The 72,089-nt window shown below is 45.6% G+C and overlaps 1 protein-coding gene across 1 annotated transcript; it reads left to right on the top strand.

The window, feature by feature from the left end:
- The first annotated feature begins 27,319 nt into the window (after positions 1-27,319).
- LOC146869059 (uncharacterized) lies at positions 27,320-59,785 on the top strand. The gene is made up of 3 exons (XM_085649179.1): positions 27,320-27,630; positions 29,655-29,777; positions 59,444-59,785. Exons 1-3 carry the CDS (start codon positions 27,361-27,363, stop codon positions 59,609-59,611), a joined length of 561 nt encoding a protein of 186 aa, XP_085505305.1. The 5' UTR covers positions 27,320-27,360; the 3' UTR covers positions 59,612-59,785.
- Positions 59,786-72,089: the final 12,304 nt, after the last annotated feature.

Raw genomic sequence — 72,089 nt, 5'->3', positions numbered from 1 at the left:
TAAAGCATGACACCCTTCGGATGTGTGAGGGCCCTAGCTCCTTATTGGAGCTATCCCCGATGATGAAGCATGACACCCTTCGGGTGTGTGAGTGCCCTTGCTCCTTATTGGCTCTGTCCCCTATGATGAAGCATGACACCACTCGGGGTCTGTGAGTGCCCTTGCTCCTTATTGGAGCTATCCCCGATGATGAAGCATGACACCCTTCGGGTGTGTGAGGGCCCTTGCTCCTTATTGGAGCTATCCCCGATAATAAAGCATGACACCCTTCGGATGTGTGAGGGCCCTTGCTCCTCATTGGAGCTATCCCCGATGATGAAGCATGACACCCTTTGGGTGTGTGAGGGCCCTTGATCCTTATTGGAGCTGCCCTATGATGAAGCATGACACCCTTCGGGTGTGTGAGGGCCCTTGCTCCTTATTGGAGCTATCCCCGATGATAAAGCATGACACCCTTCGGATGTGTGAGGGCCCTTGATCCTTATTGGAGCTATCCCCGATGATGAAGCATGACACTCTTCAGGTGTGTGAGGGCCCTTGATCCTTATTGGAGCTGCCCTATGATGAAGCATGACACCCTTCGGGTGTGTGAGGGCCCTTGCTCCTTATTGGAGCTATCCCCGATGATGAAGCATGACACTCTTCGGGTGTGTGAGGGCCCTTGATCCTTATTGGAGCTATCCCCGATGATGAAGCATGACACACTTCGGGTGTGTGAGGGCCCTTGATCCTTATTGGAGCTATCCCCGATGATGAAGCATGACACTCTTCGGCTGTGTGAGGGCCCTTGATCCTTATTGGAGCTATCCCCTCTGATGAAGCATGACACTCTTCGGGTGTGTGAGGGCCCTTGATCCTTATTGGAGCTATCCCCGATGATGAAGCATGACACTCTTCGGGTGTGTGAGGGCCCTTGATCCTTTTTGGAGCTATCCCCATGGTAGCAGCAACATTATCCAAAAGTGTACCGAAGAGGATTTATTCTAACATGATTGCGGTGATAGGTTTATAGCTGTCCTACCGTCAGTCCGCTACTTGTAAGCAGTAATATAATTCTAGAACAAAAGAAAATAAAAACTGTTTTAAGTTTCAGAGATGGCACACACTTGCATACCCGTTTGAACAATAGCTCATGTTCATTATAATCACAAGGTCTTCTATTTTCGTCTCAGGAGGCCAGCTGCACTGGTAAGTTAGCAAGCAAAGCCTAAAAGTTTCCCGCCCTGGTAGACTTCAATTGGGACCGGAGATATGATTTGATGCGGCCTGTCAAAGTAAATAGTGCAAAAATACTTACGTAAGCTAGATTATCACATTGCAGAATATAATAATATATACTGAATGTGTGTCATATTAATCACACTCATTCAGTATTTTACTACTCCTTAGTATTCACTTTTGTTTGATGGACTGGCACATGTAACTCAAGTAGGGAAATGTAAAAGGAAAAATAACTTGTCAACCTTCCTAGCTCCTTCCTGCGCGCATCAGACGTCATCACTCTACTCAACCCATGCAACCCTGCTCTGAAAAACTATGTACAATGTGACATACCCATGAAAACATGATCCTGCAAACCTCAATCCTCAACACTTTGGTACTCTGCAAAATCTCTGAAAATTAAGAGTGGTTATAAGCTATGTTATGTTGACAACATTGACTAATGAGTCCACAACTTCACCCAACTTGACACACTCTGCTTAGCATTTAGATGACAAAGCTAAATGATAAAAACCTAAAATTAAATATTTGAGACAATTCCCACAAGAAGTAGCATTACGCACCAGATTGTACCTGCATCTACCGTTAAGATAACAGATATACAAGAGTGGATTGAGTTAGAAGCCAATGTCCAACACCACCCTCTTTAAACGAAGCCGATGCTGCAATTCTTGGTTAAATACCTAATCAGCATGTAATGCTAACATTATAGACGTGTTGTTTTTTAATTCAAGTTTTTTATTAGGTGGGCCTACATTTGGATATTGTCAAAAGTCTACTTTTCATGAATAAAACCTGATTGGTCGTCATGAATGAATTCTGGTGGTGTGGTGGCACGTCTGTAGGCTGGTATTCTCATGCAGAACCTGTTATCTACAGCTGCTAGGATGTGTACAAAGTGTTCTTTCCAGGTTTGGTGAGGACCATAATGTCTGCTTCTAACATGGAGCTATTTCTTTGCCAGCCACCGATGAAAGACTTAGGTGATTGTGGGAACAAACTGAGTGGCCGATGTCTCCCATGAACCTATCTGGAACCGGTGACTTCAAAGACTGTGTGTTTTTGATTGCTGATAGCACTTCCTCCTCCATGAATGGAAGTGTAAGTGCTTCTTTCAGATCAGGCATCGTTTTCGGGAATACAAGGTCTTGAAGCATATTGCCATGTTCTTCACTCATTCCCCGCCTCCAGAGTACAATTGTTTTAAAGCCTTCAACGGCTGCTCTTAATTCCCTGTCATCATAAATTGGTGTCCCATCCTCAATTTAATGCTGAGTATCCTAGCTCTATTCAGTTTGGCTTTCAAGGCTCTTGCCAATGGTGTTTTGGCATTATTTCCGTTTTTTTTTTTAAATTTATTTTTCCTTTATTTTCAAATAGAACACAAAAAAAGAACATAAAAGAGCCATACATCATCATTAGTAATGCAAATATCACTTGACAACATCCATCGCCAGCTATTCCGTCACATTTAGATTATACATATTGATACACATAAATTCAGTTCTCCCAGATTTCATCAGCCCCTCTCTACCTATTTTCCCTCGGCTCATTACGACTCTCCCCAGTAATACCAGGACAGTCTTTAGTCACTAAGATCGGATTCCGAATCTTCCAGTGGCGGGGCACATATGTTTCCCCGAAAGGTGTTCCAGTTACCCCATACCCGTTTCCATTTGCGTGGGCATCCCCTGTTGATGCAGACTGCCTTTTCTGCCACCATGGTGCTGTCAAGGTCTAGGCACCATTGCCGATGGGTGGGGGCCGCCCGCGCCCCCCAGCACTGCGCGATGTTCCGCTTGGCTAACGCGAATGTTAATGTCGCCCATTCTTTTGCCGCGTAACCTAAATCTGTCGGCTCCCACACGTTTAATATGCATCTACGCGGTTCAGGAGGGACATCGATTCCGCAGACCTGAGTCACCGTGGCCACTACCCCCCCCCAGTAGTGATGTATGGTCGGACAGTCCCAGATGGTATGATAGAATGTGCCTATAGATCCGCAGCTTCTCAGGCAGAGTGGCGTATCAGCTGTTCCTATGTTGTGAAGTGTCGATCTGGTGAAGTACATTCTGTGCAGAATTTTCAGCTGTATAAGTTTTAATCTGGAGGGGGTCGCAACTTCTCGCGGGGACGCGAGCGCCTCTTGCCACTCTTGCTCATCCATCTCACCTACCTCCGCCTGCCATCGTTCCCGAAGGGTTTTTGTAGGGTCTTTCTGGTTATTAATCAGCTTGCGGTATGTGCATGAAATCGCTTTTTTAGTGAGATAATCAGTTAGCAAACGGTCCTCCAGAGGTAAGGACGTGGGTAAATCACTTCCTAAGGGTATTACCTTTGTAAGGGCATGTTTAATTTGTAGGTACCTATATTGCTCTGTCTTCGCCATCTGGTATGTGGATTGGAGCTGCGCAAATGTGACCACCTTCCCCTTGCTCCACAGATCGCCCACCCTGGAGATACCTATCAGATCCCACTGCCCAAAACCCTTAATCTTTCGTAGCTTACCAAGTCTGGGAGAATCCCACAGTGGTGTCTGTTGGGTTATCACCCCCTCCCACCCTAGTGCCCGCTGTGCCTTAAACCACACCTGCACCGTATGTGCCGTAGGGCCGATAAGTTTGCTTAGTTTTGATTTATTATATAGAGCACCCATTATGCCATCCGCTCCTATCATGTGCCTGTCCATGCGCAGAGCCGGCTCATCCCAGGGGGCATGAAGCCATTGGTTGACCACTATCAATTGGGAGGCCCAGTAGTAGAGATGGACGTTTGGCAACGCAATGCCACCGTCGTACCAGCTCCGCATTAACTTACGTATGGCTATACGATGCGGCTTCCCTGCCCATATCAGGTGACGCACCTCCGTCGCAATGGCTTGAAAGTATGAGTCGGGTATTATCATGGGTCTATTCTGTATTACATAAAGAAACCGAGGGAGGGCCATCATTTTAAACAGCGCAGCCCGCCCCAACATAGTAAGCGGGAGGGAGTGCCAATTCCTTACATCACTTTTTAATCTGTGCAACGGTGGAAGTAGGTTGCATTCGATGAAGTGTGCGTGGTTTGGTGTGATGTGAATGCCTAGGTATTTAAAACCATCCGGCGCTATCTGTATTGCAGTTCCTCTAGCAGGCGCGGGGGAGGGCCCTTAAGTATATATAGTACTGATTTGCTCCAGTTAATGGAATACTCAGAAACCCTACCGTATGAGGCACAGATGTCTAATAAGCTATTGAGAGAACGCTCTGGCTGTGTTAGGTATAAAAGAATGTCATCCGCATAGAGGGAGATACGGTCCTCCCAGTTCTCTGTCCACTTCAGCCCTTTTATCAGCGGGTCTGTCCGAATCCAGGCCGCGAGTGGCTCCAGCACCAACGCAAAGAGCAATGGGGAGAGGGGGCATCCCTGCCTAGTGCCCCGCCCCAGCGGAAAGTCCCCGGACAGTCTTCCATTGACCGCTACCTGCGCCAGTGGCCACGAATATAGCAGCTGTATCCACGCACAAATTTTGGGTCCCAGCCCCATACGCTGCAACACCGCAAAAAGAAATGGCCACTCTACCCGGTCAAAGGCCATACTTGCATCCAATGATAAAATGACCGCCTCCTCTTGTATGGCGGGTGCACTGGCAAGTATCCCGTGTAGGCGTCTGAGGTTCATTGCTGTGTTTATTCCCAGCATAAACCCCGACTGGTCCGGGTGTATGAGCATTGCCAAGTACGGTTGCAGTCTGGTCGCGAGCACTTTTGCCAGTATTTTCGCTTCAGGATTTAAGAGTGAAATCGGTCTGTAGGAGGTACACTCCTGGGGGGGTTTCCCGGGCTTAAGTATTGCTATAAGCGTGGCCACCCTTTGGTCTCTCGGGAGGAGCCCCTCCGCCAGACTGGCCTGGTACATATTTAAGAGATGCGGTACCAATGTGTCCGCCTCTCGTTTGTACCATTCCACCGGGATCCCGTTTGGTCCCATCGCTTTCCCGGTTTGGAGGCCCCTGATTGCCGTAGCAATTTCATCAGCGGTGAGGTCCGCGTCTAATAACTGTGTGTCCTGCGGGAGTAATCGGGGGAGCTGTAGGTCCCGAAGGAAGTCTAGATTTTCTTCCACCGTCGCTGTTGCTATCGGAGTGTATACCGTTTCAAAGTGTTGCGCAAAGGCCTTTGCGATAGCATCTGGATCTGCTACCATCTCGCCGGAAGCCAAGCGAAGGTGCGCCACCCATCGGCTGGCCTTCTCTTTCTTGTCTAGCCATGCCAGTAACTTACCAGCCTTGTCTCCTGCCTCATAGATTGTGTGACACGTTTTTGTGAGCCTAGCCTGGGCTACCTCCCATGTATGTTCTTTATAAGTCTGTCGAGCTAAATGCAGGGCGTGGGTATTAATGTCATTTGGAGCCGCTGCATGGTCTCGCTCAGCGCGCTCCACCGCGTGCTCCAGTTCAGATATTTGTTGTGTTAATGCTCGTTTATATGCGGTGATCGCTGAAACTGCCTGTCCCCGGAGAACTGACTTATACGCCTTCCATAGGACCACCGGGGATTTAACTGTATGTGTGTTTTCTTGGAAATAATGCTTCGTGGTCGTATGCATGGCTTTATTGATCTGTGGATTATTTCCGTATTTAGATGTCTTCCGCCACGATTATAGGCCTGCCTCCTCTGATCTATTTGCCAACGGTTCATTCAACTATCCCCTTCTTCCTCAAATCTGCACCCGTTTGTTTATGCTCTTTTGCTTTAATAAGCTTTTTTTCAGTTCCCTTTTCACTAGATCGCTACACCTCTTTGCTGCAGCAACCAGAGCAATGTATTTCTTCTAAGTACTACTTTAGGGCATCCCACAGGGTTTCCCGAGAGACTAATGTATTCTAACTTTCCGTGTTGTCTTTTATGTCCAGTATTTATTTATTCATTTAAAAGGTTTTATATAGCGCTGGTTGGACCCTTAGGTATCAGAGTGCTTTACAGAATCAAGAGCAAGGCAATAATCATAGGTTCAAGATTACATGAACTATCAAACAAGGGAAGTATGTTTCAGCATAGGAACAAACAATAATATATACATAGAAACAATTGTAAGGCCATGAACAATGGAAATTACTGCAATGAGGTCCAATCAAAACAAATTAGGGACCATGGAGAGAAGGACATCAGGAACAATAAAGGTGAACACAAAGAAAGAAACAGCCAACCGATGAAGAGTATGAACTGATCGCAAGAGCCTATTTGAACCAGGATTCAGTTAGATTCATGGGCTCCAGTATTTATTGAGGAGATGGCATTTCAAGTCTCTTTTCAGGCCGGGGAAGGAGGGGTTGCAGCGAAGGTCCCTCGTGAGGGAGTTCCAAATGCTGGGAGCATTACCTGACAAAAGAGCGAGCCTGGATAATTTTCCTTTTTAGTTTGGGAGGCACGAGAAGAAGAGCAGTAGAGCTTCTCAATGGTCTGGTACTTCCTGGTTTTGTGAGTTTGTTGTCTACATAGTTTGGGGAATGAGAGTGAAGTGCTTTGAGGGTGATGCAGACAGTCTTGTAGATGCATCTTCCTTGAATGGGAAGCCAGTTTAGGGACTTGAGGGGAGGCGTGAAATGGTTTAAAGTCTTTTATAGGGTGGGCTGTCATGTTAAGTACTGATCTGAGGGGGGTGAGGTGAGTTTTCGGAGTCCCTGTGAGGATAGCATTCCCGTAGTCAAGTTTAGAGAGAACCAGAGATCGTAAGACCCATTTAAGATCATCCGATGGAATTAATGGTTTAATTTTTTAAGGGGTTTAAGTGTGTAAAGCGCTCCTATGGCTGAGTTTTTGATATGATCCTTTAGTGACAAATTTTTCTCCAGGGTGAAGCCTAAGGATTTAGCCGAGTTGGATAGAGTGAGCGAACAGTTTAGGGCCTTAATGTCACTGGTCCAGCCTTGGATTGGAAGGTGGATACTTTTGGGGGAGAGCAGAATAACTTCTATTTTGATGGGGATTGATTTTAGATGGTTGGAGTAAAACCAGGATTCAATCTTACTCAAAGTGATGTTAAGATGTAGGATGTCGCTGTGTGATTTGATTTTGTAGTAGAGTTGTGTGTCGTGAACATAGAGGTGATATTTGATCCCTGCTTGTTTCAGGAAGATAGTAAGGGGTTTCATGAAGAGGTTGAAAAGTCTGGGGAAGAGGATTGAGCCCTGGGGGACCCCAAGTGTGACTGGGGTGGGTTTGGAGAAGCAAGAGTTGATTTTGATATGTTGTGTTCGGTGCTGAAGGTAAGAAGTGAGCCATTTTAAAACTGTGCCATTAAAACCGAAGAGAATCTTGAGTGATTCCAGTAAGGATGAGGGGTTGACTGTATCAAAAGCTGCTGAGAGTTCAAGTAGGATGAGAAGGCAAGCATCTCCATTCTCAAAAGATCGATGTATGTCATATACAATGTTGAGCATGGCGGTTTCTTTGATACAGCCTTTCCTAAAACCAGATTGAAAGGAGTCAAGTAGGTTGTATTTGCCTATGTGTCTGTTGAAATGTTTCACCATGGTTTTAGCTAGGAACAGGAGGTTAGGGATAGGTCGGAGGTTGTTGGGATCGTTTGGGTCTGCCCTGTGGTTTTTAAGTATAGGTGTGATTTGACCTAGTTGTAGGAAATCCGGTACACACCCAGAGGCGAGGGACGTACCAATGATTTGCGACCAACACAGGGCGATGATGTGGTTTAGGTTATGTACTATTTTTGCAGGGAGAGGATCTTTGGTGTGTGAAGTCGGCTTCAATTTTGCAATAATATTAAGGACTTCTAGCTCAGTCATGGGTTTGACATTTGACTAATTGGCTTTGTTTTTCAATTGGGTGTTAAAAAGGTTGTCATCTGTTCCAATTGGTGTTGATTGATTATTGAAAAGTTCGGGTGGTCAGGCTGTCGTGGAGGGAGGAGTGTCGATTAGAGTGGTTAGAAGGGGAGGAAGACCAGTGACGTGAAGGAAGGATTGCTCAATTTTAGCAATTTTGTCCATGAAGAACTTTGCAATTTCATCATATCATTCTTTGGAGGCTATTATTCCGTGTGGGGCAGATGTGGTTTGTCATTTGACAATGTTAAAGAGCTGTCTGGGCTTTTTCTTTGCAGGGTTAAGTTGGATACGGAAGAAGGAGGCTTTTTTCTCTGAAAATGTGCTTCTTGTAAGCTAACCTACCAGTTCTGAGGAGAGTTAGATGTAATGACGAGGGGTTTTATCTCCATGTCCTTTCTGCTAGTCTGAGTTGTCTTCTTTCGTTGTTGAGATCAGAGTTAAACCACGATTTAGATCGGTTTGATCTTTGTTGTTTTAGTTTGAGCAGTTCAACTTGGTCGAGAACTTCTGTTATCGTCTTGTTGAAGTGGGCAGTGAGCTCATTTGCATTTTGAGAGTGCGGGAGACGGTAAAGTTGTACACGAATCTTAGATTCAAGTTCCGTGGAAGGGACTTGTTCGAGGTTTGTAGTCCACAGCTTAGGTTTGCTTGTTAAGTCCTAGTGAAGTTTGGCGATGGTCTTGATGTTGAACAGTATGAGATGATGGTCAGACCAGTCAATGGGTAAAATGTCTTTAGGGGAGACCAATTCATTACTTGTAATAATAGCGTCTAGAGTAGCGCCTTTGATGTGGATTGGTGTGTTGCAGAGTTGCTTTAGGTCATTCATCGCAAGAAGGTTCATGAGGCGCCTGACTGTGGAGTCTTCTGTGTTGTTCCAATGAATGTTATAATTGCCCAAAAACACGTTCTTTGAGTCGGTAAGGGAGAACTGAGTAAGTAGGTCAGATAACTCTTCAGCGAAGAGTGGGTGATCACCAGGCGGGTGATAGTGTGAAGTTTGATAGGTAGGGAGCCTTTATCATTAAGTTCAATGCCGAGGTATTCAAAGGCCGAGTATTCAGTATTGCTAAAAATTGAGAGGTGGATTTCTGCTTTGTGGATTATGGCTAGACCTTCACCTGTTCTTTCAGTCCTGTCATGTCTAATGCTGGAGTACCCAGGAGAAGTAAGTAGGTCAAGAGTGGTCATCGACCCAAGTTTCTGTAAGGAAAGCAATGTAAATTCCCTGCTTGAGAATGGCTTCAGCGATCTCAGTAATGTGTTGTGCTGCTGATCTACAGTTGACGAGCATGCAAGATAGAGGGCGAGGATTATCCTTAACAGATTTAAGGGTATGGATGGTGGTGTATTGCGCAGGAGGTCTGGGCGAATTAGGAATTACGTGGATTCTATTTAAGCCTACTATTACTGGCATTGTGGAGTTGGGATAATGGTCAATTGCCTCGGTTTCAGGGAGGTATGATTCACTAAGAGCATTCACATCCAGAGCGGAGAGAGGGCAGTGTGCACGGTGAGGCCTGTGGTCTCGCTGGCAAAGGGGGGTGGTAGGCCAAGGGGGGAATGGAGAGGAATTCGGATAACCTGTAAGAGAAGTTTCGTAAGTGTGTGAGCAGGCAAGGATGTTCTGGTTTAAGAGATTCTGTCTAAGAAGCGCTAAATCGGTCGTAAGAGAGTTGAGTTTACAATCCATTTGGTTCAGAATCTGTCAGAGAGAGTTGGAGGTGCATCCTGCATTGAGTGTTGATGAAAATGTAGTGAGATCTGCATAAAAGGGAGAGGGGATCACTGCGTTAAGGGGGTGGTCAGTGTCGTTAGGACTAGGAATGAAGGTAATCTGGGTGGGATGCTTACGGTCTGCCTTGTGAGGGGGAGAGTGTCGGCTGAGTAATTAATCGATGATGTTCTCAGAATAGGGGCCTCATCGCAAGAATTGCAGTGGACCTCATTAGTTGGAGAGTGATTAAGCATCAAGGTGGGAGCAGGTGGTGACCATCTAGAAGGCAATTGTCTAGGGTGAGTGTTGGAGGGGGAATCAAGGTTGTTGGTTGTGCCAGGGGGAAACCGAGCGTTGGTGAGAGTAGGAGAATATGCGGCCCATTTTGAGTAAAGGGGGGCAGAGAGCTCTAAGCTATAGGGATGAACCGTGTCCAAGGCCCTGGTATTGTCCCACGTCTGAGTGAGGAGAGTAGAGGGTACTGCTAGAAGGAAGAGCATCAGCTCTAGGATTTGTGGAGTCAGGACTAGGAATATAAGGTAAAGTCGGTTTTCTTAGTGGCATTAGCCACGCTGTGGTAGGTATCCGCTATTAGAGTTTCCGGGTGCTGTTTCAACAGTTTATGTTTGAGATTCTTCTTAGCGTTCTTTGAGATATTTATCAGATACATAATGCTAAACGAGTAAGGATCATAACTCACAAGGGCAGTGTCAGGGGGGATTGCGAAGGAGCATTGCTGGAGTCATATTAGTATCAAGAATAGTATAGTTGCAAGATTATGCCTGGAAGGCATCTGTTAGAACGTCACACTGGTAGGGGTTGCCACCAAGTGTATAATAGAGCTTCAAATTATTTCCAAACATTTGGAAAAGTTACCAATGAGCTTCAGAATGACATTTTCAATTTTGAAGTAGCCCTGCCAAAATGTTCACCTGTCACAGCTGGAGACGGAGGGTTACCAGGAACCACTAGGGTTAAAACAGGGTAGGGGCAGTAAATACTTCCTTCATTACAGTTATACAGCCAGTAGCTGGTATTGTAATGTTATATAAGTATTAGGTTCTGGAACACCTAAAATGCTGTTGAAATATGGCCAACTTTTTAGATTAGGTAGATTCTTCCTTGTAAATTAGGTTTGGAGTCTTTCTTCATTTTCTGTGTTTGTGACTGCCAAGGAATAAAGTCCTACTTCATTTTTTAAAACCTGTGCATTGTAAGTCCTCTGTCCCTTTCACTTGGGCAGTGGATTGCAATCTTGGGAAGCCAAGCATGTAGGCAATGTGGAAGGGAAGTTCCAAAATGGAGGGCAGGATGCGACCCCAATATGTAGCCCTCCGACTAAGGGGAGATCACAAGAAAACAAATAAGCATGAAAAGCACAGCTGGTGCTGCATGTCCCAGCAACAGGAATTACCCCCTGTGAACAATTCTACCAGGGACAGACTCACGCCGTCTCGTAAAGCTCCTAAAGCAAGAGCCGAACGGGCAGCCCGCGTCACTCCCCAATCCGTGTCACCGCCGCCTCAGCTCGTCCTCCAGGGAGCATACGGGCATAGAAAGAGGCAGCTGCGCTGCAGCCAATCAACAATATCAGACACATGTAGTCCTAAGCACTGCAGCTCATCTCCGGGCACGTTCCTACAGGAGAGCAGGATCATTAAATTAAAGGCCGATAGCCTGCAAAGCGATGAACGCCTATCACGGGACAGTCACCCCTGCAAAGACCGAGGGGTTTGGCATCAGCCTCGAACGGTTTTCCAGAAAGCCTCGGATTGTGAAGGCAGACAGTCAGCGAAGAGCAGCAATGTGGGACAAACCCCCCGCAGGTCCAGGAGGCATCTGCCTCTGACCCGGCAAGGTTTGCAGACAGCCTCAGTTGTGAGGCCGACAGCCAGCGATACGGAAGGGCATCTGCTTGGAACAAACCACTCCAGCAGGTCTGGGAGGTACTGCAGTTTTCTGCCACAGACAAGGCAAAGACGGCCAAAGCAAATTGGCCACACGATTGTCAGCTACTCACATGGGCTTTGCAGGCAAGCAGGGATAGCGCGTTGGATCAGCGGATGCAATCGGTTTCCCCAAACTAGGTGGACACTCCCTGGGAGGGTGTGTTCGTGTGGGGTTATCCCGACTCTCATTCAGTGTAGATCTACTTTCCTGGACATGAGCATGGTCTCAACGCTTTCTTCTGAAATAGTCCAGGCTTCATTACAATAGTTTCCTGCTTAATGCTGGATGTATGGCAGGACCAAACATGGATATTTTAAGAGTAATCAATCCCTAGTCCAGAAGCTTCTCTTAGGAGCTCCGTCGCGGCGGCCATTTTGGACATAAGTTTTGCAGACCACTTTTGCAAGACGTGCCATTTTCTATATCTAGTTATACCTTTTAGTTCTACTTCAACTGGAAGTGGTCAGAAACTCTGACCAAATTACCGAAGTGCCCCTGTGTTTGCGCCCGCTTTGCACGCCCCCGGGCACCTTGGTATTACAGAAGGGACCGCAGATGCTTGTGGGTCCCATTCGGTGGTACCATAAGCGCTGGAGCACATAAAGCACCAGGGCTATCATCAGATGGTGTTCCCTCGCGAATTAAGGAGTCCCTTTGCCTCTGCACCCACGTTGTATTACAGGCACGGGCGCAGAGGCAAAGAAGCTGCCAGGAGTTGCACTGTCAGTATGCCCCTGAAAGCAGCCCTATGCAGGGGGGCAAGGGAACCCATGGACCTCCCAGACATCCCTTTGCAGGAGGGTGAGGTCACTCACTGCACCCACCTGCTGGGGGATCTTTAATCAGCTTTAAAAGTGCAGGCGGGTTGTGACCTGAACTGTGAAATATGGAGCGGCTTCAAAGCAGATGCTCTGTTTTTCACATAAATGCGCTGCCCCTGAAAAGCCAGGTTTTTCTGCTATGCCAGAATAAATTTGTCACTGATAACTTTTGGCTGTGAGTATTTATGGAGGTGAGTGCATGATATTGAGTGTTTGTCATGCTCCTTCTGTAGAATTTGATACTTACAGGGTTCCTTATACCCCGACATGCACCGCAGCCATTTTTATGGGTCCTGGCATGCAACTATAAGGATTGTGACGCATATATATACATAAACATCTATATCTATACATATATATAGATATATATGTAAATAGTTGGCCCAATGGATAATGCTACAGACTGGAAACTTTATTGAACTTGTGTTAGCTTGAATAACAGTGAGATCCAAGAGGTCCTCAAGTGTAGCCAACTACACCCTGAACTTCGCCCAACACCCATCTGGACCATGAACGAACGAACTCAAGTCATCACAGACTTCGCTCCCCCGTCGCCCTGGACTCCAAGTCCTACATCCTCCTAGGGGACCTCAACTTCCACCTGGAAGACCAGATTGACTCCAGGTCCACAGCACTCCTTGGGAGTCTGGGCATCTTCAGACTCTCCTATCACATCACCAAACTGACCCACACTGTCCGACACACCCTCGCCCTCTTTTTCACTACCTTCAACGGAGTCAAGTTCACCACCACTACACTCCTCACATAGGCAGACCACTCCATTGTCCACTTCCAGACAATCATCCCAGCCTCAAGACACCCACCAACCTGGAAGACCCTCGCCATGGAAGAAACAACTAGCATCATGAGAACTATCAACTCCAGATCAACTACGGACCCATGCTCTCACAACATGGTCTCCCACACTATCAGCAGAACACTCACCCATGTCCTGAACACCTCTATCTCCACCACCACCTTCTCAGATGAGTGGAAACACACTGCAGTAAACACTGTACTTAAGAAGACTTTTGCAGATGCCACTCAACCAGCAAACTACTGACCGATCTCCCTGCTGCCTTTTTCAGCAAAGATCATAGAGAAGGCCATAAACAGACAACTCACCAATCACCTCAACTGACACCAACTCCTGGACACCTCACAATCTGGAATGTGACAAAACAACAGTAGAGAAACCTCACTCATCACAGCCACAGATGACATCAGGATGCTCCTCGACCAAGGAGAAACAGTGGCCCTCATCCTGCTTAACCCTTCAGCACGGTGCCACTCCCCCCTCAACTGGATCCGCTCCTTCCATATGGGAAGAAAACAGAAAGTCAACATGACACCCTATAGTCTAAAGCCAAACGTCTCATCTATGGCCCCCAAAGATCTATCTTAGCCCAACCATGTTCAACATCTACATGACACTACTGGCCGACATCTTCAGATCCCACAACATTAGCATCCTCTCCTATGCAGATGACACCCAAGTCATACTCTTCCTTTTCAGACAAGACTCCTGAGACCAATGCTTAATGTTAGCCAGTGATTTCCGGTGCTTGGCACCGGCACTTTATTGTTGGCACCGGTACTTATGACGATACACCAAATGGTGGCGCTGTCAGTCTAATTTGGAAAAGAACACAACAGTTGTGTAATAATTATTTATATATTAAAAATGACTAATACCAGCCACTCATCTAATTCGTACAGCTTTGGGCGGCCTGGAATCGTCCAAATAATCACCCTTATAGAAGTGTCATAGTTAGTAATTGTTATTTCCATTCCACCACAGTCCAGGCCAATGGCTGGTGCAAGCTGCAGTGGCTTCTGACAAGGGCCCTGGCACTTTTTTTTTTTTACACAAATTAAGCATGGCCTGTGACTAAGACTGCCTTTAACACCTGTATGACCGCAGTAACCATGTGGATGAAATCCAATTGCCTCAAGTTCAACACAGGCAAAACAAAAGTGGTGATCTTCGGAACCAAGACCACCCCATGTTACCCCCACCTCATGGCTGGCACTCTTTGGACCCACCCCAACCCCTGCCGCCCACACCAGAAACCTGGGAGTCATCCTGGATGAAAATTGCAACAAAACAGCACAAGTCAATGCTCTTACCCCCACCTTCTGATGATGCTGAGAAAAATCTTCAAGTGGCTACTGAAAAACACCAGGAAAACAGTCCTTCAAGCCCTCCTAGCAAGCAGACAGGACTATGGCAATGCACTCTACACCAAAATCAACAAACGGCTCCTTAACAGACTTCAAACCATACAGAACACTGCAGCAAGACTTGCCCGCAACCTATGTTGACACATGCACACAATAGTACACCTCAAGGAACTCCACTGACTCCCCATACACAAACGCACTCACTTCAAACTCCTTACAGACACCTAGAAGGCTCTATACAACATTGTCCTTGTCAGCATATGCATCCACTTCTACCAACCCTCCAGGCACTTTCGATCAGCCAGTCTCTCACTCGTGCACATCCCCACCATACTCAAGAACAGAAAGGGAGGTTGCGCCTTCTCGCATATCTACCGTAAGGCTTGGAGCTACTTCCCCCACCATGCAGGTCCTCTATGTCGCTTCTTGAATTCTGTAAGAAGGTGAAAATCTGGCTCTCCGATTAACTCCAGGCAAGCCCCCGTCTACCCACCGGCAAGCATCAGGATACCCTCGATGGTGATTAGAGCCCCTATAAAAAATCTACATAGTATAGCAAGGGACGTTTGTAAAGGCTAACTAGTCATCTTCCAGGTGCTTATTGCTGTATTTGGTTGTTAAAATGGTTCTAATAAGGTGAAATATTTTCCCAGACAGTGTTACCATGTGTAAAAATAACAAAATAATGAAGTAATACTATTAGAAACTGTGTTGCATTATGCTGTATATTTTACCTTTTCTTGTTGCATAATTTAGTCGACTTGCTGTATTTTTTGGACCTCCTCTGCTGCATAATTCCAGTGGCCCTGAATATGTTGTAGGAATTCTGTTTAGAAACTTAACTATGCCTGGGATCACAGGATGTCAGAATGTAGGTACTGAGTCAAGATACCACATCAGCACCTATGGGCCCGAATCATGACTAGCTCACAGTACCCTATATGCCCTCCCAACCTTCCCTGAGTAACAAGTAAGTTGGCACCCCAGAATACAACACTCTAGTCCCCTCAGGGAACCCAGGTAAAAGGTCATCCCCATTTGTTCCTTCACTCATACATATCCATAATAACAACAACTGAAAGACACATGGAAAGTTTACAAAATTGACTGAAACTATCGTACTCTATCATGAAGCAAATGTGCTTCAATCAGGAAACATATACTACTTAGTAACATGATTAGCATTATCAATTGACTATACTCAATGGAAAGAACTACCATGGCGGATATTATATATTTGCCTAAGCCAAACCTCAATACCCGAGCAGAAATGATAAATCACAGATTTCCGGGATTAGAGCCAGGCCCCATACCTGGCATTTGCTGTTGGCTGGTCTGCATCTCAGATTGCGCAAGGCTTGCAAGCTTGTCCAGGGTCTTTCCTCTGGGAGAAATTTGCCTCTCTATTTTCAAAACGGCAAGTCTCTGCTTATATGATAAGAACTGCCTTTCTAAAAAGCAGCAGCTGGGTCTCTTTGCTATGTCTATATGTTAGGTTTTGATTGACCGACCACAAAGATAAACAGGGCAGAGTGTTGTTCAATCCTAGATGAAATGTTCCGACTGAATCCCAGCCATAAAGCTCAATAACATAAAACATGTGCAGTCTCTTTCAAAGATAATAACATAGCACAAAAATAAACGAGAAACTTCGTAAGATGTGCAAAGCAAAAGCGGCATACAACCGACAGTTAGGCTAACATAGGGGAGACCTACTGTGGGCCCTATAGGGAACTCACAAAAAATATAGTACAGGGGAAGGTGATTTAAGGTAGCTGCGAACTCCCACTGAATGAATGCCTTAAAGAGTTTAATTTCACTAATTTAAGATTTTACTATATGTGTTCTATTCATTGAATGAGCTTTTAATAAGTAAGTGGCTCTGAGACATTATTATTTTGTATTGTTCTGCAGTTCTTACTTTATATGTAAAAGTTTGTTTTTTGTTCCAAATATATTAAACTCTGAAAAGGAAATGGGAAAGACATTTTGAATGGGTTAAGGAGTAGCACTGAGAGAAGCATGGACTTCGTCACTTCACTTCAGCAGATAGGATTTGCAAATTCAAGCCTAGATGCTTCATATGAACGAATAATGACGATTGTGTATAAAAAAGATATGTATTTTGATAAGTGGTTAATACAGCGTTAAAGACCCTTTTAATCTAACGAATATATGTGTGCTTTCCATTATTCTGTATTTTTGCTATTCTTCTCTTTCTACATATTTTCATATTTATACAACTATGTTGTGTATTAAGTGGTTGCAATTCCGGTGTGTTAATGTAAAATTAAGTGCTCGTTATTTTGCATCATTTATTTAAGTGCTACGGATCATCATGGTAATCTTTGATTTTCTGAATTACATAGCATATTTAACAACTGTGTGCTGGGAGTTCTGTAAGTACTGACATCATCAGTGAAATCCTGATGAAGGATTGATATCACGCCTGAAACATGCCATGCTGGTCGGGTATTTTTAAATGATGCAGTTTTAAGTGTTGGGTTTTCTTTTCTAATTATGAAGAAATAAAACGATCTACTGAATTCTGTCGGGTCTGTGGATTTCTTGGTACAACATCCACTCAAGTTACACATGAGACTTGAATGGGAGCTTCTAGGGTGTTCACGTTTTGATGCTCATTTTGTTGGTGATCAGTTGTCTGGAGCAGCAGGGCTGCCATCAGGTGGGGAACTGTTTGTCACCACTGTTAATTTGGGCCTGGATTGGCAGGACCAAGACCCACACCACACAGAGGTTAAATACATTTTACTGGCACTGGTTCTTAGATTAATGGTGAGTCTCTGACTAGACAGGTACATCTACTAAGATGACAGCCTCTATTAGAGCACAATTCAGGTGAAACAAGGAAACATTTATACAGCAAAGAAACTTGAAGGTCCCTGCCCTTTAATGATATGTTTATCTTGGAGCACAGATGAGATCCGCGTGACGTCAAAGATGATCCAGAGCTGAGGGATTTGAAGATGGTAACGACCACAAAGCCATTCAGATGAGCAGGCGTTGGGAGTGGGCCCACCTGCTGCTAGGATTGCAGTCTTGGTTCAGTTGAAGCCGAGGAGACTTTTTCATCCAGCGATGAATGTGCTTGAGGCACTTATTTTACGTTACGTTTTAGGGACGAATCGAGTTATTCTACAATACTGTGAGATTGTGAGTGTCACCTGCGTACATTTTTAAATGGATTGAATAATGGATTCATTAATTGCCCAGCAGCTGCTGTGAGGTTACTGGGAGCAAGTAAACATCACAACGGAGGTGGAGATGTCGGTCCTTGGGGTCAGGGTCGGATTGGTATCACAATCTGGCCCGGAACTGACGAAAAAAGTGGCCCACATTCACGGGGCGTGGCCCACATTCACGGGGCGTGGCCCACATTCGCGGGGCGTGGCCCACATTAGCGGGCGTGCCCTCTCATGAAACACACAAGTAATGTAAGTGGGAGGATATTGTTCTTGGCAAGGACACAGGACCAAGGTGACAATGTCCTACAAGCTGAGCATCTGAAAAGCAGCGAGGCCCCTTTCTATTACAAAATGATTCCCCAGCCCTCCAGCGCAGGAGCATCTGAAAAGCTGCGAGGCCCCTTTCTATTACAAAAATGATTCCCCAGCCCTCCAGAGCAGGAGCACCTGAAAAGCAGCGCGGCCCCTTTCTATTAAAAAATGATTCCCCAGCCCTCCAGCGCAGGAGCATCTGAAAAGCAGCGCGGCCCCTTTCTATTAAAAAATGATTCCCCAGCCCTCCAGGGCAGGAGCACCTGAAAAGCAGCGAGGCCCCTTTCTATTAAAAAATGATTCCCCAGCCCTCCAGCGCAGGAGCATCTGAAAAGCAGCGAGGCCCCTTTCTATTAAAAAATGATTCCCCAGCCCTCCAGCGCAGGAGCACCTGAAAAGCAGCGAGGCCCCTTTCTATTAATAAATGATTCCCCAGCCCTCCAGGGCAGGAGCACCTGAAAAGCTGCGAGGCCCATTTCCCTCCAGCGCAGGAGCACCTGAAAAGCAGCGAGGCCCCAGCTATTTGTTAAGCACTCAGCCCTCCCCAGCCCTTCCCTGCCTCAGAGCAATGGCCTGGCAGGAGAGGGGATAAGGCAAAAAACACAGCTGCTGGGCCATCCATGGGGGTGGGGGGGCTAAGATGAAGATGGTGGGAGTTCCCAACATCACCTGGCCCCTACAGCGAGACCCATTCTTCCTCGCCCACTATGCCCTGAATGAGAAGGGCTGTGCGTGAGGTGTTAATGCAAACACTGCTTCTGGGCTGTGTGGGCCCCAGGGGGGGCGAGGTGAAAATGGCTCAAAAGCCTGAGCAACACCTGGCCCCCAGGGAGGCCGATACTGGCACAGAATCACCCCTCCCCAGCCCACCATCAGCGTGATTGCTTAGCAGAGCAGGGGGTCAAGGAGGGGCCACAGCTGCTCGTCGCTGAACGGCGGCAGTGAGGCTGCTTTCCTCTCGCTGTCAGTGCTCTCAGGGGCGGCCTTAGGCATGTGCAAGCTGTGCACCTGCACAGGGCCGCCAAACCCCAGGGGCCGCCACGAGGAATCGGATACAATCAGTGGTCGAAGTGGGCGGGAACGGCAGGGCACGGCGTGCCCCTACTTCTTTAATTCTATAGATTCCGTGCCCCCACTTTTTTATTTGTAACATGCGTCCCAGGACGTAAGAAATATCCAAGCACTGCAGAGAAGGCTGGCATTAGTGGCTGTTTGGGGACGGGCAGGGGGCAGAGAAGGAAAAGGTCTCCGTCTCTTGCTTGCTGCCCAGACAAGACAAGGAAGGTGTCCGCTTCGGCTCTGCCGTTGGCAGCTGCCCCCCCCCCCCTCTCTTTCTTACTCGCATTCCCTCTCTGTCTGTCTAACTCCTCCTCACTTACCGAAAACCGTGACTCAAGAAATGGTTCTCACCCTCTCTTTCTTCCTGTCGTTCATTTGTTCCCCTGTGAAATGGATGCAAAAAAGAAAAACACTTTTGCTGGAAATGCCGTTTTGACATTTTTCTATTCCAAAGTGCAGCCACGGAATTAAAAGGTTCAAAATATGAAAAATCAATAAATAAAGCAAGACGGAATGTTCTTAAAGTGCCCAGATCGGTTTTATTCAAACCCCAAAAACATTAGCGTCAATTTACTCAGTTTGCCAGTGAAGTGCTGTTTACCCCCGGTGGGGAAGTGCGCCAAACCTGGAGGTACTGCGATACCTGGTTGATGGGTGGATTGGAAAACAAAATGTGTACGGCGGCTTTGTGTTCACGAATGTGGTCTTTTTAAACCATACTGCTTATGTTTTGTAAGCATATAAGCAGTGGACATGGAAATGGGTCCTTTCTGGGCCCTGTAGTTTTCAGGCAGAAGCACTCACTGATTTCTGAATAGTGTGTGTAAAAGCGTTAAGTTCACCACGTTGTTCCTGCTTACATTTCACAAGCTTTATTTAATCTTTCATTCCCCATGAGTGTTTGCTTTTTCCAGGATGTTGTTACGTTTTCCTTTAGGGAGCACATTTCTCTTGCCAGTGCTTAATTTGAATTGAGTGGCATCCAGTTGTTTATAGCAGGTCAAATTGGATTGTAGTTGAAGGCAATGTGAATTTCTCTCAGTGGGGCAGTATGGTGTTCAGTGAGGGAGCGGATGTAGCACTGGGGGCAGAGCTGCCGAATTTAGAACTGAGGAACCAGGTTCAGCCTTCATGAGCAGTCCCCCAGACCACTCTCCTGAGGGAGCACATTCCCACGCTAGACCTTAGAAGACCCTGCAAATCCAGAAAAGCCCTGGTGTCTTAACATCAGCAGGTGGACCCTAGCAGTGGCGTGTGGGTTCACCTTGAAGGCTTGCCCACCACAATCCATGCTGAAGTTCACCTCCAGTCTTGCTGGCAGGCCTAAGAAGTAGCAGACCCTAGAGCAACAGTGAAGTCACAGGACCCCTGAGAAGAGCTTGCACTAGGGTGATGCGACCAGTGTGACCGCAACGGGTGCTGACTTTGAGTGGGGGCATTGTATATTATGGTTTTAAAAGCACTTGCGGCCTCCTTCCTGGCCTACAGCAATTTTCGGCAATAATAAAAATGTCATGATAACTCCCGTGAATAAACATCATACTAGAGCTAGATCGGAGTTTTGTCTAGTGGAAGTTTTGACTCATGGAAAGATAGCGCAGAGGGTTAATGTGCCTGCTGCTAAGAACATGTACCATGCCCATCAAAAAGTCCACACATTGTAAATAGGTTAGTGGGTTACTGCTTTTGACAGTAAGATCCTTTTGCTATTTGCAGTTTATAAGTTAAAATCCTAACAAAGAACAGTGAGCTATTAGCTTTCATCTTAGAGCTGCATACAAACTGCAAGGTATAAACTAGAGCTTTATGGTTTTTTCCCTAAGCCTTTGATTACCCTAATGTTGCAAAAAGTGTTCATTTGGATAGAAATCAATAATGATTATTAAAGGGAACCCCCAATCATGGTATTAAGTTTTAAATTCTGAGTTTGTGTTTCTCCAGATCAATCACTATTAAACTATACTGCCTACTAATATGGTTGTCATGTGACTCCTACACCTTGTAGTCCTTTGCCTGATGTAACAATTCCCATAGTGATTTACACACGTAAAATTGATTGTCTCTGTGTATATTGCTGACAACAGAAAATCCATGGCTCAGAAACAAATGGCTTGTGCTTCCACTTTTAAGCATATTTGGGACATTCTGTGATTAGAAACATATCCCACTTTGTGAATTTATTTTAATGTCAATAACTCATATTAAATGTTAAATACTCATGTGTATCCATTGGTTGTATTATATAGCATAATAAGCTGTAACTGGTCAGTGAAATGCCAAACAAATACTAAAGATTGGGATGTTTTGCCAATCCTGGCCACACCTCTAACTCCGCCCACTGATCCAATACTCAGGTTATTCCCGCCCTATGATTCTCCGCCCACAGTTCCCCTCCTTTTTTTTCCCCACTTCGACCACTGGAAACAATACATATTCGTGGCGGCCCCTGGCAGGGATTTGGTGGCCTCCGGCTTCCACTAACTTGCAAACACCCTGACCGTCAACCCCCCCTTCCCGCACCTGTGTTCCTCGTTCCTGATTCGCGCCTCCCCAGCAACGGTCGCGCGGCGCGCTCGCAGACGCCGCCATCTTGCTCTGTCTGTCTGTCTGGTCTTCTATTGTCCGTCCGCGGCTCGGGACGAAGCCTTTTACTGCTGAGCTGGTGGCGTCCGCGAGATCTGAGAGCCTCCGCGTCCGGCCGAGCCCAGTCACAAGCTCTTATCGGCCTGAGGGCCACATACCGGACCACGTCCGTCTGTCTGTCCACTCGGGACAGCGGTGACTGGATGCAGGTGAGACATCTGCCTTCCAGGCGGATGAAGCGGGCAACAGGCATGTGTGTCTCTGAATTCAGGGTTCCTTTACTCCCTGTATTTTTCTGGATGTGTCAGTGCTGTCTGTCATTTTGTCTTTCTTTTTGGGTCAGTAACGCTGCCTATTAGTGTTTCTGTCTCTGTGGGGATCGGAATGCTGGCTGTCATGGTGTTATTTCATCTGTATTGATGCTACGTCCTCTTCCTGCGCCAGTTTCTGTTTTTCCTTGCATATCCCACCGAGTTTTCCGGTACCCAATCAGCAGAGACTGGTTCTTCTGACACCCCTCTCAGTGTTTGCCTCTGATCCTGATGAGGATAATGCAGTTTCTTCTGGTGTTTAGCTGGGGTGTCTAATACCGCCACAGGTGGTCCTCCGGGGAATCATCTGCTGCATCTCCTGGCGTCTGCACCTCCGGTGTCAGAAAGCCTACTCTACTGTCTAGCATCAGTAATGCTGTGTTCTAGTGTCTGAAACCCTGTCGTGCCTTAGGGACCGTGTTAGTGATTGCTTTTGGTGTGTCCCACTGCTTGTCTCTACAGTCTCTTAGTTGAACCTAGACACCAATGTCTCGATTATTGCGGCACCAGAGTCAGTATACGCTGCCTCTGGCGCCCCTGCTTGGCTAGTTGTTTCTGAGATGATTTACATTAAAATCTCCCGCATCTCATGGCGTCCTCGGTACCTCCAAGTTGATCTTTTAAATTTCAGTCACTTTCTCCCCAGTTGTCTTTGTTCGTTATCGGTAATGCTCTTCTTTTAATTATTCTTCATTTCCCAGTGTTTGTCTTCGGTTTTGACAGTGTCACTCCTGGTGTCTGTCTCAGTGCCGCTGTCTCTTTGGTAGAAGCAATACTGTCACTTTAGTGTTTGTTTCTAAAGCCAGTGTGCCTTTATTTGTTTGGGTGGTTTGCTGCTGTTTCTCATTTTTACTCGGCTTTCCCTCGATGTCCCTCTCATTAGTATCAGTCTCCCACTTTTGCCTACGGTGTCCCTCTTTTAGTGTCTGTGTCTTGTGTCAGTGCTGAGTCGCGACCACCCCCCGCCCCCAACGATTTATTTTTATGCCAGCGATGTGGTCTCCTATAATGTATTTGGTATCAATGCCATTGGCTCTCTGGCGGTCTCCCTCTCGTGTCAGTAATGCTGTCTCTTCCGATGTTGCCGTATCTGTTCAGCTAAGTCTGTCTTTAACCATGGCAAACTTTTGTGCGCCACTGATTCTCTCTATTTCCATGCGTACGATTGCTGTTGTACCTGCCAAGTGGAAAGCACTGTGTGATGTGTGATGCCCTCAAGGGGGTTGTGAGTTTTTTTAAGCCAATAGTAATTCGTGTTTTGGAAGTTGTAGTTTAATTAGCACGATAAGTATGCGCTTAAAATTTCAGTATGTGGTGTGTCAGTGATGACTTACTCTGCATTGTGCTTAGGTCTGTGGTCCAGTTATCAGACTGTTCGTGTGCCTGTCTCTCAAACTGATGCGACAGCGATATTGTCTCTTCCTCTGTTTCTTTTTCTTCAGCTTGGTGTACCTCTTTTCTCTGTTCAATGTTTGGGCTTGTGCATCAGTCATTGATGGTGTGTTTCCCAATGTGGTTGTTTGATGTAACTGACAGTTGGGCTCTCTTTGTATGGTCTTTCATGGAATCTGCCTTTGGTGTTAGTAAATATCGTCTTTCAGTGTTTTTTATGCGTTATTTGCACAGCACAAATATAGCCGATCAGGAAGGTAGTGGAGCCCTATATAAGATCAAGGGGTAAATTTCAGTCGAAAAGTGATTGCAGGGGCATTTGTGTTCTGAGAGCAGAATTGGTCTTGTCAGCCCGATGGTTACGGGTATGCTGTTTCAGATTCTTGCTGCATGGACAGAGCAGGCTTGTTGTCTTGGTTTTTCCATTCTTCATTTCCCATCTGAATGTGTTCCTTCCGGTTGTTGGTTTGTAGAGAGTCAACAGACCTGGTGAGCTGGTCAGCCAGATAGGCAGGGGTGGTGGTTGTGTGGTGAATTTTAGGGTTCAAAATCTTCTCTCAAGGCCAGTGTGTCACTGATTTTGGTTTTTAATTTCTTGCACGGGTGAGAGAGGTGCCATTTCTTCTCTCATATGTCACTGAAACCACTATGTGAGTTAAGCTGCCCTTCCCTTTGGATGGGATCATTGTGTATTACATCATCAGTTTTTGCTAGGGTCTTTTTGTTGTCAATAATGCTGTCTCCTGGTGTTTGCCCCAGAGTTCACTGATGGTATTTCTAACGGATGCTTCTTCTGCATGTTTCTTGTATATAGAAATAATCTCAGGTGTCAAATTGGATCAATAAACTTTTAAGCCCTGCTTTCCTGGGACCAGATTTGCTACTACAGATGCACCACATTGGCACTGCCCACAACTCTGATGAAATTCCCTTTTCCATATCTGTCCCAGAAGCTCAGTGGTTAGGAAGTATAGTTGAATATACTGCCTTTTGTTACCCCCGCCCCCTCTGTACTTCTACAGTAGCAGCGCTAACAGTTCTGTGGTCTGGGCTAAAGCCACGTTTGAGTTGCATGCAACAAATGGCAGTATTCGTCTTAGCTGCAGCTTTGCAGTAATATTGTAGCTTCTGAAACCCTTTCCCGATCAAGTGTGCCTTCCTACTGTTGTTACACTGCTTCATCTGAAGTCCAGACTAATTCAAGCAATTGGCACTTGCGGGCTAGTTCTTATGCAGGTTATAGGTGTATGTACCGATGGTAAGCCAAAGGCCCTTCTTAAGGTGTGCCACTTTCAAAAAATATAGTTCCTAACACTCTAAAGCATATCAAGCATTCTTTGCAAGAACGGAGCTGGGCAGTATCAGGTGTTCAAAGGGGTCACGGATTAGAGAGAGTCTGTGGAGTCTATCTCATTGGAGTATTGTTTCTTATAGCCGGCTCTTGTTCCAACACAAAAGGAAAGTTGCAGGTGGCTACAGGGCATGTGAATTTGAGGGTGTGCAGTGCAAGTAATTCCACTTAGGGCTCAGCTATCGGGAACAAATCTAGAAACAAAGATGTCCAGCCTGATTGTCATATAGGATCAGTTCTTTTTTTCTTGCAGAGGTTTGTCCTGGTAAGAAGTAAATATGGATCTCTCCAGCCCTATCTATGTCAGAGACTGGACGCAGTGAATGTCTGTCCAGTTTCTCTCTTAATTTCTTGAGGATAAGGCGACTCATCCCAGTATCCACAATATAGCTTTGCACAGTGTAACATGTTAAAGTAATCACATGCTCTCCTTAACCCCTTGAGTGCCCGCCCCTTTCCCCGCCCTGTGCCGGCCGTTGCATTAGCGGGCGGGGTTTATGACGAGCTGGTCTCGTCATGGGCACAGCGCAACCGCGGCCCATGACGAGACCAGCTCGTCATGGGCACTCAAGAGGTTAAGAGGGTCCCAGTTAAGATGAAAAAACACAAAGGTCAATAAAGTGGCAATTTGATAATCCTTGAGTGAAGATGGAGATATTTTTGTAGTAGATAAGTCAGGAACCAAACTTTCCAAAGCACATGGAACAGAGAAGAGCCAGACCAAAGAATCTAATGGAATTCAACTACATGAAGCAAAAATAAAGAAAACATTGTACAATGAACAGGACGAAAAATAGGGAAAAAATTTGTTTCAACTCATCTTCCTCTTGTGAATGGTCCACAGGAAAGATTTCTGCTTTATCTTGGAATAGGAACCTCTATTCGAGTTCTCTGGACAAACCACACCCTTGGAAAGGGTAGTTTATAAGCATGGCCTTGCCTCCTTCCTCAGAATTATGACCTTGACTAAACACTCAAATAAGACCAAGTTAGAAATCCTTTGCCGGCTGCTCCACTGCCGCCTGCGCAGACTAAAGCTTTTACCTCCCACAGTACATACACCTTTCTGGCTGAACGCGATCACTGACCGTCAGTACAGCCCAGGCAGTGAAGATGCGCAGTTGCAGGCTGGGTGTAGCGTCCAGCAACACATCGTCCGACTTTGGCAGTAAGTGGCGCCGGGGTGTTTCAATCTCACCAAGGCGGGCGTTGCGGCTGGCAGATGTCGAAAGCTGAGGATAGAGTGATCTGTGCAGACTCAACCTCCTCAAACTACTTCCCGCGTGCGGCGTGGCGTGTCATCAGTCTGCATTCTTTCTGGTGGTCGGACTCGGAACGTTACGACGCGTGCGGTGCCATCTAGCTGTCACACATTGCCAAACTGTGGTAGGAAGGTGTGTCTCAGTGAGTCTTACAATTTTTTAAATACAAAGAAAAAAAACATTTTAGGTGAAAAAGGGAAGAAAGGGAAGCATGATAGGTTTTTGATAAACAGTAGGTAAACATGAGTAGTGCGTCACGTGCTGAGGTTGCGGAAATTCGTTTCTTTTGCAGTTTCCTGGTGTGCCTGGGTGAAAACGAAGTCTTATTTACTACATCGCTGCCCGCGTATCCAGAGGACACAGGTCCTGTCATGGCCCTGCAGCCGTCTGTGCCAGTCTCTCATGTCGTGTGTCACAATGCCCTCCTCCTCCTCCTAAATGTTATCGTTCTGAGACGAATTCGGAAGGGTAGGAGCAGCCGCAGGTACTGATCATCTAACGCCTTTTCTGGACGTTTTATTAAAACACCTTCCTGAGCTCCGCCCCGCCCGGACCCCCTCTTCCGGGGCCCTCTACCTACGCTCCCTGCACAGGGCCACTATGAGCCTAGAGCCGCCCCTGGTGCTCTCTAAGGAAAGGGGGTGAAAAAAACGGCCCACGGAGTGCAGTGAGACACCGGCCCTTCGGCCCATGCCCAAGTGCCCAATGTGCCAATCTGCCCCTTCTTGGGGTACACTGCAGGTGAAAAAGCAAGGAGAGAACTCGGGCTATGGTGAGCAATATGCAGGACGGCTCATGGAACTGCCACCGAGCTCCCTGCAGACACTAAGCAAGTTAAGCTTTACATAACTGTAGCAGGGTAACTAGGGCCTTGGAACTGTTATCAGTCCTCGTTTATTCTTTTATGAGACCTGCAGGTGACACGTTCACACTGCGGCTTTGGGCCTTGCCCAATACACCTGCCTGGTTCCCGCTCTAAGACCCTGGCGTCCTGCCCTGTGACATCACCAACTCACTATCCATGTGAATTCCTGGCCAAGTGGGATGAATTTGCGAGTGTTAGTGATAAGAGCGGGGTCACGTGCCCCAGAAAATGTTGTGACATATACCTGGGAGCCTCCGCCTTCTGAGGACACAGTGTGGACCTTACCTGGACAGGACAATGAAGCTGGCACTGATCCTGCTGGTGGTGCTCCCTTCAGCACTCAGCAATGTGATTCCTGAAGCAAAGGAGCCAGTCGTCAATGTGATCCCAGAGAAGAATCTGGTCGCCAATGAGGTCCCAGAGAAGAACCTGGTCGCCAGTGTGGTACCAGAGAAGAATCTGGTCGGCAATGTGATCCCAGAGAAGAATCTGGTCACCAATGTGATCCCAAAGAAGAATCTAGTCCCCGATGCGCGCCCGGAGGAGGCAGGGTTGATCATTAACCTGGTAAGCAGTACTTGGTGAAGTGTCCATTTCTGGCCAGTTTGGGGCTCCATGTGTGCAGGTGGTCCCACTCAGAACCAGACACCCCCTGGTAGTATTGACTTGATATTGGCCATGTATATGGCATGCATCGTGTTCTTCAGTTGCAAGCGCTAGCTCTACCGACACATGTCTGCCCTGCTGGGTCCAAACCCGTGGCATTCACAGGTAACTGTTGTTGGAGCTCAACCCCCCCCGCTATGGATGGAAGGTAGTAGGGGGTCCTCGTGTCCAGGGGTTGGTGTCCCTACCCAAGAGGGGTCTGGTGCACAGGGGTTTCCTCCAGAAGTCAGGAGTATAGAGCCGTGTATTGGACTCCCGTCTGCAGGAGATGGCCGGGAGTCCTGAGTAAGGGCGTGGACAGGGTACAAGTGCTGGAGGGCAGCTGTGGTGTCCTGCTGAGGCTGTGATGCAGTCTCAGGCCTCTTGTACCATCGTACACAGGCCATTGAGATAGCAAAATGAGAGAGCAGAGCCCAGATATCAAAGGCATGACCACGTTTGAATATTATGACGGCTTACATTTAGAAAAAGTAATATCTTGAACCCGTGTTTCAGTTCGATGGATTAGATAATATCACTACATCCAGTGAGATACCTTAAAAGGGCCGTATGTAAACAGGAAGTTAGAACCATTCAGGGCCCAGGGGCCCCCGCCCCAGGGCCCTGGCAAAGGTGCCGTGAGTGAACCACGAGATGTACGTGGCATAGTGTGGCCAATAATGCTATATTAGATGTGGGGCCACCTCAATGTTTATGAACGAACCATATGTAAGCAAGGGCTTGGAGCTAAGTGCCTTCAAGGCGCGCTCGGGTAAAGGGGAGCAGAGTGGAGTGGGGAGTACTCCAAAGAGTTTGAGGGACACGTCCTGAGGTTTGAGGGTGAAAGTTCTGAGTAACAGGTGCCAGAATTCAGGAACCTGGCACACAGTGTGAAGGCAGCCCCTGGACTGTAAGCAGAATGCCTTAGAGGGGCATAGCCCAGAGTTTTTGGGACAGCTCCTGGAGTCTGAGAACAGGCTCAGCAAATAAAGAAAGATGGCAGACGTTGGGGAACAGGAAGGGGAGTGTCAGGTGTGCCCTCAAGAGAGTACTGCGTGGCCTCAAGGGGTGCATTAGCAATCAAAACAAGCTGAACCAAAAAGTTTCAATCACAAGGTATGCTCACTGTTTGCTTTCCTTTAAAACACCCACATTGAAGCTTAGTTTCGAGTGGAGGCTGTGGGCAGGGTGGCAGTGTCAGTTGGAGGCTCACACGGGCTTTGGGCGCACTGGGCTGGTTGGATGTGGGTCGCTGCAGGCGTGGTCTCTGTGGTTAGGGCTATCTGGGGCACAGGGTGATACGACCATTGTCCCACATGGACGTGTAAGTCAAAAGCTGACAAGGCATGGTCATCGGTGACCTGTTTGTAGGATATGGCGGTGCTTTAAATGGGCCGGTGCTCACAGGTACTGAGTACCAGCAATTCGTAAAATTGAAAAGGAGACTGACTTTCTGCACGTCTCAGCAGGGGGCAGTACTTTTAATGGGCGAGTACCGACACCACTCAGTAGCACACAGGAACTCTTGGCCAGTGAGTGTCTACACTTCTATAATAGGGTGTCAAAGAAAAGCATGGACGCTAAAGTGCTTCTTGGAGCAGGCGCTGATAAGGACATGGTCGCAAGAGGCCTATGTGGGGCAGGCAGTGATTTTGGCACAGTCAATAAAAGGCTAAGTGGGGTAGAGGGTGCCAAAGGCAGAGAGGCAGAGGGTGGTACAACTCTGTCACCAAGGGGCTGACTGGCGCAGCGGGTGATGTGTGCATGCTCTCTGTTGGGTAGTTTGGGGAGAGGAGGATAGTGGCATTGGCTTGGCTTCTGTAGCGTTGCTTGAGACTGTATGTAATGATGCTGCAAGGCGCCTACATGTCTAGTTCGGGGCGCTGCCCCTGCGTTGCAGTTGGTGGCAGTCTGTCACAGCGTCTGTTTCTCTGGTTTTGTTACAGGACCGCGGCGAGCTGTGCTTCTTCAGTTTTCAGTGTAAAAGTAAATGCTGCCACAGGACCAGCGGCTTAAGCCTGGCGCGCTGCGCCCCAAGCTCTGCTGAGAACCAGGAGTGCACCCCCTGGGTAAGTAGCCTGCGTCAGAGGCCCTGGTCCATGCCGCAGCGGCGAGGGGGGTCACTGCTTACCTCTGTAGCGCCTCTTCCGGCCAAGCTGTGGACTCTTGGGTGCTACATACATACTACGGCTTTCCGGCCCGCACCAGGTGCTGAGGTGAGACACTACAGACCTCTTTCGGAACAATACCAGCTGACGACTGGGACGTAAACATACGCTCCTCGGACCCTGGGGCGCGGGGAGCGGCAGGGAGTCCGTCCTTCAGAGGGCCCCTCCCTCGTCAGGTGTTGAATAAATATCTGTGAAAGGGAAGTCCGAGGGGCTCACCACATGGTGCAGAGGAGCCCTCCGTCATTTGACGTTACACCAGTGGCGGATGGCTTTGCAGACTGGAAGGGCCACGGGCCTCCTTGTACGCACGGTGACCCAGGGCAATGTCCGGTACTAGCATTGAGCCCGGAGTGCAGCCATAGTGTATACAGTTTTCTAAAACGCGTGAAGCTTGTTCGTGGAAGATAGGGTTTGTTGCAAGTCACCGCCATCTAGTGGAAGATGTTACAATGGCATGTATATCTTTTTTTTAAATTTGCTCTGCTCTTTGTACAGATACTCTCCCTGTGTGCCAGTTAGTTCAGTACTTGTTAACCTGGGGTCTGGGGACCCCTAGGGTTAAGAACATTACATAAAAATAACAAATTAACAGAGTGTATATCAATAAAGAAGCAAAATGTAAACATAACATTTTTAAATTGTTCTGTAAATGTGTAGGAATGTGAAATTGTAGGCTGAAGATTAAGTTAGTATCCTCAGATTGATTCATGGGAGCAGTACATGTGCATCAAACAGAATATAGTATGGATTTGAGTGGCCGTAATCGAATTTAGAAAAGCTACAACATTTCCATTACAATTAAAAAAAAAAATTGAAATATTTATTTGTGTATATTTAATTTGTTTGATGAGTGCTGCTTTTGTATTTTTAGTGTATTGCTTTACAGTTGAAATAATCCAAAATGCTTAGGCCCGGGTCTCCAGGTTCCAGTAATGCCTCACCAGGGGTCTCTGGATTCCAATAATGATTCAGTGGTGATCTCCGGGATCTAGGAATGATGAAGTGGGGGTTCATAGAAGTCAAAAGGTTTTGAACCACTTCACTAGTTTATTTATAGTGAAACAACATGGGAAATATTTAAGCAAAGCAATGCAGTGTATTTAATTTGACAAAATACATTGCAGGGATGCTGGTCGAATGTTGTCCTAGACAGCTGTCTGTATAGTGTTCCCATAGCTGAATTATTCTCCGTCACACCACTAAACTACCAAGAAACACCCCAAGCCTCAAGCATTTGGGCGTCACCTGCCAACAGCGCCCTTTCTCTCTATCAGTGCTTAATCTGGAAAAAATGTACGTTAAAAAAGTGTATGTAGGAAGGTGGAATCTGACTATATGGTTGCCCCCACTTTTTTCCTGGTGTTTTGTTGGTTTTTGACTAGTCTTGCTGGGATCCTGCTATCCAGGACCCCAGCCTATCTGCTTACTCCCTTAAATGACTTGGTGTGCATATTAGATGCACTAGTGATTGGATACTGTGGTACCTTATGAGCCCCTAGTATACGGTACCTTAGGTACCAAGGGCATAGGTACTTCACAGGACTACCAGGGGCTGAAGCATGTAGTATGCCACCCCTGGGAAGCAGACTCAATCTGACACCACAGGCCTGCTACTGCAGCCTGGGTGAGGTAGTGTTAGCACTCCTCACTGAGGTATAGGTTCCTATATCTCACCATACACACACATCTAAACCTATCAGTCACCCCAATGGCAGGCCCTATCAATCCTGAGTGCAGGGTGCTTGGTTTACAATGTGAGGTGGTGCCTCTGTCTGAGCAGGGCCCCTCTACAGCTGGCAGAGTCTATTCTCTGTGGCTGTTTATGGATGCGGTTAATCCATATACTCTTAAGTGCATTATAACCTAGCGGTAAATGGTAACTTTGGGATGGCTGCATCAAAACAAGTCGTGTTTGGTGTCAAACAACTTGGAATCATACCCCCACACCAGTAACTGGTGTGGGAGTATGATCCCACCCTTCTAGAGGGGACGACATGTACCTACTGTGGTAACAAGGTAGAAATCTGAAAGATGCCACCAGCACAGACACTGGGCTGCCCTCCTGCTGTTGACCGAAACTCGCAGTGGAGGGGGGCCCAACAATAGGCATCCTGTCACAGGGAGGTGTCATCACCTTCCAGACAGGATTTAGAGTATTGGAGCTGGGTGGGTGCACTCCTAGAGTGCTTTGACGTCCTGCACTGGGGGAGCAGTAGGCTCCTCTGTGCATATGCCAGCTCAAACCGGTTCAGGGGCTACCTGTCCCTGCTCTGGCGTGAAACTGGACAAAGGGAAGTGGGTGTAACAACCCCCTACCCTGACCCTCCCAGAGGAGTGGTCATAGAGCTAGTCCCTCCCTTTCTTTTAGTATAAGATAGGGAACCCTTGCCATGGCAAACTAGATAACCCTGGACGACGCTCTACAAGAAGAATCCTGGTCCTTCGACGTTCCACTACCTTTGGAAAACGGAAGAATCTCCCTTGGAGTCAAGGAGTGACTCCCCAGCTTGGCAGGCACCAAAACTTGAATCAACGGTTGCAAACTTTCCCGCTCCCGCCAGAGTCCATAGTCCCTGCAGCCCCAGAAGTAGATTTCCTGACTTCTCGACGGCCATTGTGAGTCCCCAGCAAATCTGAGGCGATTGGACCCCACGAATGATGAAGAACTGCAATACCTGGGAACTGTGCACTATTGTCGAGTGCAACCCCTTCACGACGTTCTACGAACTCGTGCTTTGGACCATTTCTGGCCCAAGCCTCCAGCAGGTTGTGCAGTGAAAATCAGAGGCCTACCCCGTCCCGAGTGACCGTGGGCTCCTGTGAAGCATTTCCTCAAGAGGTGTCTTCGCGATCCCTTGCCCGTTGGCTTGTGGGTCCCCCGAAGACTTTCTTAACAACTCCCCCAGTTGCTCCAGGCCTGCCCTCACTCACCTTCACTGGGTGAGTCCCTCAGACCTTGCTGGTCTGCACCATCGACTTTCTTCACTCCACAAGAGACTTGCTGTTGCCAAGGCTTGTTGGATCCAATCCGGTTGCCGACACCGCAGTCAGCTGCAGACATTGTGGGACACTCCAAATCTAGCTGCTGGTCATTGTCAATCTCTCCTGGACCTCGTGAGCAAAGAGTCAAAACACCCTTGATCACCTGAAATCACCCGACATCCGTGGACATCCATCTTCCTGGCCCCAGGTCACTGGCTAGTGACTGTGAACACTGTCCCTGCATCTTGAATCCAGGCTTGGATTCCACCGGACACTTCTTCAGTCTTCGCAAGCAGCAAGTCTTCTTTGGTCTCCATAGAAAACAGCGACCGACACCTATGCACCCGGCTTCCCTGGGTGAGGTAACTCGTGCACTCCGGTGCCCTAGTGTGTGTTGGCCCTCGAAGTACTTACCTTGTAAGTGGCTTGCTTGTAGACTTCCTCGAAGTACCCTAGAACTTTAAAAATCAAACCGCGACTTGCTCCATTATAATCAATAGGGAACCCGCGGCTGTGTTCTCACACTGCACGCGTCTCCCGTGGGTCTGTTACTTGCCTGCTTTCACTGCAGCAGTGAAGCCCCAGCGATTCTACAGGCCCTAGGCCTTGTCATTTTGCAAGTCGACTTTCCTAAACCTCTTTTTTAGTATATGGTCTGGTATGCCCCTAGGGCCCCAGCCATATTTGTGCTTAACTTATTGTGAAACGTTGATATTTGAATGTGTTCCTGGCTTCTAATCTCATAAAGAGATTAGTAGAGTGTGTCTAGAAATAAATACATATATATTTGATATATATACCTGTGTGGTGTCCTTTCATTTGGTAATTCAAGAGATTATAAGGTAAAACAAGCAGCTTTACATTCCTCTGAGACTTAGCCTAAAGGCTGTTCTCCACAGCTACCACTAGGATAGCTTTCTTTAAAAGGTTGTCTTAAACCTATCTACCATAAGAGTCGAATTGGACTGGTGCAAGGTGGCCACTATAACTAGTGACCAGCATATGCCAGGCCAACTTCTCACACAAGGGTTCAGAGATTTTCATAACAGCCCACCACTAGTGCTGTCTAATGCCAGGGTTGCTGTATACCAAGGATGCCCAATGCTCTCTCCAGTTTATTTTTCTTTCCTCCATATATGTACACTTCTTGTGTCTTTATCCCACTCTTTAAGGTTCTTTCTTCTTTTTCACTATTTGTGTATTTTTTTTCCCATCCTTCTTCCTTCTCCCTTTCTCTCTCTTGCCATTCTGAGTAAGAACAATAAGTCCTGGTCCCCAAAATGAGTGTTGGTGCCCCTTATTTGCAACTAACAGCTGGAATTGAGTAGGCCCTACTCTGCCAGGAGATACACTATATCTCTGTGTAATCACATCTTCTCTTTAATCAGGGTACATTCTGATGCAACTGGGGAGTGCCAGTGTTCAGACAGTATTGCCGACTTTCCTGACAGTAATCTCTGGCCTTTCCGTCACCATCCATTTTAGCTCCCTCCCTCCTGCAGGTATCAAAGGCCCTACCTATCTGCCATCGAGTGACCTCTTCCTGCGGCCTGTGCAGTGCTTAATGTAAAGCCGGTGGTTGCCAGTGGGGGCCACCAGCAATCATTTTTGTTGCCCAGAACGTATTTTTGCTCATCAGACATTTTCTGAGATCAAGAGAGGGAAAAACACACAATGGGGAAAAATGGAGTAAGAGAAAGACGGAAATAACGTCACAAAGGGAGAAAGCAGGAACCTGCAAGAGTGAGATCAAGTGACAGGGAGTGCCTGGCAGTGGGTTAAAGAAGACTGAGGTGGATTAGGACTTTGGTATGCTGACCTTTAATAGCCGTGGATTTGGGCTTCTGATCACCACTTTGGGCATCAGAAGTCATTATTATATAAATAAAACACTGGACCTGCGACATCACCAGAGGCATATTAGCCAGCAATTTAACAGGGAGGGCTGAGCCAGAGGTCATTTTAGGCTCTAAGGGCCCAAGCATGAGCCGGGCCAGCAACATATTTGGCATGAAATAGTGCAACAAACATTATTTAAACACATAACTAAGAAGTTTCACATTTCAAAAAAGTTTTCCTTGTAAAGTGGAAGCGAGTCACTTTAGTACATTATTTTATAGCACTAAACTGAGAGTCATTTGGTAGGATGTTATCATATCTTAAGTTGAACTTAGAAACATCCACGCCTTCACAAACCCCACCTTGATAATGATGCCAGTGTCAGACCAAGTGGCAGGTCAGTTGCTGTCTGCCCCCTATAAGTAGCTCATGTACAAGATAGGATTATGTACAGAACATATCCTGAACGGATGTAGTTCAAGGTGCTGTCAAATGTGCTAATGAAGCAAAAGGAGGAACAGTAAAATAAAACAGTTGCCTAGGATCACACAGTTTGTTCAACTAGGTGAAGAAGACGGGTTTGATCACAGATTTCCAGGACGCACCCTCCACAATTCACCCATTAGACTTTCATGACAATGCTTTCCCTGTGAAAGCTTTCTGCATTTTAAATTATCCCCATGGAGCAAAGGTGGCGGCATATCCTCTACTGCAAGATGGTAGGGGGTCAGAAGGGCAGGTTTGTACAATGAGGTGAGAGCATGAGCAGCAAGACAAGCAGAAGCTAAAAGGCGTCGCTAGTGTTGGGCTCGAGCGTCCAAGAGGACCTTGAACAGAGCCAGAACCAGGCATTTGTCTCGAGCCCGGCTCCAGCCTTCAGTGTTTCATCTACCTCTAAACATCACCTGGCATCGTCTAGGTCAGTACCAAGTGTACATCTAGGAGAGCATGAGCCATATGCTATAGCTTATTGTATTCACATGATGTAAACTTTAAAACAATTAATCCAAAAGTTAATCACTTAAAAATCTGGTACAACTCCGTCCATCCTCGCCCTACACAGGATGACACTTTTCTAGCCCCCAGTCTTCCGGCATTACCACCCTCCTCCCAGAAACTCACTGAAACTCCTGTTTTTCATAGGTAGCCTTTGTCTTCCAGGAATTTCATGGCTACTCCTGTTTCCAATGATCACCCTCTTCCTCACAGGAATCTCATAGGACCTCCTGTCTCCATGGGCACCCTCTGCCTCATAAAAATCTCATAGGACCTCCTGTCTCCATGGGAACCCTCTGCCTCACAGGAATCTCATAGGACCTCCTATCTCCATGGGCACCCTCTGTCTCCCAGTGTAATGTGGGGTAATGCATTTCATGTGGTTTTACTTTAATTCAGGAAGTTCATGTTTGGAACGTAGAGTGTTGTAGTATTCTCATGATGAGAATGTAGGGGCTCAGATGAGAACTTGCTGTTGAGTCTGGAAGCAGGAGGTCGTGTACTTGAAATAAACTAACTTGGACATGTCACTACCTCGTCGGGATTTCGGGATTTCTTCATTTGAACCATACTACATTTTATGGCATAAATTTTTCAGTGATTGGACCCACCGACACGCGACTGATTTGCGTGAGTTGTTATCTTTTGCTTTCCTGCCACTCACCGTAATAAAGAGAAGAAAAAGAAGAAAAAACAGAAAAGAATTCAAGGCACTCTTAGACTGGAAATCCATTGCGGAGCTCTGCAGATTTTAAGGAACATTATGGTAAAGTACTGTTTCTATTCTCTGCACGTGAGTGCATAAGATATTGCTACCAACATTGTGTTGTTTATTCTTAAAATGGCTGCACGTTTAGGAGCGCATTCTTTGAACTGGATTCTCTCGATTATCTTTAGAAAGCACGTTAAGCACGTCCGGAAGCCATTATAATTTTTTTTTATTTGCAAAACACGGAAGTTTTTGAATAACGCTTCATTTACATCGTGTTTTATCATCGGAGCGTATTACGTTGAAAAGACCTTTTCAGCATTTGAAAGGAAATACTTCATTAGTGCCCACCTTTCTGAAAAACACACAAGTAACTTTTGAATTTGTTCATATCTTCTGTTTTTATTTATTTCTTTTGGTGTGACTTTGTATTTTCTTGGGATAGTACACAGATTACGTTCTATTCAAGATATATTCATTTTTAAGCTACACTTTAGGGTGCCATGGCTTCTAGCAGCAGCAATGTTATGCAACCACCTCCATTCCTTGAGTTGCTTGGGAAACCTGTAAAACCGTGGCATAAATGGTTTAGAGCTTTTGAGAACTGCCTTGAGGCTATAGATGCTAGTAAATACTCAGCTTCACGTAAAAGGGCATTATTATTTAACCATTTGGGCAATGCTGGACAAGAAATTTTCGATAATTTACCAATAGTTCCTGCACCGTCAGGAGATGATTCATGGGATGTTTTCAAAGAAGCTTTGGCACGGATTGGGAAACTATACATAGATGAACCGTCAGTAATGGTGGAGAGACATAAATTCTTTAAACGCAAACAATCATCTGAGGAGTCTATAGAAAACTATTTGGCAGTGTTGCGTGTTCTAGCTTCGAAATGTGTTTTTGGTAATTATTTGGATACTGCTTTGCGTGATCAGTTAGTCTTTAATTGTTTTAATAAGAAGATTCAGGAATGCATATTGATATGCAAAAATCCATCTCTTGATGAAGTCATGGATATAGCCAGAAGTATAGAACGTTCTGTTGTCTCTTCAAAAATTTTGACGGAATCTTCCATCACTATGTCTGCAGACAGTTCAAAAGTAGCTGTAGTGGAAATGACATCTAGTAGTAATGATACAAATGTAAATTTTATTTCACACAAGAATGTATTTAAGAAAAGTGGTGAAAAGAAAGTGGGTGGAACATGCTATAGATGTGGTTCCAAGTTTCATATGGGTAATTTTCCTAATTGTCCTGCTCAAGGGAAGCGATGCAACAACTGCAAAAAAATTGGGCATTTTTACACTGTTTGTAATTCTAACAAAACAAAGGTCAAAGTTAGTCAACTTGATGTTGAAAATGATATACTGTCAGAAGCAATCAGTAATGTGTTGTTATCAGTTGAAGTTCATGCATTAGGGGACTCTGAGAAAAGGTGCAAGGGTCCTATATGTGAAGTGAAAATTGGTGTAATTAACTTAGGTATTATGGCAGATTCAGGATCTCCCATTACTATTCTAGCTGAGAACACATTCAACAAATTTTGGTCGGGAAAGTTATTGAAGTCTACTACTATTAACCCTAAAGCCTTTGGTGAGTATGATATAATAATGACGGGTTACTTTGATGATAGCATTATGTTTAAAGGGAGAAATATTTTTACAAAAATTTACATTGCAGTCAACGGACGTGATAAATTGGGATGGCAGGATCAAGCTAAACTAGGAATGACACTCAGACCAGGACATGCAGAACCAGTCATACTTGGCGATATGCCTGTTTTAGCGATTCAGGAGACCAATGCACATGAAGGTATTACTAAAAAATTGCAGGCTAAATTTCCTGAAGTATTTTCAAACAAAATTGGAGTTATTAAGAATTTTGAACATACTATTATATTAAAAAGTAATGCTATTCCGGTTATACAAAAAGTTAGACCTGTTCCTCTCTCTGCCAGGGAAGACCTCAAAAAGTTACTAGATGACATATGTTCTCACGGTATCATTAAGCAAGTAGAATCCTCGGAATGGATTTCGGCGGCTGTTGTCGCATGCAAAAGTTCTGGGGATAAATGCTTATGTGCGGATCTGAGGCTTCTTAATAGAAATATTCTTGTAGACTGCCATCCGCTCCCAGGAATTCATGAAATGTTGGCCAGATTAGGAGGAAGTAAGTATTTTTCAACAATTGACTTACGCTCTGCGTATCATCAAATACCCTTATCTGAAAATTCCCAACATCTGACTACATTTGTAACGCCTTTTGGTGTATATATGTACAAGCGAATGCCATTTGGATTGGCATCCGCTGCCAGTGTATTTCAACGCTTAATGGATCAAATTTTTGGAGATCAGAGGGGTATATAAGCTTTCCAGGATGACATCTTAGTTCACACAGAGAGTTTAGATCAACATATAAAGTTGTTAGAGGAAGTCCTAGGCAAATTAGGTTCTCAGGGAATGACAGTCAATCTTGACAAATGTAAATTTATATCACAAGAAGTCAATTATTTGGCGCATAATATTTCAAAAGAATGTATCAAACCCAAGGTTTGAAAGGAATTAATGAGGCACCTATTCCTACTGACAAGGAATCACTTAAAGCTTTATTGGGCTTAAGTTAATATTATGCAAGATTTGTTCAGGGATATGCTATCATTGTCCAACCTTTAAGGAATCTTTTGAAGAAAAATGCCAAGTATGTCTGGTCTGATGAATGTCAGGAAGTGAGCGAATTAGTAAAGAAATTAATTACTACTGCACCAGCCATTAAACCGTTCACGCATGGGGCAAAATGTATAATTACTGTAGATGCAAGTGCTAAGGCTCTCGGTGCAGTTTTAAGCCAAATGGTGAGAGGTCAAGAATGCACCATTGCATGTGCTTCACGTACCCTCCATTTTGCTGAAAAGAACTATAGTACAATCGAACGCGAAGCACTTGCGTGTTCATGGGCATCTGAGAAGTTCAAAATGTACATTTGGGGAACGAAATTTGAGTTGCATAATGATCACAAACCTCTAATATATATGTTAGGTGATAGTTGTTCTAATAAGGCTTCTTCAAGACTGATAAGGTTATTGGTAAGATTACAGGAATTTAATTTTGATATAAAATACATTCCAGGGGGCAAAAATATCAGAGCGGACTGCTTATCACATTTACCGGTAGAGGGAGACAGTGCTTATGGTGGTGAGAAAACTGATAGGGAAGATTTGGAGTATGTGTTCACAGTTAGTGATATTAATGAACAATTCAAGATATCAGAAAAAGAATGGTTGGGAAGTTGTGACAAAGATGATTGTATGGTTCAGGTAAAGAAGTTTCTCATTGAGGGTTGGCCAGGTAATAGGTGTATGTCCACAGACGTAAACATTTTTTGTCAAGTAGCATCAGAATTATCTTTAGTCAATAATATCTTGGTTAGACAAGATTTGTTTGTTCCTCCCGTGGGTCTCAGGTCTAAAATTGTTTAATTGGCTCATGAGGGACATCTGGGAATTTCAGCTACAGTGAAGAAAATCAAACAAATGTATTGGTGGCCTGGAATTGATGGGCAAGTCAAAAGATATTTGGAAATGTGTGCTGAATGTTTATGCTCTGATAAACATTCGAGAACTTCAACAGCTCCTTTATATCCTGTGAGCCAAGTAATGATTGGGAAAAAATAGGTCTGGATTTCACAGATCCGTTCAATGTTTTTGGAGGTGACAAAAGATTTCTTATAGTTGCCATTGACTACTATTCTAAGTGGTTGTATTTTTCTTTTGTCAAAACTGCGGACTCTTCTTCAGTGGTTTAATTTTTGAAGCAGCTGTTTTGTATTGAAGGTAGCGTCAAGGAGGTGGTTACTGTTTTTTGATTCGTTTATTAGTCAATTAAAACCATAAACAAAATCACACGGTTAAAAAGTACATAATGAATAAAAAGTCAAATGAATGAAAAACGGGTATGTCATACAGCTAGTACAACCTCGACTCTTCACGCTACATACCCTTTGCTTTCTTCAACTTTTCTTCCTGGAAATTTTAGTCAGGATACCAACACTAATCTATGTTAGATAAAAAGTGACTAAACATGAATCATTTGTTACCCTGACATCTAAAAAAGCAAGCTTTCTGCACAGATAACTAAAATGTCCCTTAAGTAAATGAATATATATAATTAAAATGCCTATAAGCAGGACTAAGAAAAGTATGAGTACGGTGCCAGATGGACTGTGAAACCCACTATTAAAAACAATTATACAAATATTCACATCATTAAGAATACAGAAATAGATAAAGTAGTTATCTGAGTCTAACGGGATAGGGACCTACTAATTTCAGTCCCTAGCAGCCCGCCCTTCGCATTTACTGAGCGTGCTCGGTTAACATTAAAAGTTTCCGAGTTATAAGGTGCTGATTGGCTGGTGCATTCCTTCTGTAAACTGAATAAAAATGTGTTTATCAAAAAAAAAGTTTCAGAGTTATTACAACTTAGAATTACATTCAGGGACCACCTCCAGATTACACATCGCATATCCTATCAACTGATCATTTTCTTAAAACAGGTCAATAACTGAGTCAGTCTAATGTTCAGCATGGTGTTGATTGGGTCCATGGACTCCACCAGTGCGTGCCTGCAGGACCTAATTCCCCGTTCAAGGAACTCCCGCCTTAATAGAGCTCTTCGTTGAACCATCAAAGCAGGACAAACACAGACAATGTGAAGCAGAGATTATGTACTCCACCAGTGCGTGCCTGCAGGACCTAATTCCCCGTTCAAGGAACTCCCGCCTTAATAGAGCTCTTCGTTGAACCATCAAAGCAGGACAAACACAGACAATGTGAAGCAGAGATTCAGGCCCCTGGTGGCATAGACGGCAGGACTGGTCTTCACTTTGACCGGACATACTCCATTTTGGCATGAGGTCTAGCGTGGGTATTTCTCCAAATCTTAGGGCCAAAAACGAGTGTTTGATCTTCCGGTGGTAAGGTGCAGCTAGCAAGGCTGGCTCTCTTAGAGTGGAATACGATTTCAACTCCAGCCACCCGTGGCGACGTTTGACAGGGTATCTGTGTCTGCCATCCAACTTTGCAGTTTTGCAGATTTATTTACAAGCCTCTTAAAGATTTTCCCAGAGATATTAGAGTTCTAAAGGTCACCCAGATCAAGCGTCGTAATGCTGTTTTCTAAAAACGTCTTGTAAGCACAGTTGCCCCTTTGCAAGTTAATTTCAGACTAGATTTGCCAGAGTATTTTCTGCTGCTGCTTGCAAGTTATAACATAGCTTTACAAACGCCGCTGGCCTAGTGAGTATCTGTTTTGTAAGCAGAAATTCTAGCCGGATTTGCGCCGGAGAAGTTGACTTGGGGAGCTTAAAAATTTGTTTATAGGCTCTATTCATCAGATTTTCCAAAAAAAGAGCATCATCGCCCAACATAATCTCCATTCCATATGCAAGGGTTGGCAACAGTTTGGCTTTCAGAACTGATCCCATGGGCTTTAAATCGTGACCTTTAATAGATCTGGCCAGTGATGAGAAGCCGTAAGTAAGGGCCTGCGCTTTTGCCCTAACCGCCTTCTTCTGGGAAACAAAGGAGGAATTTGCGTCTATTTTCACTCCTAGGTGTACGTTGAGTTTGACCTCCTCAATTTTGTTTCCGTTAATAACCCATTTTCGATTTGTCTTGACGGGACGATTGCACACCATCACACGTGTTTTTGAAAAATGTATTTCCAGGCCGTTCTTTTCAGTGTAAGGTCCCAGAGTGTTGAGCAGCCTTTGGAGTCCTATTCGCGTGTTGCTGAACAACACCAGGTCATCTGCAAGGAGGTGGTTACTGATAATGGGTCTCATTTTATTTCTGAAGAGTTTACCAAATTTCTTGACAAACATGATGTTAGGCACATTCAGGCACCTTTATATAGTCCAGCTTCGAGTGGTCTGGTGGAGAGGGCGAATCGGTTAATAAAAGAGGGGGTTCAGACAGCAGTTGCTAACAATCTAGAAGTGGTGGAATACTTACATTTTAAAGTTTGGAATTACAGCATCACTCTACATGGTTATTAGACAAAGTGGAAGGTTATGATAATATTGACTTACAAAGTGTGCGGGAACATGTTAGAGAGAAACAGAATATTTATCAACTTAATTATGACAGAAGAATGCATGTAAAAGAAGGAACGTTGACCGTTGGAGATTGAGTTTTAATTAAAAAACCAAACAAGGTCAGTAAAGGACAGTCGAAATTTTCAACACCAGTGAAAGTTTTGAAAATTACTAGAACAGCAGTTTTACTACAGTGTGGTAAACAAAAATCTTCTTTACCGGACTGAATTTCATACGGGATCTTGAAATAAAATAAAATAGCTCAGAATAACAAGAGGCAGAATCCGTGGTATAAGAGTTTCTAAATGGGCTTTATTCCATCAAAAAATGGCCGACTCGAGTCGCGGCCTTCAGGTTCCGTCACCACGAGGGTTCAGGAAGTGAAGTACAATACTTTATTGACAGACATGCATTTTTATAATAAGTACATTACAATGAAACGAATGTAGAAGGCGTAACATTTGATAAGAAAAGTGACAAAACAGGTACGTAATCGAAACTAGGCGTAATAAGGAATAAAAGAAACATGATTGGTTAGGATTATCAGACATAGGTGGATCTATAAGATAATACTTGGCATAGATGCGCGCGCAGCAGCATGACGTGTGATTGACGTGCAACTAGGGGGTGAAGGGGACTTGACATTTAGCTCTACATGTGGAGACGAGAAGTCTGGGGGGTCAAGTCAACCTAATCCCAAATCATATCTAACATCCTATGTTTAAAGAACTATGTTATCCACAAGGAAGGACTCTCGGACAGAATCTAGTCTATACTGACTGTGTGCGTGCACAAACGCCTAAGTGTCTATATGAGATGCGAGGGGCAGAAAACTTTCCATGGCAGCAGGGCTATGAATCACTTGCAGGAGGACGGAAAGGCTGAGTCCTTTGCTTGTGAGCTAAAGGAAATGTTTACCTAAATCACTAGACAGGAATGCATCGGCTGAAGAGCAAAATAGATAATTCGAAGGTGAAATACAGCTTCTTGGCAGGCAGGCGAAAACTGGCCGAGGCAGGCACCGTTAGCTGCACAGGGAGTAGGGCAAAGTTCATGGATACAGATGCGAGCTCAAGCTGAAGCTGTCAAAGACAGAGAGCAGGGAAAGGCTTTGAGGACAGAATCGGGCCTACTTGCCTGAACTGTAAAAATGGAGTAACTTAGCCATATAAAGTCGGTGGCCTTTCATACTTAGGAATCGAATATCCAGCCCATCGATGGCGGATCTGACAGAGAACATGTCGACGGTAGACACACATATGTTTGCGTCTTAGAAACTGGAACTAGAGGGAACATACATGTACTTGTAACATGCATATAGAACCGTTGGGGTCCAAGATAGGGGACATAACTGATCAGGAAAATCCACATTTCCACATTCCCTCCTTGTCCCCTACTTGCCCTTCAAGAGATATCAATCTTCATCATTCCATCGATTTGCTCATGGAGCATCATTTCTTCTTCCTTCTTCTTCCGGCATTTTGAACGAGAACTGTGATATGGAATGCATGATGTGGCACACAGACCACAAATCGCTGGTCCACATTGTAGGCATAAACAACAACTGAAGAGCATAAGAAGGCCAATACCTAGGAAGGATAGAACTCTCCATCCCCAGGCTGATATCACACTCCAAAACCACCCGGACCACGTCCAAGTGCCTGGATTTTCGTGTATCTGGCTTACAATCTTATGAAGGCGTGTTATAGCTTTATATACAGATGGCGAATTTTCTGGTATGAATATGCAGCAGCTGGATCCGATGACCCTGCAAGCTCCGCCCCTATCGGCCAGGATGACGTCAAGGACAAGACGATTCTGGAGAACAACAATTCTCATCACTGATTGTTCCTCTGTCAGATTGCCTAGGGCGGCTATAGTCTCATTTACTACAGCTTCAAGAGTCTTGGTGAGTCTACGTATCAGCTTACTATTTGATATTGTACCTATATAGGGAAAGATACCTTTATTGAAATCTGCATACTTGTCCCATGCCGTCTCAGTATAATCGACAACTGGGAGATCTCTTCGCTCTCTATTGTGTACTAAATGAACATTTCGATAATAATCAGGGGGAGCTAGAAAAACAGGTGGCAGAAGGAAAGCTATGTAACAGGTACCATCCCAATCTAGAGGCAAACGCATATATGCAGTCTGACCACATATAAAGTAAGAATGGCGAGAAGCTCTAAATGAAGATTTACCTTGATCACTATATTCTACTGTAGTAACGCATTGGCTATGGCCCATGTGTATGGAACCAACTTTTCTCACACATAATTCACCCTTAACTGGAAATACTGACATAGTGGGCAGAATTAGTTCAACTTCGGATTTGACATTCAAAATCATAAGATTAGGCGTAAAATTACCTAATTTATACACTTCATTTTCTAAATCAGTTCCTGTTCTACTGGGGTGACCCTCCTTATTAGGGTGACAGACTTTGAATAAAACTAGATTCAGATTTCCCCATATCCAATGTTGTTGATAAACTGCTGTGTCTGGGTCTATGGAATTTAATAAACTAAACCATGCTCCACAGGAGCCATTGTGTGTGAACGGATGTGGAAAGAAAGGCAGAACTCCTTTGTTATTCTGATAGGGAGGGAGTCGGCCACACACCCAACAATTGGTGGCATTACTAGTCTGATGGGAATGATGTAACATACTAATGAATGTGTTATTGCGCAGCGCAAGTCTATAGGACAACTCATGTGGGGGGAATTCACTAAAAGAATGTTCATCAGTTATATTGAAAGCACGTTTAGAAACAGGATAATACATATGCAACAATATACTTGCAGTAACTAAAAAACTCAAGAAAAACAAAATTAATAAAGTCACAATACAGTGGTTACGCAGTAATTTACAATAAGCATGTCGTTTCATTATGATTCTGGACTCTACATGATTCAGACCTAAGGGATACATGTCGGGACAGATTCAACCGCTTCACCTTGGAGAGGACTTAAACAATCAAATCGTCCGACAGTTTAGATCTGGACCTGAGTTTCTGCTTGTAAAGTTCGGTGCTACTGGCCTCAGCCAAAGGTAGCTTTGAGTCAATGGGGGAAGACACACGGGGAGTACTGTTTGTGTCAGGAGGAAGTCCATGAAATTTCTTTATATGGCTGGAATGCACCCAGCCTTTTCTCCCTTCGATCTTCACAGCTGTTCTGGTCGTCAGCAGGACCAACTTAGGACGCCTCCACCTTGGCTCCAGTTGGGTTTTCCGATCAAAATTCCTGACGAGAACATAATCGCCGGGAATTACATCATGAGGTTTCACCTCGGTGTTGTCGGGAAAAGCTGCGACTACCTGTGAACGACAAGATTGTAGTGCAGACATCAAGGAAGCCAGGTAATCTGTCAGCATATTACAATCAACATCAGTTATTTTACGGGGTATAGGCGTCCCCCACATATTCGGTGGTCTACCAAAGATCACCTCATAAGGGGATAGCCCCGTTCGAGAGTGTGCTACCATCCTCATGTAAAATAGCGCAACTGGTAAAGCTACTATCCAGTCCACACCTTTCTCCTGACATATTTTAGACAGTCTGATTTTTAAAAGTTGATTATGTCGTTCCACGAGACCTGCTGCCTCGGGGTGTCGGACACAGTGGAATTTCCACTGATATCCCAACAAAAGTGAGACATGTTTCATTAATTCGGATGAGAAAGGCTGGCCGTTATCTGAATATACAACACGTGGTAAACCGTACCGTGGGAAGAATTCTCGAACTAGCTGCTTGGCAGTAGTCGGGGCAGTGTAATCTGATACGGGATACGCCTCTGTCCAACGGGAGAGAGCGCAGACAACTACGAGAACATATTTGAATCCTCGACAACGTTCCATCTGAATATAATCCATCTGGAGGACTTCAAAAGGATGGTCAGGAGGCTGAAATCCACCCTGCTCTACGGGAACACTCTTTCCTGGATTAAACTGACAACATATCATACAGGTACGAACCTTTTGTTTAGCTGCTGCTCGTAAATGTTTGTTGAACCAAATGTGCTGAATGCTGTCTAGCATAGCCTTCTCTCCTAAATGTGCTGGACTGTGAACTGTAGCTATAATGGCTTGAACCATGGAATCAGGGAGAAACCATACAGATTTCTCCTTCGTCATCCATCCTTGATCTGTCTGGATCCCTCCTAGTTCAGTCCACTTCTTTATTTCTTCTGCTGTGGCATGTGTCTGTATATCAATTACGTCAAGTGCGGGATCCTTAATTGTCATACACTGTGTTAGTGTCTGAACTATTGGCTTTGTCATGTCTAATGTGCGATTCTGAGCAGTCTGTTTAGCTGTTCTGTCAGCTAAATCATTGCCTTGAGAAATGATATCAGTAACCTTCGTGTGTGCTTTACATTTCATAATCGATATAGCAGTAGGTAGATGTATTGCGTTTAACAAAGCATGAATGAGGGGTCCGTGCTGAATGTGGGCACCATGGGAAGTTAAATAACCTCTCTCTCGCCACAACACGCCGAAGTCGTGTACAACTCCGAATGCATAACGTGAGTCAGTGTATACATTAACTTTCTTATTTGTGGCTTGAATACAGGCTTGTGTTAGAGCAATAAGTTCTGCTGCTTGGGCGGACAAAGTATCTATACAATTTGTCTCAATAACTTCAGTGTCTGTTGTGACTGCATACGCGGCCACTAAATCTCCTGTACTTGTTCTCATGCACGATCCGTCTACATACAACGTCAGGTCTGGATCTAACAACGGAACGTCTGTCAAGTCTTGTCTAGGTTTCGTCTTTATTTCAATGATTTCAACACAATCATGAGCTAGTGGGTCTGTTCCAATTACAGGTAATAGTGTAGCAGGATTCAATGTATTACACCGTCGGATCTCTATGTGTGGTTGAAACAATGTCAATTCATAACCGGTAAGTCTTGCTATGGTCAAGTGTTGTGTTTGTGTTCGGTTCACAAGAACCTCTACTGCATGTGGTACTTGTACTGTCAATGGATGTCCTAATACTATGGCATCGCTTTGTCTGATTGCTAAAGCTGTCGCTGCCACTGATTTCAGACATGCAGGCAAAGCCTGAGCTACGGGATCTAATGTACTGGAAAAATAAGCACATGGCTTGCGTGATCCTGCTTGATCCTGAGTGAGTACTGACAAGGCAGTACCTTCGCGTTCTGTAACAAAGAGTGTAAAATGTTTGCTATAACATGGTGTTGCTAAAACAGGTGCTTGACATAAAGCTTTCTTTAAGCTTTCAAAAGCTTGTGTATGTTCCTGAGTCCAAGGGAGAACAGTCGATGTGGCTGCCTCCTGTGTGGTTAACTGAATGAGTGGTTTTGCTAGAAAAGCGTACTGAGGGATCCACTGCCTACAATATGAAGTGAGGCCTATGAAAGCTCGCACCTCCTTTTGTGTCTGGGGTATTGACATGTTAGCAATTAACTGGATGCGATCTGGTGTAAGCTGCCTTCCCTCCTTGGACAGCGAGTGACCAAGATAAATAACTCGCTGGACACAGAATTGCAGCTTAGAAGGAGACACCTTGTGCCCCTTGTCGGCTAGGAAATGTAAAACTGTCAGGGAAGCTTTTTCACATTCTGGCTCGCTTCTCGCTGTGATCAGCAGATCATCGACATATTGAAGCAGTGCAGTATTGACTGGCATGTGGATACTGTCAAGTTCTCTCTTCAGTGCTTGGCTGTAGATGCTGGGGCTTTCTGTGAATCCTTGGGGAGCGCGTGAGAATTTAAAGCTGCGCCCATTTAAACTGAATCCGAACAAATATTGGCTTTCCGGATCTATTGGGACGCTGAAAAAGGCATTCTTGAGATCGATTACAGTAAAGAATGTTGCTTCGGAATCAATTGCTGTCAACAATGATGATATATCAGGGACCACAGGGAATTGTGGTACAATGCACTTGTTTAGTTCACGCAAATCAATAACCAATCGGTACACTGGTGGGGCAGTAGGATCAGTTCGTTTAAGAATCGGAATTATCGGTGAATTACATACATTGGAGTCTGTTTCTACAACTACTCCCTGGACAATCAGCTCATCAATGATTTTCAGCAAAGCCACTACAGCATCATGCGGTAACTTGTATTGTCGCATTCGTGGTAGTACCACTCCTGCTTTCAGGGTGACTCGATAGGGTGTAATGTTCATGCAGCCAACATCCGTAGGGCCTTGTGCCCATAGATGTACTGGTAAAGTCTGTAGTCGGGGATCCATGTCTCTAGACACATAGTGACCTTTAAAATCACGTAAAAACAACCTTACTCCTTCCGGAGAACAACATATTATGGCTCCTAGTGCTTTCAGAGTTTTAATTCCTAACAGATTTTCTGGGCATGATTTAGTAAGCAATAAATCTGTAGTTCGTGTCAAAGGTCCTATCGTAAGTGGTAGAGGCTGTGATACTTCATTAACAATAGGTTTTCCTGAAAAACCAAGGGAAATATTTTGAGAGCCTGAGAGGGGTGCCCCCGGAACTTCACTACGTTTTATGGTTGTTCGACTTGCCCCTGTATCGAGTAAGAATTTTCTATCTTGACCTAATAATTCACTATGTACATAAGGTCCTTCTTGATCTACAGGAATCTCGATAAGCGGTAAGTCAACTTCCCTCTCTAGGCTTGTTCATGCGTAACGCTGATACTCAGGGTATTCATACTGTGCAGTCTGATACATTTGTCGTGTTGTGGTCTGTGTGGCAGTAGCAGGCAACGGCGGTGCAGCTGGCACAAACTGTATGGGTTGCTGTGAGGCTGGCATGGACTGTTGTTGAACTGGCATGGACTGTCCATGCTGCATAGCTCCTTGTTCATTCTGATCTTGTCTAACTAATCGTGGTCTCTCCTTTGCAATACCTGTAGCTATATTACGTTTCAGGACTGGACAATCGTGTACATAATGGCCCAGTTGTTTACAGTAATTGCAGCTTCCTTTTACAGGAACTGCAGAATCACCAGAATGTGTCACACCCTTTCTGTGACCATCTGCTGGTACTGTCTGAGAAACTAGCATTTTCATTTTTGTATCCTTCATGCGTCTATGCTCGTGTTCTTGTTCATCCCTAATTCTATTGTGATGATACTGTAACATTTGTAGCATTTGTGACGGAGTGTTACTTTGCCAGGTACTCTCGAATTTCAATATTCTATTCTTTACTGGAGGCAATGCATTTTCCACTAATTTTGTCACAAATAAATGTGGATATGAGTCACTACTTGCTTTTATACCACTATTTATACCAAAACATTTTTCAAATCGAGCATAATAATCGCTTGTGTCTTCATCTTGCTTTTGTTTGCAGGCTGTGATTGCACCCCAATCTTCCTTTTTTGTAGTTAATAAACGTGGCAGTACCTGTACTAGTAAACCTGGTAACAGTTTAACTTTATCCCCGAGCCCTGAACCTGCAGTTCGGCCCCTTTCTTCCTCTGCTAATGCTGTCCAGTCTATCTTTTGGTCACCCACTTCCCACTCTTTTTCTTTCAGTTTTTCATAAATGCCAGCAGGCAAAAGCACCTTTAATATCGTCATAATATCAGGAAAGGTGTACTCTCCCATTAGTAACATGTCTTTAATTTCTCGGTGGAAACCCGCTGGGTCTTTGTCATGACTAGGTACTACTTTCTTCATTTCCAATAATTCCATTTTTGATATGGGTGTGTAAACAAATACACGGTGAAACTCATTGTCTTCGCCTTTTATTGGGTGCACTTCTCGTAGGGGATTTTGTCTATCCATATAGTACGGCGCTCTTTCTCTGCGGGGCAGCGAGAGAGAATCCGGACTTACAAAAAGGACATACTGCTTACGTGACACTAATATCTCTTTAATTAGCTTGTTACTAGAACCTCTCCATCTGTTTGTGAGTAGTTCCGTTAATATATCAGGTAAAGGACCAGGGTCAGCATGTTGGCTCTTATATAATATGAGGAGTTGCTGAATCATATAGATTCCAGCTAAACGTTGTTCATCTGTACTGAGATTAAAAAACGTGTGTGCTACGGTCTCATCACCGTATTTTTCAGGACTGTCAATCCAGTGAACGGCTGATCTGGCTAACTCTTGCTCATCCATGGAATCGAGGAAGTGGTAACCCCTTCGTTCTCGTAATATTTTATCTGCGGCTTGAAACGAATGTTCAGGAGACTTCAGATTTATTATAGGCGTCGGATACGTTCTGCTATTATTTGGGCATACTGAGTGTATGGGATCAGAAAAACATCTAGTATTTTCACAGGATCTTCCTCTGCCTACATAAGCTATGGTCTCTGACTGTCTTGCGGAATTCCCTGATTCGGACATTTCATCTTGCTCAAACTCGTCTGTTCCCAATCTCTCTTCATGAATACGCTCTATTTCTTTACGGATTTTTCGGCACATGGCTATTATACAATTTTGCTTATCGTGTCTCCCTTCTGATATATTCTGACTCCATTTTGTAAGAATAAGCATTGCATTCGGGTCTACCCCCGGGCGGTCTTGATTTCTGATCACACAGTTTATGAGGAAACGTAACAGTTCCCCCTGTATTTCTACTTTCTGGAATTCCATAGCTCTGTTAATACATCCTGGATCTCGTCCTGTTTGAACAAAATGATATATGTTATCTAGATGCGTAGTCATTCCTGGTAACCTTGCTAAATACTCTGCGGCTCGCCTGATACGTAATGATGCCAGGACCATTTCGTCCTCTTTACCAACCACTGGGTCATATCTACAGTTTACAAGGAGTTCCTTAAGCGTACGTTCACTTACGAATTTAGGTGTACGTGAATGTGCTGACTCTTGAAAAACAAGTTTATTTATTCTGGGTGGTGTAAAGGTAATGCTAGCACCTCCCGTGGCCCCATCTGGGGCGTCGGGTGTGAATGGGTTCGTTGAACGTGACACAGCAACTATGGGTGTCGATACCCCTGTAGAATCGACTGCGGAGACAGATGCGGAAACAGATGTGCTTGCTGACGCTTGCGTCGGGACTTGCTGTTGCACGGGGACAGATACCTGATCCTGACGTTGAACCCCTACACCAGACGGTCTATGTGGTGCGGCGTTAGCATATTCGGGAGCTGCGTCGTCTAGATATGAGGAAAGAAAAACATCTTCTGCGGTTCTGGGATGCCCTTTTGGATGTACCTTAATTGGAAATAATGGGGGTGGCAAGTCTTTTGGCATTTCTGGAGCAGCCTTAGGTAGTCCTTCGGCTAGAAGGGGATACATACCATTCATAAGAGCATTTCTTTGTCTATTTACTTGTTCTGATTTCACTCGGATACCTTCCTCAATTAATAGACTTTCTTGAGCTTTATTTGAACTTTCTTTACTCCTCTCTTCTTGTCTACGTGCTTTTTCTGTTCGTCTATGAGATTCTTTACGCCATAACTCAACAGCGTCTTTCTGTGACTGTCTGACCTTTCTTTTCCATAACTCTTCCTCCACTTTCATGATGCACTCTGCATTCCAGGTTCCCGCTACGGGCCACCTTTGACTTTCCGGCAATCCCTTGGTATAGTCTACCCATAGATCAAGAAACAATATGGCATCTAAGCCATGCTTATGGTACATAAAATGCCCTGGAGTGTCCCTAGGAGGAATAGGAACTGCTTCTTCAAGCACCCCTTTTCTGGTAGTAATCTGTCTTAACTTCGAGAAGAGCGGCATATTGACAACTGATCTGATACTTACTCTTGAACTCACTTAATACGAAAAACACAATAATGAACAGTGAACAATGAACACTCATTCATACCACAATATTTGAACACTTTAAACATTAAACATTAAACATTTTAACAACGACCGACAATGATGACAGTCTGCCTAACTAATCACCACGCTGAATTCTTGACAATAACTGCATACTTCGGAATACTTGATATACTGCTAAACAGTACATATACACTGCTAAACAGTGCAGACCGGATTTGTGTACCCAAATCCGTCTTGACCGGCACAACCTATGTGCGCGTCAACACGCCTCCCCGGCGATGGTACTCACCGAGTAGCTCCTTGAAACGGAAGGCCTCAGAGAAAGGACAGGACTCGATGACTGCGGACAGCGGACCCTCTGGACATCGGGGTTTCGAAATAACTGGTGGGCCTCTGTATACCTCGGATCTTGCTCTCTCAGCTAGGCTCTGGTCGGGATACTTCGCACTTCTCACCGCCTCGTCTGGGTTGATCGCAGCCTCAGTCGCCCCCGCTTGACCGGAGGGAGCTTACAGGAAATCCTGCTGGTACGCGTTTATGGTCCGTCCAGCTGTGGCAGGAGACCGGGCCTGCAACGCACCGCCGGCGCGTGAGATGAGAAAGTGTCCCTGTTCGGGCGCCATTATGTGGTAAACAAAAATCTTCTTTACCGGACTGAATTTCATACGGGATCTTGAAATAAAATAAAATAGCTCAGAATAACAAGAGGCAGAATCCGTGGTATAAGAGTTTCTAAATGGGCTTTATTCCATCAAAAAATGGCCGACTCGAGTCGCGGCCTTCAGGTTCCGTCACCACGAGGGTTCAGGAAGTGAAGTACAATACTTTATTGACAGACATGCATTTTTATAATAAGTACATTACAATGAAACGAATGTAGAAGGCGTAACATTTGATAAGAAAAGTGACAAAACAGGTACGTAATCGAAACTAGGCGTAATAAGGAATAAAAGAAACATGATTGGTTAGGATTATCAGACATAGGTGGATCTATAAGATAATACTTGGCATAGATGCGCGCGCAGCAGCATGACGTGTGATTGACGTGCAACTAGGGGGTGAAGGGGACTTGACATTTAGCTCTACATGTGGAGACGAGAAGTCTGGGGGGTCAAGTCAACCTAATCCCAAATCATATCTAACATCCTATGTTTAAAGAACTATGTTATCCACAAGGAAGGACTCTCGGACAGAATCTAGTCTATACTGACTGTGTGCGTGCACAAACGCCTAAGTGTCTATATGAGATGCGAGGGGCAGAAAACTTTCCATGGCAGCAGGGCTATGAATCACTTGCAGGAGGACGGAAAGGCTGAGTCCTTTGCTTGTGAGCTAAAGGAAATGTTTACCTAAATCACTAGACAGGAATGCATCGGCTGAAGAGCAAAATAGATAATTCGAAGGTGAAATACAGCTTCTTGGCAGGCAGGCGAAAACTGGCCGAGGCAGGCACCGTTAGCTGCACAGGGAGTAGGGCAAAGTTCATGGATACAGATGCGAGCTCAAGCTGAAGCTGTCAAAGACAGAGAGCAGGGAAAGGCTTTGAGGACAGAATCGGGCCTACTTGCCTGAACTGTAAAAATGGAGTAACTTAGCCATATAAAGTCGGTGGCCTTTCATACTTAGGAATCGAATATCCAGCCCATCGATGGCGGATCTGACAGAGAACATGTCGACGGTAGACACACATATGTTTGCGTCTTAGAAACTGGAACTAGAGGGAACATACATGTACTTGTAACATGCATATAGAACCGTTGGGGTCCAAGATAGGGGACATAACTGATCAGGAAAATCCACATTTCCACAACAGAATAGAGGATGGCGGAATAGAAACGCTTTAGTTAAGGTAACTGGGGAACAAGCAGGAATTCTTTTACAAAGGTGGGTTCTGCTGGAGTGTATGAAAGACGTGATTGGTTTGATTAGGCACCTTGACACATTCAGGTTACAATGGAAATGTGCAAACTTCTGGAGCTAGTAAAAACTTGGACAGAGGTGATATTGCAACTAATGTTAATAGGGCTGCAACACCATCTAGTACTACTCCTGGCAGTGGTGAAGACAATTTGATTAGATGTAGTTCCAGAGTAAGATCTGCTCCTATCCACTCCAGAGATTATGTGTATTATTGATCAAATATTGAATTTGTTAATATATATATATATATATTTTGCATTAAGGACAGGGGGGTGTAATGTGGGGTAATGTATTTCATGTGGTTTTACTTTAATTCAGGAAGTTCATGTTGGGAACATAGAGTGTTGTAGTATTCTCATGATTAGAATGTAGGTGCTCAGATGAGAACTTGCTGTTGAGTCTGGAAGCAGGAGGTCGTGGGTCCTGTGCTTGAAATAAACTAACTTGGACATTTCACTACCTCGTCGGGATTTCTTCATTTGAACAATACTACACCCAGGAATCTCATTGGACAGCTTGTTGCCATGGGCATCCAAAGCCTCTGAGGAATCTCATGGAGTTTTTGTTTACCCTGGGCATCATATGCCTCACAGGAACTCACAGAACTTCGTGGGCACCCTCGGTTGCCCAGAATCCTTGTGGGACCGCCTGTGGCCATTGCGTGCATTCCATAAATCTCCTGAGACTTACAATCATACATGTTCACCATCTTCTTCTGTGGATTTATCTAAGCCCTCGTTTCTCAAAGTTTCACTTGCCTGTAGAAGTAAGACAAGTATGGGAAGATATGTTACTGCAGACAGTTTTTCTGTAGACGCTGAATGGGAAGCCTCTCTTTTTTGTGTATCTTTGTCTCAGATTCTCCTGCCAGGCACACCCATCGACAAAGACTTTAGCCTGATGCGCCATCCAGGCCAGTGTATCAGGATTCTGACTGTCCTGTGTCAACACCCACATAGCGGAGAAAATGAGGACTACGTGATTTCCAGACTCAGAATCCCCAATCGCTGATTTACTTCCCCTGTGAGGACAACCTGGATAAGACCTCTGCAGCGACAGCTGTAGACGGCCTGGAGAAGCAGGAGCTTCCTGCTGGAGAATAGGAGAGTGCTTGATCGCACCCCAAAGGAGAGATGCCTTGTAGAGGCATAGACCAGCAGCATTTTGACCAAAGAGTTGTGAAAAGGACTTGGATCTCAACCCTGTTGGGGATGCTGCATAGACCTTGAGGGAAGAGGAGGACTCACAGTTAAGAAGGGGTACTGATGGAATACCCTATCAGACGGCAGCATCTAAAGAAGATTGCAGTTGTGAAGAAATAACTGTCACCTTCTTAAACAGAGAGGCTACTCTGAGGAGCAAACTGCTCCAAAGCGCGTCAAAAGCAGGGAAGTGGTTGTGGAGATGTGGGATTTTGAAAGATATGCGTTTTGACCCCGCGGACCTTATGCATCCGCATCAAACTTTCAAGCTGGCTACAAGGAGGCAGTGACACACCCCAAACTGCCCCATTTCCAAGGAGAAATTCTAGGGAAAAGTTTTGCAGGAGAGACAAGTTGGGCGCCCCGTTGGTGAAGGGCACCTAGGTACAGCTGTCCTCTGGGGCTCACTTAAGTGAAGACCTGGGGAAAGCTGGCCCGTTTGTGGAGAATAACAAAATATTTCTTGGAAACTGGGTAAACCTAGGAGGAGTCACAGAAGATCTGTGGATCCCGTAATGTATCAAGTCTAGGTAGCATTTTGCTGATTATGAGGGAGATACATGTTTCTAATGTTGTATCACTGTTTAGTTCTGCCTAAAAATCAGTTTGAGCTCCTTAGGTAGAGACCTGATTTTACTAACAATATCTGTAAACCTTGGGTTAAATTGTTGAGATGTTCATGCCAAAGGCAATAGGTCATTCCTGTACTTTGTAAATGTTCTAACAAAACCTGCAGGCACTATGCTTGTTGCGGAAGCCATATATGTGTTGCAATTCACCTGTAAAGGGATATTGCTCATCATATATATGAGTGCCCTTGGGCATGTAAATTGTCAATTTGTACCTCACAGAGAATATCAGTATAGTGGGGGGGGCTAGTTAGATCTTCTGGGTCTGGGGATTTGACTCCACAAATCTATAGCCACCTACTTCCTCTGCGCCCCTCTCTCCAGTACATTTCTCCTGCTTTCTTGGCTTCATCAGAGAATCCATTCTCCTTCCATGGTATCCACTACCCCTCTTCCATGAACTCATTACCGCATCGAATTTCTCTGCTCTTTAAGTTACTCTGCACATTTCTTTCCATGATATTGCTAGCTTTCCTATCTGCTTCTAAGACACCTCTAGCCATGGTATCTACTGCTTATTTGCGTTTTTGTAATATCCATCTTTCCTTACTATCTTCAGCCTCCTTCACTTTCTGACATCCCTTTACTTAGCAACCCATAACTCCCTATTTCTCGAGCATCTGTCCATGTGACATTTCCTGCTTTGCTTACTTCCCCTGAGACCACTCCTTCAATGATATTTACTACTTTATTCCTTGAGGTTTTCAGTGACCCCTCCCTCCAGGATGTCTTCAATCCATAGACTCAACCCCGCCCGAACCCCCCTGTGGTATTCTCTTCCTTCTTGACTGCACCCAAATCCCTCCCTTCTTCTTATCTTCTGCCTTATGAAGTTCCTCAGAGCTCCCAACTCTCTGTTACTGTGCTCTTTCTTTACTTTCTCTGTGGCTTTCTATAGTTTCCTTTGCTTCTGACTTCATGTGACACCCTCCCCCTCCCCGGGGTCTTTTGCCTGCCTCGCTTCCCCTAAAACTCACTTTCAATGGCATTGCCTTCTTCGTCTCAACTGAAACCTCTTCCCATGACTTCTTCTGCATCTCTTGCCCTAGGCCTCTCTTGCCTTACTCATTTACCTTTGCCACTAGCCGCCCTAACATCCCCTGCGACACTCTCCGCGGCCAGATTCCTTATCTTACTCTGAGACTAGTGCCTTCATGGTGTCATATTGTAATAACGTGGCAGCATTTGTGCACTAGAGAGGAATAGGAGTAAGGAAGAAAGAGGGGCTTCTGGGAAAAGGAGTGGACCAAGAAGCATCTCCCGCTTCCATGATTTCTAGAGACACGCCCCCTTCATGATGGTGTCCCCCCTCTTTCCATGGAACGGCCTCCTTTCTACAATCTGAGACCGCATTCTCAAATGATGATTCCAAACTTTGTCCAATTATCCCTGTTTCCTTGGTATGTCCTGCTTCGCTGCTACATCTGGATCCTCCTCACTCTTCGATAGCCTGTTCTTTCTTCATTTGCTCTGAGAATCGCTATCTGTGGTGTCTCCTGCATTCGTGACCTCATCTGAGATGCTCGGTCCCCCCTGGTATCTCCTGTCTTCCTGACCTCATTCAAGGCCCTCGTCCCCGTGGTGTCTCCTGTCTTCCTGATCTCATCCAAGGCCCTCGTCCCCTTGGTGTCTCCTGTCTTCAAGACCTCATCCAAGGCCCTCGTCCCCGTGGTGTCTCCTGTCTTCAAGACCTCATCCAAGGCCCTCGTCTCCGTGGTGTCTCCTGTCTCCCTGAACTCATCCAAGGCCCTCGTCCCCGTGGTGTCTCCTGTCTTCCTGACCTTATCCAAGGCCCTCGTCCGCGTTGTGTCTCCTGTCTTCCTCACCTCATCCAAGGCCCTCGTCCCCGTTGTGTCTTCTTTCTTACTGACCTCATCCAAGGCCCTCGTCCCCGTGGTGTCTCCTGTCTTCAAGACTTCATCCAAGGCCCTCGTCCCCGTGGTGTCTCCTGTCTTCAAGACTTCATCCAAGGCCCTCGTCCCCGTGGTGTCTCCTGTCTCCCTGACCTCATCCGAGGCCCTCGTCCCCGTAGTGTCTCCTGTCTTCCTGGCCTCATTCAAGGCCCTCGTCCCTGTTTCCTTGGTATGTCCTGCTGCGCTGCTACATCTGGATCCTCCTCACTCTTCGATAGCCTGTTCTTTCTTCATTTGCTCTGAGACTCGCTATCTGTGGTGTCTCCTGCATTCGTGACCTCATCTGAGATGCTCGGTCCCCCCTGGTATCTCCTGTCTTCCTGACCTCATTCAAGGCCCTCGTCCCCGTGGTGTCTCCTGTCTTCCTGATCTCATCCAAGGCCCTCGTCCCCGTAGTGTCTCCTGTCTTCAAGACCTCATCCAAGGCCCTCGTCTCCGTGGTGTCTCCTGTCTTCCTGGCCTCATTCAAGGCCCTCGTCCCCGTGGTGTCTCCTGTCTCCCTGACCTCATCCAAGGCCCTCGTCCCCGTGGTGTCTCCTGTCTTCAAGACCTCATCCAAGGCCCTCGTCTCCGTGGTGTCTCCTGTCTCCCTGACCTCATCCGAGGCCCTCGTCCCCGTAGTGTCTCCTGTCTTCCTGGCCTCATTCAAGGCCCTCGTCCCCGTGGTGTCTCCTGTCTCCCTGACCTCACCCGAGGCCCTCGTCCCCGTAGTGTCTCCTGTCTTCCTGGCCTCATTCAAGGCCCTCGTTCCCGTGGTGTCTCCTGTCTCCCTGACCTCATCCGAGGCCCTCGTCCCCGTAGTGTCTCCTGTCTTCCTGGCCTCATTCAAGGCCCTCGTTCCCGTGGTGTCTCCTGTCTCCCTGACCTCATCCGAGACCCTCGTCCCCGGGGTGTCTCCTGTCTTTCTGGCCTCATCAAAGGCCCTCGTCCCCGTGGTGTCTCCTGTCTTCTTGCACTCATCTGAGATTTGCTGCCCATGTGATAACTTCTGTCGTTTTGACCTTATCCGAAGCCATCTCACCCTCTGGTATATCCTGTCTTCCTCTGAGTCACCGTTTCCATGGCGCCTCCGTCCTCCATTTGTCCCATAGATGCCTCTCTCCATGTACTTTTAGGTTCTTTCTCTTCTTTGAAGACTGCTCCCCCCATGGTACCTCCCCGCTCAGTGAGTCCTTCTCGTCAGAGGCGCAACTAGAGCCAAATTTCGGGGGGGGGGGGGGGGGGGGGCTGAGCAAAAATTTCGGGGGGGGGGGCTGAGCAAAAATTTCGGGGGGGGGCTGAACTTTAAGCAATAGGCAGAGTGGAGCTGCAGGGGCTCTTAGAAGGGGTGAAACAACAGCAAGGCCTCATTAACATGCAAATGGTCTTTTAAAGACCTGTGAAGTGCTCGGGTGCGGCTGCTTTTTTGCCCGGGAAGCTGTCTCATCCCGGGCTGCCACACACGACGGGGGGGGGGCTGAAGCCCTGTGAGTCCAATGGGTGTTGCGCGCCTGCTTCTCGTCTAACCTTCCTTTGGTTTGTGTTGTCTTTGGTAGTCATTCGGCTTCTCTCTCCCTGCAGACTATATACGATGTGTACTACAAGTGCCCCTGTGAGGCTGGCCTGAAATGCGAGACTGACAGGACCATCATTGGTTCCATCACCAACACGGACTTCGGCCTCTGCATCGATCCGAAGGGCGGGAGTCTGGCTCAGCAGCAACCTGCAGAAGCGCCTGAAGGAGCCTAAGAAGACCTCCCAGCTCTACCTGAACACTATCTAATGCCTAACTCCTGAAAGTTAGGGTGTACGCCTCCCTCAGTTCCACTGCGGCAGCCACGCTGTAATGCTGAAATGGTACCTTCACTAGTGCAAGCCTTGTGATGTACACCGGAAGTTGTTCAATAAACTCACTTTCCCGGCTGTGGTTTCTCATTGCCTGTTGAATGTCCTCTGTGCTCCACCGAAGAGACGAGCCCAGAGGCTCTCGAACCTCGTTCGCTTCTGTGTTGGTTCTGAGGCGCATGTACTGCTGTCCCCTTCACCTCCTACTGCCCCGTCCCCTCCTCCTGTCCCTTTTCCTCTTACTGACCTGCCCCCTCCTACTGCCCGTCCCGTCCTACTGTTCCTTCTCCTCCTACTGCCTCATCCCCTCCTACTGCCCGTTGCCTCCTACTGTCACGTCTCCTCCTACTGCCCTGTCCCTTCCTACTGCCCCGTCCCCTCCTCCTGTCCCTTTTCCTCTTACTGACCTGCCCCCTCATACTGCCCGTCCCTTCCTACTGTTCCTTCTCCTCCTACTGCCTCATCCCCTCCTACTGCCCCGCTTCATACACTGTCCCCGTCCCCTCCAGCTGCCCAGTCCCCTCCTACTGCCTCATTCCCTCCTACTGCCCCGCTTCATACACTGTCCCCGTCCCCTCCAGCTGCCCAGTCCCCTCCTACTGCCTCATTCCCTCCTACTGCCCGTCCCTTCCTACTGCTCCATACCCTGCTACTGTCCTCTCCTTCTGTCTCTGCCCCCTCCTACTGCCCCATCTTCTAATTGGCAGGAAAGATGCCTCCCGCAGCGATGCCACTGCAAGGAGAGGTCCCAGTGTATTGTCACTGCAGTTAGGAGAGCTTATAGTGTACAGTCACTGCAGTTCGGAGAGCCCCCAGTGCACTGTCATGGATGGATTTAGGCCCAGATCTCTGTACTGGGGTGAATGTATGACATTGTTCTGCATTCTGTCCATCAACTGTTGTTTTTGCATTTGTCACCCCGAGTGCGCCGGGTATGCTCAGACATGGGTCCCATGCTCTCCATGCCACTGGAATTAAGCTATCCTGGCTGAAGGGGGGTGAAACCCCGAAACCGGTCCTAGGATGCTTGTTTCCAGTTAAGGGAGGACCTGGCTTGGCAGTTCAGGCCGGACTGTTCCCATGAGGCACAGGGTCAAGACTGATTTGCATATGGCTGGGTTCAAACTCGAATGGCATGGTGAGCAAAAAAACGATGGATTTAGGCCCAGATCTCTGTAATGGGGTGAATGTATGACATTGTTCTGCATTCTGTCCATCAATTGTTGTTTTTGCATTTGTCACCCCGAGTGGGAAGGGTATGCCCAGACATGGGTCCCATGCTCTCCATGCCACTGGAATTAAGCTATCCTGGCTGAAGGGGGGTGAAACCCCGAAACCGGTCCTAGGATGCTGGTTTCCTGTCCAGGGAGGACCTGGCTAGGCAGTTCGGGCTGGCCTGTTCCCACGAGGCACAGGGTCAAGAATGATTTGCATATGGCTGGGTTCAAACTGGAATGGCATGGTGAGAAAAAAAAGATGGATTTAGGTCCAGATCTCTGTACTGGGGTGAATGTATGACATTGTTCTGCATTCTGTCCATCAACTGTTGTTTTTGCCCAGTGCACTATCATGGCAGTTAGGAAAGTTCCCAGTGTACTGTGACTGCAATTAGGAGCACTGCACTGCACTGCACTGCACAGAGCTCCTAGTGTACTCTCACTGTAGAGAGCTCCTAGTGTACTGTCACTGCACAGAGCTCCTAGTGTACTCTCACTGCAGAGAGTTCCTAGTGTACTGTCACTGCAGTTAGGAAAGCTCCTTGTGCACTGTCACTGCAATTAGGGGAGCTCCTAGTCGACTGTCGCTGCAGTTAGGAGAGCTCCTTGTGTACTGTCACTGCATTTAGGAGAGCTCCTAGTGTACTGTCACTGCAGTTAGGAGAGCTCCTAGTGTACTGTCACTGCAATTAGGGGAGCTCCTAGTGTACTGTCGCTGCAGTTAGGAGAGCTCCTTGTGTACTGACTCTACAGTTAAGAGAGCTCCGAGTGTACTGTCACTGCAGTTAGGAGAGCTCCCAGTGTACTTTCACTGCTATTAGGAGAGCTCCTAGTGTACTGTCACTGCAATTAGGAGAGCTCCTAGTGTACTGTCACTGCAGTTAGGAGAGCTCCTAGTGTACTGTCACTGCAATTAGGAGAGCTCCTAGTGTACTGTCGCTGCAGTTAGGAGAGCTCCTAGTGTACTGTCACTGCAATTAGGAGAGCTCCTAGTGTACTGTCACTGCAGTTAGGAGAGCTCCCAGTGTACTGTCACTGCAATTAGGGGAGCTCCTAGTGTACTGTCGCTGCAGTTAGGAGAGCTCCTAGTGTACTGTCACTGCAATTAGGAGAGCTCCTAGTGTACTGTCGCTGCAGTTAGGAGAGCTCCTAGTGTACTGTCACTGTAGTTAGGAGAGCTCCTAGTGTACTGTGTCTGCAGAGCACTCCTAGTGTACTGACACTGCATAGACCTCCTAATGTACTGTCACTGCAGTTAGGGAAGCCCCTAGTGCACTGTCACTGCAGTGCAGTTAGGAGAGCTCCTAGTGAACTGTCACTGCAGTTAGGATATCTTTCAGAGTGATTCTGCTGTAAGGGGAACTGGCAATGTACTGTTACTGCAGGAAAGATGCCTCCCACAGAGATGCCACTGCAAGGAGAGATCCCGGTGTATTGTCACTGCAGGTAGGAGAGCTTCTGGTGTACTCTCACTGCAGTCAGGAGAGTTGCTAGTGTACTGTCACTGCAGATAGGAGAGCTCCCAGTGTACTGCCACTGCAGTAAGGAGAGCTCCTACTGTACTGTCACTGCAGTTAGGAGAGCTCCTAGTGTACTGTCACTGAAGATAGGAGATCTCCTTATGTAGTGTCACTGCAGTTTGGAGAGCTCCTAATGTACTGACTCTGCAGTTAGGAGAGCTCCTAGTGTACTGTCATTACAGTTAGGAGAGCTCCTAATGTACTGACTCTGCAGTTAGGAGAGCTCCCAGTGTACTGCCACTGCAGTAAGGAGAGCTCCTACTGTACTGTCACTGCAGTTAGGAGAGCTCCTAGTGTACTGTCACTGAAGATAGGAGATCTCCTTATGTAGTGTCACTGCAGTTTGGAGAGCTCCTAATGTACTGACTCTGCAGTTAGGAGAGCTCCTAGTGTACTGTCATTACAGTTAGGAGAGCTCCTAATGTACTGACTCTGCAGTTAGGAGAGCCCCTAGTGTACTGTCATTACAGTTAGGAGAGCTCCTAGTGTACTGACTCTGCAGTTAGGAGAGCTCCTACTGTACTGTCACTGCAGTTAGGAGAGTTCCTAGTGTACTGTCACTGAAGGTAGGAGATCTTCTTATGTAGTGTCACTGCAGTTTGGAGAGCTCCTAATGTACTGACTTTGCAGTTAGGAGAGCTCCTAGTGTACTGTCATTACAGTTAGGAGAGCTCCTAGTGTACTCACTCTGCAGTTAGGAGAGCCCCTAGTGTACTGACTCTGCAGTTAGGAGAGCTCCTAGTGTACTCACTCTGCAGTTAGGAGAGCCCCTAGTGTACTGTCGCTGCAGTTAGGAGAGCTCCTAGTGTACTCACTCTGCAGTTAGGAGAGCCCCTAGTGTACTGTCGCTGCAGTTAGGAGAGCTCCTAGTGTACTGACTCTGCAGTTAGGAGAGCTCCTAATGTACTGACTCTGCAGTTAGGAGAGCCCCTAGTGTACTGTCACTGCAGTTAGGAGAGCTCCTAGTGTACTGTCGCTGCAGTTAGGAGAGCTCCTAGTGTACTCACTCTGCAGTTAGGAGAGCTCCTAATGTACTGACTCTGCAGTTAGGAGAGCTCCTAGTGTACTGTCGCTGCAGTTAGGAGAGCCCCTAGTGTACTGTCACTGCAGGTAGGAGAGCCCCTAGTGTACTGTCACTGCAGGTAGTAGAGCTCCTAATGGAGTGTCACTGCAGTTTGGCGAGCTCCTAATGTACTGACTGTGCAGTTAAGAGAGCCCCTGGTGCACTGTCATTGCAGTTAAGAGAGCCCCTAGTGTACGGCCACTGCAGTTAGGGAATCCCTAGTGTTCTGTCACTGCAGGTAGGAGAGCTTCTTATGTAGAGTCACTGCAATTCAAAGCAGCTTCTGGGAACTGTCCAGCGCAAAACAAGTTTTACACAGGAAAGTCAATCAGGAAAAAACATTTTGCGCTGGTTAGCGTCACTTTTATGACTCTAACCCAGCGCAAAATATTTGAGAATCTCCCCTTTTGTATTCATTGGACTTCAGTTAGATCTCAGCCCTCAAACTAAACAGCAGTAGCTAATGCAGCGACTGGAAATCAGGCTGTCACGTCAACCTGGAAAAGCAGGATAGTGAGGTTTAAATATCCTGAACGATTGCCTCCCTCTGGAGAGAGCCAGCATCTGAGTCAAGTCATTAAACTCAGATCCTGGCCACTTAACACCCAGTGTAGGACCGCTCTGCACTCTGGGTGTGGTGGCTTCTGAACTAATGTGTGCCCTCCAAGCAGGTTCCAATCCTGGCCAGTTCAATGAGCCTTTTCATCCTTCTGGGGGTTCATGACCATATGCAGCTGCACCTCTTTTTATGCTGTTGCACCGCTGAAAGCACAAACATACTGTTAGATCTGGGGGTCTCTAGTTGGCAGGGTAGATACCTCTGTCCAAGTGGGGACCCTTGCTTCTAGTCAGGGAAAGGGGGATACACTGTTAAGATAACCCCTGCTCACCCTCTAGGTAGCTTGGCCTGAGCAGTCTAGGCTATCAAAGGCAATGTGTAAAGTATTTGTACCCACACTCACAGTAACACAGTGAAAACACCACAGATTTACTCCACACCAGTTTTAGAAAAATAAGGTATCTTTACTAAAAACTTCACAAGACCAAATACTACGGAAAAACCAACATACAATTAAAAGGTTACTTTAAAGATAGTTCAAGAGTTTGCAGAAAGTACTTCAGGATGTAAAAATCAGTGTCCTGCACAATACGACTCTCAATGCACAAAATGCGACACTCTTGTGCCCAACAGTACCTGTAGTTGCAATAAGATTCCCAAAAGCTATAACAAGGAAGATGGCAAAGGCGATGCGATACTCCTGAGACGTTGGGGAGGCTTTGCAGCAGCCCTGCTTCACGCAGCAGAGGTGGATGCGCCGGCTCCGATCTGTAGGGGGAGGATGCGATGACTTTGGCTTTCGTTGCGTTGGTTTCTTAGGGGGAAGCTTCACGCATAGGTACGATGCGACGATCTTCGGTGCGGCGCGATGCGCGGCGCAGCGTTGACTTCTGGCGCCGCAGCCCTCGATGCGTCGCGATGTGCGGTGAAGCGTTGACTTCGGGCGCCGCAACCCTCGATGCGTCATGGGACGGGATTCTGCGTCGACACACGCAGCAACTGGATACTTTCACGCACCGGCAGTGGTGCGGCTCTCAACTGGTTCTGCGACGACCTTTGCAGTGTCAAGAATCTTCATGCACCGGGACGATGCTCGATGCACTCGGCGATGCAGGGACTCCGGGTGCTGCGATGACGCCGCAATGAAATTCTTCTCGCACTCTCGATCTTGCGACTCGCAACCGGATGATGCGACCCTCAAACGGATGATGCGATGGGTACCAGTTACTCTTGTTTACGCTTTCTGCTTTCCAGCTCCCAAACACAGCAAAACGACCTCCTGAGGCCCCAAGACTAGGCAAGCACTCCAAGGCAGGTCAGAACTCCCTCAGCAGAGTTCCAGGGGAGCTGGTGATGAAGTCCTTTTGTTCCTGGGACTTCTTAACAGGGAGCCAGCTCTCCTCAGGCCCTTGGAGATCAGAATCAAAAGAAGGGGACACAGCAGAGTCCTTCCCCTCTCCTTGGCAGCAAAGCAAAACAGCAAGCAGGCAGTCTTCTCCTCTTCAGTTCCTTCCAGCTTTCTCCTGAGCCGAGGTTCCTTCTTAGTTCCACAGTGATCTGAAATGTAGGTGTCTGGGGTCCTCTTCTTATACCCCTCCAAGTCTTTGTCTCTCTTTGTGTCAGTGGGGGGATTCCCCTGCTCAAACCGGTGCGCTCTGCCTTGGAGCACCTGGTTCCTTTCAGAGTGAGGGGCAGGGTCGTTAGACACTCAGCAGGAGGTGGAGCCTTCTTTGTGCTGGCAGAGGCAGAGTCCTCAACCTGGCCAGCAGGGGGTGGAGCCAGCATTGTGCTGGCAGAGGCAGCCCTACTCAAACCCAGGGGCTACTTCTCCCACCCATCTAGAGCAGGTCTCCCTATTCACCCTGCTGCTGACTCATCCAGACTCCTGGAGCCACCTAGCCCATCACATGACACCAGTCAGCCAATCTGCACCCAGGCACACAGGAAGGTTAAACAGGAGAATAGCTTCTTTCTAAAAAGTGCTTTTCTCACACAGTGAATTTAAAAACCATCTTGCTAAAAAGATGTATAATTAAATTCTGAACACAAAGATACCAAACTTGGATTTTCTATCTTGCCTTTAGGGGAAGATAGGCATGTAAACAGCCTCCCCCATTCTGTCCTATGGGCAAGACAGCCTCTCAGCAGTGAAAAACGAAAATGGCTGTAATTCACTACCAGGGCATGTTACACACCTCAGTACATGCCCTACCTTTCAGATACACTGCACCCAGCCCAGGGGGGTACCTAGGGCCACCATAGGGATGCCTTACATTTACAGAAAGGGAAGGATAAGGCCTGGTCAGTGGTTGCACTGGCCAGGTCGACATGACAGTCCTGGACTGCACATAGGCACTGCAAGCAGGCCTAAGACATCATTTTAGCGCTACTCCTGTGGGTGGCACAATCAGTGCTGCATCCCACTAGTAGCATTTGTACTACCAGCCCTGGCACACGCAGTGCACTTTACTAGGGCCTTGCAGGTAGAACAAATATGCCAAACATAGCATAGCATAACAAAACACAACAAAACATAGCAGAGCATAACAAAACATAGCATAGCATAACAAAACACAACAAAACATAACATAGCATAACAAAACATAGCATAGCATAACAAAACAAAGCATAGCATAGCATAACAAAACAAAGCATAGCATAGCAACACATAGCATAGCATAACAAAACGTAGCATAACATAACAAAACACAAAACATAGCATAGCATAACAAAACAAAACATAGCATAACAAAACATAGTATAGCATAACAAAACACAACAAAACATAGCATAACAAAACAAAACATAGCATAGCATAACAAAATACAACGTTGCATAGCATAACAAAACATAGCATAACATAACAAAACACAACAAAACATAGCATAACAAAACAAAACATAGCATAGCATAACAAAACACAACGTTGCATAGCATAACAAAACATAGCATAACATAACAAAACACAACAAAACATAGCATAGCATAACTAAACAAAATATAGCATAGCATAACAAAACACAACAAAACATTGCATTACAAAACAAAGCACAGCATAGCAAAACACAACAAAACAGCATAGCATAAGAAAACATAGCATAGCATAACAAAACACAACATAGCATAGCATAACAAAACAGCATAGCATAACAAAACACAACAAAACATAGCATAGCATAATAAAGCATAGCATAACAAAACACAACAAAACAAAACATCATAGTATAACATAACAAAACACAGCATAGCAAAACACAACAAAACATAGCAGAGCATAACAAAACATAGCATAGCATAACAAAACACAACAAAACATAACATAGCATAACAAAACATAGCATAAGAAAACAAAGCTTAGCATAGCAAAACATAGCATAGCATAACAAAACGTAGCATAACATGACAAAACACAAAACATAGCATAGCATAACAAAACAAAACATAGCATAACAAAACATAGTATAGCATAACAAAATACAACAAAACATAGCATAACAAAACAAAACATAGCATAGCATAACAAAACACAACGTAGCATAGCATAACAAAACATAGCATAACATAACAAAACACAACAAAACATAGCATAGCATAACTAAACAAAATATAGCATAGCATAACAAAACAAACATAGCATAACAAAGCATAGCATAACTAAACAAAATATAGCATAGCATAACAAAACAAACATAGCATAACAAAGCATAGCATAACAAAACACAAGAAAACATAGCATAACAAAACATATCATAGCATAACATAACAAAACATAGCATAGCAACACACAACAAAACATAGCATAGCATAACAAAACAAAGCATAGCATAGCATAACAAAACATAGCATAACAAAACAGCATAGCAAAACACAACAAAACATGGCATAGCATAACAAAACAAAACATAGCATAGCATAACAAAACATAGCATAGCATAACAAAACAAAACATAGCATAACAAAACATAGCATAGCATACACAAAACATAGCATAGCATAACAAAACATAGCATTGCATAGCATAACATAACATAAGAAAACATAGCATTAAGTTTGATAAACTCATAGTAGCGGGCTAGCTAGCTTTAACGGCCAGTGAGTGTAAGCAACTCCGTCAACCCAGAAGCAGTCACTCGGTCACCTTTGCTCTTGTATTGCAGTGGCTTTGTTTATTAAACAGTGCCCATATTTATACTGTTAGCATTTTACTTGTGCAAATTTCAGGGCTCACAAAACTTTAATGAATCGAAATTCACAACTGAGGCTGTTAAGTTCGTGCTATATAAAACCCTAAGGATAAATAAAAAACATTGCCATTTACAATGTGAATAGCTCCAACAAACACAAGACCTTTTTCAAAGTACAAAACATTGCCATTTACAATACCAATAGCTCCAGCTCCAACAAATGCGAGATGCTTCCCGGGACGCAAGAAATTACCATTGCCTATAAATAAAGCTTGGCGTTCCTGGCGTTCGAGGACGGGTGGCAGAGAAGTAACAGGACTCTGTCTTTTCCTTCTTACCCAGAGAAGAAAAAAAAGCATTTCCAATGCAACGGTCTCGGCATTGTTAAAGTTAGAGCTATTGGCATTGCTCATGACATTATTTTTGTTTATGTTTTTGTTTTTAAAACATGTAGAGAAACGGCATTGTTATTTACAATGTCAATAGCTTAATCAGTGTGTGTGTGTAGGTGGCTCTGTGTGTGGGTGCAAATGCAATAGGTCTCGCATTTGAGAGTGATTAAGCTATTGACATTGTAAATAACAATGCTGTTTCTTTAAATGTTTTAAAAACAAAAACATAAACAAAAATAATGTCATGAGCAATGCCAATAGCTCTAACTTTACCAATGCCGAGACCATTGCATTGTAAATGCTTGTATTTATGTGTTTTGAAAACCTGCAAGCAGTGCGTTAACACTCACTTTGTACTTGCTTTGAGAAGCAAGGCTGGCAGTAACTGCGCCTCTTTTACTGCCAGCTGTTAGTACAAAGTGCGTGTTTACGGACCGCTTACAGGTTCTCAAAACACGTAAATGAAAGGCATTGTCATTTACAATGACAATAGCTCAAACTCTCTTAACCCCTTCGCTGCTAGGCCTTTTCCCCTCCTGTGCTAAGCCTTTTTTGGGCTATTTGGGGTAGTGCGCGCTTAGGCCCCTGTAACTTTTTGACCACATTAGGTATCCACGCCAAATTTGCGTCCTTTTCTTCCAACATCATGGGGATTCTAAAGGTACCCAGGGTTTGTGGATTCTCCTAGAGGGTTCCCAGAAATTAGTCAAAATACAGCAAAATTTTGTTTTTTTTGTGAAAAATGGGAAAAACGGGCTGTAAATGAAAGCTTCTGGGTTTTTCTCTGCAAATGGTATCAAAAAAGGGGTTGTGGGGCTGAAATCACCATTTCTCCAGCTTTTAGGGAATGACAGAATTTTGTCAGAAAACCAACATTTTTTACATAGTTTTGGCATTTTTCTGGGACATACCCTCTTTTTGCTATTTTTTGTGCTTTCAACCTCCTTCCAGTTAATGGTAGAAATGGGTACAGAAACAATAATGGACCCTGGAAAGCTATACATTTTTGAAAAGTAGACAAAATTCTGAATTCAGCAAGGGGTCATTTGTGTAGATGCATCAAAGTTTCTTTATAGAAACTAACAGTTAAATATAGGAAAAATTAAAAATTAGTTGAAAAAAGCAGCCTTTTGAGTCAACGTTTTCACCTGTAAGTTCTTCTAATTATCACATCTCTTAGAAAGCAATGTACCGTTATATCCACTGGACCTTCCTGGTTGTGGGGATATATAGGACTTGTAGGTTCACCAAGAGGCCAACGAACCCAGAGTAAAAAACTGAGCAGCATTTTGTAATGGTTTTTTTTTTGTTGTTCCGGGTCTATAGCAATTATTGTGGGAAAATGTATACATGGAAAAATCGGTATGAAAGACACCTATGTATTTCTGAAATGGGAACAAACTACAGAGTTTAGAAACAGTGCATATTTGCACATTTTCGAAATTGGGAATACTCATACTTGCATGACAATTATTGGTCATTTTTCAAAATGACTTTTTTTTTACACAATGTCTTTCATTTGGAAGGGAGAAATGCATCCAAAATCGATAGGTAATAACAGTTGCTTTACAAATCTGAACTACCCTAAGTCTCCCGATAAAAATGGTACCTCACTTGTGTGGGTAGGCATAGTGCCCACGACAGGAAGTGGCTCAAAACCTAAGCTGAACACACCACATTTTCACACTGAAATTTTACACTTTTTTTGCGAAGAGTCTAGCTGTAGTTTTTTAACCCTAGCCCTGCCGGCACCTAGGGAAACCTAGCAAACCTATACATTTTTGAAAACTACACACCCAGGGGAATCCAGGATGGGGTGACTTGACTGCCTCCCACCATGGTCTGTTACCCAGAATCCCTTGTAAACGTAAAAAAATGTTAAAAAACCCACATTTTCCCCACATTTCTGGGATGGAAAGTTCTGGAATCTGCGTGGATCCACAAATTTCCACCCACCCCGCGTTCCCCAAAGTCCTACGAGAAAAATGGTACCTCACTTGTGCAGGTCGGCCTAGTGCCCGCGACAGGAAACGGTGCAAAACGCAACATGGTCACACCTCAATTTTGCAGTGAAAAATGACCCCTTTTTTGCGAAGAGTCTAGCTGTAGTTTTTGAACCCTAGCCCTGCCGGCACCTAGGGAAACCTAGCAAACCTACACATTTTTGAAAACTAGACACCCAGGGGAATCCAGGATGGGGTGACTTGACTGCCTCCCACCATGGTCTGTTACCCAGAATCCCTTGCAAACCTAAAAAAATGACAAAAAAAACACATTTTCCCCACATTTCTGGGATGGAAAGTTCTGGAATCTGCGTGGATCCACAAATTTCCACCCACCCCACGTTCCCCAAAGTCCTACGAGAAAACTGGTACCTCACTTGTGTGGGTCGGCCTAGTGGCCGCGACAGGAAACTGTGCAAAACGCAAGGTGGTCACACCTCAATTTTGCAGTGAAAAATGACCCCTTTTTGGCAAAGTGACTAGCTGTAGTTTTTGAACCCTAGCCCTGCCGGCACCTAGGGAAACTTAGCAAACCTATACATTTTTGAAAAGTAGAAACCCAGGGGAATCCAGGATGGGGTGACTTGACTGCCTCCCACTATGGTCTGTTACCCAGAATCCCTTGCAAACGTAAAAAAATGACAAAAAAAACACATTTCCCCCACATTTCTGGGATGGAAAGTTCTGGAATCTGGGTGGATCCACAAATTTCCACCCACCCCGCGTTCCCCAAAGTCCTACGAGAGAAATGGTACCTCACTTGTGCGGGTCGGCCTAGTGCCCGCGACAGGAAATGGCGCAAAACGCAACGTGGTCACACCTCAATTTTGCAGTGAAAAATGACCCTTTTTTGGCAAAGTGACTAGCTGTAGTTTTTGAACCCTAGCCCTGCCGGCACCTAGGGAAACCTAGCAAACCTATACATTTTTGAAAACTACGACACCCAGGGGAATCCAGGATGGGGTGACTTGACTGCCTCCCACCATGGTCTGTTACCCAGAATCCCTTGCAAACGTAAAAAAATGACAAAAAAAACACATTTTCCCCACATTTCTGGGATGGAAAGTTCTGGAATCTGCGTGGATCCACAAATTTCCACCCACCCCGTGTTCCCCAAAGTCCTACGAGAAAAATGGTACCTCACTTGTGCGGGTCGGCCTAGTGCCCGCGACAGGAAACGGCGCAAAACGCAACGTGGTCACACCTCAATTTTGCAGTGAAAAATGACCCTTTTTTGGCAAAGTGACTAGCTGTAGTTTTTGAACCCTAGCCCTGCCGGCACTTAGGGAAACCTAGCAAACCTATACATTTTTGAAAACTAGACACCCAGAGGAATCCAGGATGGGGTGACTTGACTGCCTCCCACCATGGTCTGTAACCCAGAATCCCTTGCAAACGTAAAAAAATGACAAAAAAACACATTTTCCCCACATTTCTGGGATGG

The sequence above is a fragment of the Triturus cristatus genome, chromosome 1_1 (genome assembly GCF_964204655.1).
Source record: "Triturus cristatus chromosome 1_1, aTriCri1.1, whole genome shotgun sequence".
Lineage (NCBI taxonomy): Eukaryota > Metazoa > Chordata > Amphibia > Caudata > Salamandridae > Triturus > Triturus cristatus.
The sequence above is the reverse complement of the archived record's forward strand: the minus strand, read 5'-3'. Positions and strand labels throughout refer to the sequence as shown.

Excerpts from the sequence above, each read along its gene's own strand:
- LOC146869059 (XM_085649179.1), top strand. The coding sequence starts at position 27,361 with ATGAAGCTGGCACTGATCCTGCTGGTGGTGCTCCCTTCAGCACTCAGC. Across the intron at positions 27,631-29,654 it reads CAGGGTTGATCATTAACCTG|GACCGCGGCGAGCTGTGCTT; the intron begins GTAAGCAGTACT and ends GTTTTGTTACAG. Across the intron at positions 29,778-59,443 it reads ACCAGGAGTGCACCCCCTGG|ACTATATACGATGTGTACTA; the intron begins GTAAGTAGCCTG and ends CTCTCCCTGCAG.